At 44.8% G+C, this 72,089-nt stretch overlaps 2 protein-coding genes across 2 annotated transcripts; one reads left to right on the plus strand and one right to left on the minus strand.

The window, feature by feature from the left end:
- Nucleotides 1-27,429: 27,429 nt before the first annotated feature.
- Nucleotides 27,430-30,785, plus strand: SSTR1 (somatostatin receptor 1). Its single transcript, XM_073349099.1, has one exon. It carries the CDS (start codon nucleotides 27,870-27,872, stop codon nucleotides 29,079-29,081), a length of 1,212 nt encoding a protein of 403 aa, XP_073205200.1. The 5' UTR covers nucleotides 27,430-27,869; the 3' UTR covers nucleotides 29,082-30,785.
- Nucleotides 30,786-40,008: 9,223 nt separating this feature from the next.
- CLEC14A (C-type lectin domain containing 14A) lies at nucleotides 40,009-46,257 on the minus strand. Its single transcript, XM_073349097.1, has one exon. It carries the CDS (start codon nucleotides 46,255-46,257, stop codon nucleotides 44,803-44,805), a length of 1,455 nt encoding a protein of 484 aa, XP_073205198.1. The 3' UTR covers nucleotides 40,009-44,802.
- Nucleotides 46,258-72,089: the final 25,832 nt, after the last annotated feature.

Here is a 72,089-nt window from a genome sequence, read left to right on the forward strand (position 1 = left end):
GTCCGCTCTGGACAGCACTCTGAACTCAGGCACACTGGCCAGGTGTACAGGAAAAGCCCCGGGAACTTTTGAATCTCATTTCCTGTTTGGCCAGGAGAGCTCATCAGCACAGGTGACCATGCAGTCCCAGAATCGAAAAAGAGCTCCAGCATGGACCGAACGGGAGGTACTGGATCTGATCGCTGTATGGAGAGAGGAATCGGTGCTACCAGAACTACGTTCCAAAATACGAAATGCCAAAACATTTCAAAAAATCTCCCAGCCATGAGGGACAGAGGCTACAGCAGGGACGGAACACAGTAGCATGTGAAACTTAAGGAGCTCAGACAAGAGTACCAGAAAACCAAAGAATCAAACGGACACTCCGGAACAGAGCCCCAGACATGCTGCTTCTACGCTGAGCTGCATGCAATTCTAGGGGGGGGCCGCCACCACTACCCCACTCCTGTCCGTGGACTCCGATGATGGGGTACTCTCCGCCATGCCTGAGGATTTTGCGGATAGGGAAGATGATGATGAGGAGGAGGACGACGACAAGCTTGAGGAGAGCACACAGCACACCGTTCTCCCCTACAGCCAGGATCTTTTTATCACCCTGACTGAAATACCCTCCCAATCCAACCAAGCCAGAGAAGGGACCTCTGGTGAGTGTACCTTTTTAAATATAATACATGTTATAAAAGCAAGCGTTTTTTAACGATTAAGTAGCCCTGAGGACTTGGGATGCATTCGTGGCCAGTACAGCTACTGGAAAAGTCTGTTAACGTGTCTGGGGATGGAGCAGAAATCCTCCAGGGACATCTCCATGAAGCTCTCCTGGAGGTACGCTAAAAGCCTTTGCAGAAGGTTTCTGGGGAGAGCAGCCTTATTCTGTCCTCCATGGTAGGGGGATGTGCTTAGTCCACCATGGACGCATGCACTCGACTTTATACAATCTGTTCCCAGAAATTGACTTCTGTAAAATTGGAGTACTTTCGTAGTGTAGACATGGCCTAAGGTGTAGTATAGACTGGTCCACTGGGGTTCCTCACCCTCAATAGGTGACAAGAGGTCCCACCACTTAATATCAGGGCGGGACACGAGGGTGAGGAAATGAAGGGTGTGGTTCTCAGTCCGGAGGGCTGGGATGTAGGGTGGGCAGGGAGCACACTCCTGCAGGACCTGTTCGAGGCAAACCTGAGCAGTGGGCAGTAAGGCTGCCCTCATCTCCTGAAGCAACAAGCTACAAGCCAAAAACTAGCTAACAAGCAACTCACTAGCCAATTAAGCCAAAAACAAGCCCAATTTCTGCATTTTTTTTGTGGGTTTGGCATGTCTGGATATTGTGTTCAAATGAGATTGAATAAATGCAGGCAACTACCAGAACATAGTTAAATTTTTAAACACTGAATTCAGCACAGCACTCTCATTAAGAAGTTTTCTAGTGAAAGATCCCATAAATGAGGTCTGTCTCCATAGTCAAAAATGAGATTTTTTTCCACTTAAAAATCCTTTGACAACCATATTCAGAGGCAGTTGTCCTTTTGCATTTTATTCTACTACAGAACATGGATCTACTTCCACCAAATTAGTTAGTCACTATTATCCAGTCTTAAAAACATCTTGAAACGTCCAGTAAGCATTTTCCACATCTGCATCTTTAACATCATAAAGAAATAGAAGCTAAAATTCCTCAGTGAGGAATTCTCAGTGTAAAATGTATCTTCAGGCTTCTTAAGAAACTAGAAATTGTTAGGACACATGAACTACAGATTGTCTGAATAAATAAGTATGTTACAATGTGAATTTTGCTTGATTGAGGACTTCAGGATTTAACCTTAGATTTTAAGTCAGTGGGAGCTTTGGGTGCCTAAGGATCCAGTTGAAATATCTGTATATTTCTGAATGTGGTGTCAGTTTTTGGGCATGAATTTTTCTTTAAAGGTTCGGACATAAGAACATTACAGCATATAAAGATTTTTAAAATATACATTGACAGTTATGTACTGATAGGGACTGATTCTCCATTACACTGCACTTTGGGTGATAATTTACACCAGTGCAAAGTGGGTAAAAATTCTTAAAGATCAGAATCATTGTTTTTTACACCCACTTTGCACTGGCATAATTAACTATTCAAAGTGCAGATCAAATGAAGAATCAGGCACAGAGATGGAAAAAAATGATCTAACTATATTTTCAAAGAATGTTTAGGTTATGAACACAGCACTCAAAATGTAGAACGATCTTCAGAAGTGTACAGATAATTTATGAGCCTAGAGCAGCTAAATAGAATCCTGAGATTTTGCATTCCTAAATTAATCACTTGCCTCCTAATTATGCACATAACCTCAAATTTTCAAACAACTCAGACTAGTTTTGTACTCTTATTTGTACACAAATCAATACCTGCTGGCTCATTAACATCCATGCTTCTTCCTAATCATGTTCCCCTTTCCACTCTTTCTGTTCAAGAAAGAGTTACGTATCAGATTATGACACAGCCTTAAATTTTAACAATATTCATCATGAGCTAAGTGAGGTTTGCAGTGGGAACATGCTCCAAGAAAACCCAAATGGAGTTACTCATTGGGATGATCTGTGTCTGTATTGCTATAGCCTTTACATATTGTGACAAGGCCAGGCCAGACGGGTATAGGAGCATGATCCTATTGGTGCTGGGAAGCTAACCCCCCACCTCCACCCCAGCCTGGGGAGGAGCTACTGAGCCCAGAACTCAACTAAGTTCGGGGGACAACAAAGAAAATAACAGGAACAGGCATGGGGGGTTAAAGAGTCAAAACCAGGGAACCTGAAGGAGACACCAAGTAGAGAATCCCGAACAACGCCCACTGCTCCTCAAAGGCATCCAAGGAGCCAGCAGACGCGGCCCAGAGGAACTCCACCCAGATGCTTGAGTGGATAAAAGAACAAAAACAGGCCCCACAGTCCCTGAGCCCTCCCTCAGCCAACCTCCTCTCCCTGGTGTTATAAATGGCCACCTTGGCCATAACTAGGAGGAGGTTGATGAGGAGGTCCCTCGACTTCGTGGAGCCATGTACGGGGTGTGCATAAATAAACAGGTGCAGGGAAAAGTGTAGCCAGAACCTCTTATCGAGGTTCTGGAAGAGCCAGAAAAGGGGCTGCAACCTGACGCACTGAAGATACACATGCGCCAGGGTCTCCCTCATGCCACAGAAAGGACAGGCATCGGGAATGGGGGTGAACCACGGCAGGTACACACCTGTGCTCACGGCTCCATGGAGGAGCCGCCAGCTAACAGCCTCAGCAGGCTGCTGAACAAGTGTAGAATACAAGCTGGCCCAGTAGGGTTCCCCACCATTCACAGCTGGTAACAGGTCCCACCACTTGGTATCTGGGTGGGACACAAGGGTGGGGAAATGAAGCGCGTGGAGCATGAGCGTGTACAGTTGTACTCTTGGTGGGGTTCGGAAACTAATCAGCTGCGGAGCATGCAGCCAGCTCGGGGTATGAGGAGGAGGAGGCAGGGGCCCAATGGAGAGGTCCGGAGGGCCTAGGGTGAGGGCCTGTCCTCCCTCCTCTGGAGGGGCGGGGGGAAGATGAAGAACCCCTTCAGAGACCTAGTGCAGTCCTGGCCAAAAGAGCTCCAGAACCAACTTCTGGAGGTTGGCTAGGAAACCCGGGGCCGGGTCCAGGATGTTGAGCCGGTGCTGGAGCATGGGCAGGACTAACTGATTGAGCACCAGTACCTTCCCCCATGCAGAGAGGCACCAGAGTAGTCCCGTCCACCTCCACAACTGCTCCAACACCCTGTACTCTGAACCTTGCCAGTTCTCTGGTGGAGATGGATGTGTGGTAGAGAGGTCAATGTTGAGATAGAGCTGTCAAGGTTCTTCCCCACTCTGAACTCTAGGGAACAGATGTGGGGACCTGAATGAAAGACCCCCTAAGCTTATTTTTACCAGCTTGGGTTAAAAACTTCCCCAAGGTACAAACTTTGCCTTGTCCTTGAACAGTATGCTGCCACCACCAAGCATTTTAAACAAAGAACAGGGAAAGAGACCACTTGGAGATGTCTTCCCCCAAAATATCCCCCCAAACCCTACACCCCCTTTCCTGGGGAAGGCTTGATAATAATCCTCACCATTTGGTACACGTGAACACAGACCCAAACCCTTGGATCTTAAGAACAATGAAAAAGCAATCAGGTTCTTAAAAGAAGAATATTAATTAAAGAAAAGGTAAAAGAATTACCTCTGTAAAATCAGGATGGTAACTACCTTACAGGGTAATCAGATTTAAAACATAGAGAATCCCTCTAGGCAAAACCTTAAGTTACAAAAAGACACAAAAACAGGAATATACATTCCCTCCAGCACAGCTTATTTTACCAGCCATTAAACAAAAGAAAATCTAACGCATTTTCTAGCTAGATTACTTACTAATTTACCAGGAGTTGTAAGGCTGCATTCCTGATCTGTTCCCAGAAAAAGACAGACAGACCGACCGACCCCTTTGTTCCTCCCCCCTCCAGATCTGAAAGTATCTTGTCCCCTCATTGGTTATTTTGGGTCAGGTGCAAGCAAGGTTACCTTAGCTTCTTAACCCTTTACAGGTGAAAGGGTTTTGCCTCTGGCCAGGAGGGATTTTATAGCACTGTATACAGAAAGGTGGTTACCCTTCCCTTTATATTTATGACAGAGCAGGAGACCCACATTCCACCAAATGGCTCACCTGCCACCTGTCCCCGAACACCAGGCCAGAGCTCTTGACCCAGTTGACCTGGGCGGAGGAGGCTGCCAAGCAGATGGCCTGGCAGGCCTCCACCTGCAATGGGTCACCTGGGTCCTGGACCACGAGGAGCACGCTGTCGGCATATGCCAACAGAACCAGCCGCAACTCTGGATCGCAGAGCACCAATTCTGTCAGCCCGGGACAGTGTAGGTCTGGTCAGGGTGGACCACTTCCACCACCACAGACCCAGCTACAGCAAGATAGCCTTCACTGTGACCTTGTAATCCATGCTGAGGAGCAAGACAGGACACGAATTCCGAAGGTCGTGGAGGTCCCCCTTCTTCGGAAGCAAGATGAGTATGGCTCGCCTTCATGACGGCGGAGGACTGTACTCCCCAGGGACTCAGCCCAGACAGTGACATGGTCCGGGCTGAGGACGTCCCAGAACTCCACGGTCAGCCTGTCCATGCCCAGAGATTTATTAGTGGGCATGGGACAGGGTGCTTCTGAGAACTCAGCCTTCTTGTGGTGTGAGGGAGATCCTGGCGCATGTCTATCTGCAGTGTGCCAGGTTGCAGCCCCTCTTCTGGCTCTGCGACTGTGGGGCCTGTTTTTGTTCCTTTATCCATTCACGCATCTGGGTGGAGTTCCTCTGAGCCATGTCCGCTGGCTCCTTGGATGCCTTTGAGGAGCAGTGGGCATTGTCCGGGGTTCACTGCTCGGCGTCCCCTTCAGTTTCCCTAGTTTTGGCCCTTTGACCCTCACGCCTGTTCCTGTTTTTTTCCTTTGTTGATCCCTGAATTTAGTTGAGTTCTCTGGGCTCAGTAGCTCCTCCCTAGGCTGGGGGAGGGGCTTTTAGTAGTTAATAACCTGCATAGCCCACCATTAAAATAACTATCTGCCAGAATGATACAACAAACTGTTCTATGCCATTAATTGTTTAAGAAAACTGAGGACTGATTATATATGCTGACAGCATGCTTTCTAAACCATCCAGAGGAAGTTCCCCCCCAAAAGTAGTGACAATAAAAGGGACAGGACCATTCAGATCTCAGTTATGCGTGTTTAAATTTGAGTAACTATTGACTGCATTGGAGTTACTTGGATTGACATTGGGCTACCAGAGTTTGGAACCTTGATCTGTAGGCACTGCCTACACTACAAAAATTACTTGTTGCTGGCATTTTGGGTTAGCAATTGGTGTAGCTGAATATGGTTTAGCTACAAATATAGCCAAGGACTAACCATGTCTAGCATATATTCAGAAAGCCAGGTTAAAATCTGTTTGGAGAAAAGCAGACAGTCAGACAGAAAATCTTTTCACTGATCATTTAACATAGTTGAAGGCTGAAAATAGCCAGAGAGGTGTGTGTAATTTACTTTTAATACATTGTATTTGTGAGGTGTGATCATAGAACAATCAGTTTAAAATGGAAGTGTCATAACCTCCTTTGAGATTATAAATCTGCAGACTTTAACTTTATCCACAAGAGCAGCACATTATAATCCAGGTGCTAATTGTGCTGCATAATGGCCATTTTAGTTATGGTTTAAAATATTATGCAATTTTTAATTTTTTTTCTTTTGCTCCCTTCTGAGTGTTCTTATGATTTTACTGTCTTCCGGATGTGTAACCTTTGGATCAGGAAGTTGCTTACTGTGCTACAAAGGTTCCATGATAAACTCCTGAATGTCTTCATTTTGAAGAACCATGTAAACTTAAAATAACTGTGTTCAAGTGCCTCACAAAAAAGTGGCAATTTTTCAATCATTTGAGTAGGGATGAAAACATTTAAATTGATACCACTGAAACATATGCTTATCGAAATAAGCATTCTCAAAGGTTCTGTGAATATAGCTCTGTTAAATTCCTCAGAAGGGGCTACTCAACAGGATTGGCTACACAGCCCTAACTGAACCTGAAGCCCAGCTGGGAAGAAAGAGGCTGTGTTTCTACAAAGCCGGGGAGAGAAGAGCAGAAAGAGGAGAGCCAAGCCACAAAGAGGAAACACTGCAGCTCGTGTGGCATGAGAGATTGGAACAGGGTTTGGAGAAACTGGTAAGCTAATCCCTAGATGAACCCCAAGGAGGTGAGTGGACTAAACCCAGTGACAAGCTCCTTTAAATGTTTGACAGATGCAGTACAATTGTAAATTTAAGCACTGCCTGTACTGCTTAAAGTTGTCATTTTAAAACACTGAATATACTAGAAAGTACCTTCCAATGTAATTATTACAAAAATAGAGATTCAGAAAAGACTTTTATGTCCTCTACTCCATGCCCTCTGCCAAAGCATTTCCCTACAGTATAGTCTCCTGGACTTGGTCCCATCTAGTTTTAAATAATTCATTCAATGTGCTTCTCTCCCTTTCTTGATGGTAATCAGTTCTTTTTAAACGTATGCTGACTGGATGCCATTTGCCAGTGTGAGCTGTGGAAGCTCAAGAGCTTGTCTCTCACCAACAGAAATTGGTCCAGTAAAAGATATTGCCTCACAACAAATTGTCTCTCTAATATCCTGGGACTGACATGGCTATACCAACACTGCTCACTGCTACTTTTTTTAGCAGCCCTGATCACAATCAGAGAATAACCACGTCACTAAATATACAAGCAGTAGGAGAGGATTATCAGTTATGGAGGGAATGGAATGGGATCAGGGGGAATTCATGTTTGCATACAAATAGCTTTAAATGAAGTAGAAAATATTGTTCTGGAATCAGGGAACATCATGATTTTATAGACTAGCTATGCTGTATGATGCACAATGAAGTTTTATTACTTGTTTCATTCAGTTTGTAGCAACCAATCTGAATGTGTAAGTTGACAGGGCGATGACGGGCAATGACAAGCGGTCCGGTAGCAGCGGTTGAGATGGGGACCACAGGATGGGGGGATGAAGGAGATAGGCAAAGGAGGGGTGGCAGGGTCAACCCAAGGGACCCACCCACCTTATTCTCCATCACGGTCAATGGGGATGAGAACAAACACTAGAGGGGGAAAGGGAAGGGTCGACTGCTCTTCCCCGCTAGGCTGCAGGTAGAAGAAGAGAGTGCCAGAAGAGGAGGCGGGGCACCTACCAAGGCAGGGAAGGAGGGTTGCAGTGACTGACATGAGATGGGATTACCGGCTCCTCCGGCTGCACTAGGGGGTGGGTGGGAGATGACGGACAGACTATAATGTCATTGGGGAGTACAATGAATACTGGGGTTCAATGGAAAAGGGGGAGGGGCACAAGCGGGTAGGTGGGGGACATGGGTGCATGGAGCAGGGAGGCTAGCTGGGGCAGGGTTACCACGGAGGGAGAGGTGAGAAGCAAACATGCTGGGGACAGGGCAAGCAAACGAAAAGGACTAGGTCTGGGGACTAGGGTAGGGCAGGCAAACAAGCAAAACTCCCAAGGGAAAAGGGCAGGGTGGGCAAACAAACTAAAGCTACTGAGGGGCTAGGACAAAAAAAGGGGCAGGTAGTAAGGGGAAAGGGGGGGAACTGCTGCAGGGAGACTGGTGGGCAAGGCAAAGGATGGGAAAGTCCACCAGCTGAAAGTAGCAGGAGAGGCAAGGGCAAGCCCAAGGGGAGGGAGGAGACACATGTGCTGGCAAACGCAGTTCTCTGCTGGCTGCTTTCACAGGCCCAAGCAGTGGAAAACAGGCAAGGCAGGCAACTGAGTCTCGGAGTAAGGAGCAGAGGCAGATGGTAAGTTGGGGTGGTGGAAGAGGCAGCAGTGGTGGGGAGGTTAGGGGGGACAGATGGACCAGGGGTAGGCTTCCCGCCACACCCCCTGTCTCCCCACAGTAACAGTCAATACCCCCACCACAAGAGCAAAGTTGAAAAGTTACTCAGTTTTTCAGGAGGCCCCCTCCACAGTGTCCTGCAGGGTTCCTGTGTGATCCTCCAGCAACAAAGGTCTCCTTCCTCCTCCTCAAGGCTCCCAGGCAGCAGCACCAGCAGGCAGTCCAGCAGCCAGGCAAGAGGGACCCCTCAGGTGGTGGCAGCAGAAGCAGGGATGGGGTCCCTCACTCCCCCTCTGGGGAGCAGGCCAGCAGCCCCCTCAAGCAGCAGCAACCAGGGAGTCCACTGGCCAGCAAGGGAATGAGTGTGTGGGGGGAGGGGTCTGGCCCAGATGAGAAGCTGAAGCAGCAAGAGCCCTGGGCCCGGCAGCCGCAGCTCCACACCTGCAAGAGCGAGCAAAAGAAATGAAATGGCAAGTATCATAATATAGCACAGCTTTTTTCAGTGATCTGATCTGAATGTTTTTCACTTCCTAAAGCTGAAATAAACACATCTGGATGGAGAGAGTAAAAAGCCACTTATTGACCACTGAACCCCAGCTTGATCCTGTCTCTCATTAATTTGGTTTATATCATCCTTTTTTTTTTTTTTTTACAGAATAGATGCTAATTTCTCAATCAAGTGTAAAAAGACAGACTTTTCTTTTTGGGAACCAAAGCTTTCAAACATACCATTATCAAAATGAATCACTTCCATCTGTATATTTTCGTTTTGTTGTCAACTACCAGTAGAAGTGATGTAAAGTTCAGTCACTGTGCTAAAAGTAAAATGATAATCTGAGATCCAGGACAACTAAAATACACTCATTTTATCAAATGACAGACTTAAAAAAAAATGTTGTCATTACTCAAAAGCCAAAATCTCGTCTGGCTCACAATCCATGCAATGGGTTTCACGGGGTATAAATCAGCTCAAAATTTGCACCTATGAGATTTAAGTGATTAGAAATTTTCTTTTGTATCATAACATTATGGAAAATGCATAGTTTTTTTTAAAAAAAAAATACAACTACATAACTTAGCCCAAACACCTTCTAATTCAAATAATTCCTAAGAAAATCCTGTAATAATGGTTGCAAAGGAGCAATCACCCATAAATTAAGAAGATCTATGCTTCATTGTCTTTGAATATTGTATCAGGCATCTACAGTTTGAGGATGGAAAGTTTTGTAAAATTATTTAGTGGGAACCCACCAAAAGTATTCAGCCCATCAACATCTTTCCAGGGTTTGCAGAGCAGCATGGTGTGACTGGGATTATACAAATTAGAGCAGTTTCAAGGCCTGTTACAGCAGTACGGAGCTGCAAATAATGGCAGGATATTACTGACAACTACTATTCATATATAATCCCAGCCACTACAAAGAAAAAGGTGAAACAGATCTATAGAATTTTTTCAGCTCAAATTAGGCCACTAGACATCTAAATGCTATTAATTGTGCGCACAAAATTAGAGCCCTAAATGAGGCCTTTTTTGCATACAGGTACCTTACTTTTGAATTGTGGAGTCTTTTGGTTGTTAGAGTGAAACTGTCTGGCGGAGGTTTTAAACATAATTGGCTAGAGTTCAACACATGAGTTGATGCAGCTGTAATTTATAAATTGCACTTGATTTCTGTCATCTAATATGTCTTTTAAAAATATACCTAAAGTACTATAAATAAATTAAACTAGAAGGCGTCTGTGTCAACCCGTATTTTTCCATTAACAAAAATATACTCTTGTGCCCTAATTCTGACCTCCACTGGAACTCAGCCTCCATAAATGTGAGACAAAGTTGTCTTAACCATTTCCACAGGGAATACTCCTGGCATAAAAGTGTTCTCCTGGTGGTGCAGGGCCAGTATAATAGCCTACACCACTCCTTTGCACAGTTCCTAGTCTAGGGCCATGCTACAGGAGTGGCTGGGGTAAGAGGGAAAAGGACAGATTGTGGTATAGCTGCTCTGTACTCTTACTAGTCTAGATTTGTGGAGCAGCTCATTGGAGGCTGTGAGAAGTCACTGTAAATCAGAACAGCCCATAGGGCTAGTCTAAATTCCTAGGACTGGGCAGGCAAGCTGGTAAGGCCAGAATTTGGGAGGTGCAAAGGCGATTTAGGTGTGTCTCACCCCCCACTGAACTGTGCCTTCTTGGGAGGTGGAATTGCTTCCTGACTGCTCAGAAGACATAACACTTGGAAAGGAGAACTGCTTCCTTTGCAAACAAAGTAGTTTGCTTTGGAAGCTTGCAAAATGTGGTTACTTTCTCTTTAAAAGCCCTTCCCACAATGGCAGTGTTCTCGTGACCATCTTTCTTATTCCGCCTTGATTTCTTGGTCACTTAATCTGGTCTGTCTATGGATTATGAGCCTGAGTGACAGGAGGGATAATGCTGTTGTCCATAACTATGAAGCCGAGTAAGAAAAGAGAATTTGATTAGAAAAATAAGGAACTCAGTTTTGGTTGTGTTAAGATGAGCTGGCAATAGGCCATCCATGACATTTGGGTCCAACCAAGTAGTGACCAAAGCAAATCAGCAGGGAACTGTGGAAAAGAGACCTTTACATCCCCTAACACTGATTTTTCTGAGGATTGGTCTGGCCCCTCTCATAAATTATAGCATCCTTGAGGCTTCTTTCATTCATGCCAGCTGCCAATAGCCCCAAGGGCCCATTAAAGCAGCTGGGAATCAATGAAGACTAAGGATGCCTTGGCCATGCCCCATTTTCCCTGACCGTGCCTGTGACGTTGCACTCCATAGGTTTTATGGAAATATTCTAATGAGTGATTATAATGTAACTGGAATATGCTTCATGCAAAAGGTCTCTTGTAAGGTATCATTACAAAGTTTATAATCTACTGAGTGTATTCATCCTATTTGTACGTATGTATCATTCTTGTATCTAAAACCGGAGTTATACTTCATATTTCTAAAGTCCTATTGTAATTATGCAAAGTGTGGGCCATTAATGGTGTTTAGAATCTTGATGGCTCTCATTGACTAGGACAATTGTAAATGGCTCTGTTTACTTGCAAGCCTTCCTGCATTAGTTTGAGTCAGGCCAGGAAGAATGGAGGCTTTTGGAGTCCCACAGGACATGTGACCATGTCACCTGGTACTGGAATCCATCTTAAACCTGGTGCTTTTCCATTTAGAAGGAGGGGTGGGAACCTAGAGAGACAAAAGATTCCCGCCTTGTGCCAAAGCTGTAAAAGGAGATGGAACAGAACAAAGGAGGCTGCCAGTCATGAGAAATCTCCTTGTTACCACCTGAGCTGGAACTAACAAGGACTGTACCAGGGGAAAGGATTGGGCCCACACTAGAAGTAGTCTAGTCTGTGAAAGACGTTTATTGGAACATCTCTGAGGGTGAGATTTACCTGTATTCAGTTTCTTAATGTATTAGGCTTAGACTTGCGTGTTTTGTTTTATTTTGCTTGGTAACTTACTTTGTTCTGTCTGTTATTACTTGAAACCACTTAAATCCTACTTTTTATACTTAATAAATTCACTTTTGTTTATTAATTAACCCAGAGTAAGTGATTAATACCTGGGGGAGCAGACAGCTGTGCATATCTCTCTATCAGTGTTATAGAGGGCAGACAATTTATGAGTTTACCCTGTATAAGCTTTATACAGAGTAAAACAGATTTATCTGGGGTTTGGATCCCATTAGGAGCTAGATGTCTGGGTGCTGGAGATAGTACTTGCTGAGCTGTTTTCAGTTAAGTCTGCAGCTTTGGGGGCATGGTTCAGACCCTGGGTCTATGTTGCAGCAAGCTAATGTCTGCCTCAACAAGACAGGGTTCTGGAGTCCCAAGCTGACAAAGAAAAATGGGCTCAGACGTAGTTTCAGCACATCAGGTGACAGTCCCAAGGGGGTCTCTGTGACCGAACCCGTCACAGTGCCCCTCAAACACATACAATGGCTGGGAGAGAAGATGATGTAGGAACTATCCCAGCAGTTCTGCGCCGCACAAGGTTCCCCTACTTAGCCTTAGTTGATATCTAAAGTTGCACAAGTTTAACTAAAGGTTTGATTTTTAAACCAAGGTGGTTAAATCAGTGTAAAACTCTGTTTGGCTACTGTTAATTCTATTTAGATCTGGCCTTTTGAGTTAAGCTAACTAAGGCCTTGTCTACCCACTAACTTTCCCCAGTTTAACTTAAAGGTTTGATTTAAAACCAGTTTAGTTAAACCAATGCAAGTTGTATGCAGGTACTCTTATTTAAGTTTGAGAGGCTTATTTCAATTTAGCTTTATCCAGGACTAACCTAAACTAACACCTGGTCTACACTACAAACTTAGGTCAACTAAGTCAACATGCATTGACTTACTTCTACATATCTACACTCAAATTTGTCTCCGACCGATGTACACTCCCCATTATGGTGATGCAGTAACACCATAAGCCCAAATGCTATTAAGTCATGGCTGACATACTGTGTTTGATACAATGCAAGTCTAGACCTATGTTGACCCTAACGGTCCTCCAGCAGCTGCTCCACAATGCCCAACTGTGATTGCTCTGGTCAGATCTCTTGAGCCTGTGGAAAGAAGAAGATGTGGACATCTATGAAAAGATTGCACAGGGGATGTAGGTGTAGGGGTACAACAGGGAGCAGCAACAGTGCTGCATGAAAGCGAAGGAACTGTGGCAGGCATATCAAAAAGCTAAGGAGGCTAATGGTCATTCTGGTGCTGAGCCACAGAGTTGCTTCTTTTACAAGCCCCATGTCATACTTGGCGGAGACCCTATCAGTAACCTGCAGACCACCATGTATACCTCAGTGGAGCGTGAAACAGAGACCTCTGCAATGGACAGAGGAGGAGGTAAATGCAGTGGAGGCTCCAGCTATGCCATGAGCCAGGATCTATTCAAGACTCCACCCCAGTCTAGTCAGTTCCATCAGCTGAGCATGAACAAACCTGATCCAGGACAAGGCCCCTCAGATAAGTATGTGCATACATTCTTCATTAAAATGTTTACATGTGAAGATGGCCCAACCCCAATTTAGGAGGACACAGTTATCTATTTTTCTTTGTTTTACTTGTACAAGAAGGGGTAGAAGAAAAGAACTTAGAAGTAAAATTATCTGATTTTCATTCCCTACTAGGGTTAGTGGGGCAGGGCATGTGGATCAATTTGTTTACATATATAGGAATGTCCCTTGTGTCCTCCTGAGAGATATCGATCACACTTTCATGGCAGTACTCCGCAATCCTCTCCCGAAGGTTTCTAGGGATGGCAGTCTGCCTTCTTCTGTACTAGGACAGTTTCCCACACCAGTCCATGAGGACTTCAGCAGACACAGTTGCAGAAAACAGGCTAGTGGCATATGGGCCTGGGCCGCTTCAGCAGTGTTCTCTGTGCCTTTGTAACCTTCAGGAGTGAGATATCAGCTAAAATCACCACCATCTATGGAAAATAGTGCTAGTATTCCCTGCATTGCCCTGAACTCACACTCATGGAAACAGGGACTGGAATTTTATTGTTTTACACAACTGAAAAATTCCCTCCTCATTTTGCCCCAGCCCTGGCAACTCGTATTTACTTTGGCTGTGGCTGGGGAGCTGTGCTGTGCAGAGAAGCTCCAAAGCTGAAGTGTCAATGAGCATGTCTTATTTAAAACTCCTGTGGGAATAAGGGAAAGGAGTTCTGAAACTTATCTTGTGTTTTCCATTGTGACTGTAAACACAATCATACATCTGCCTGTTTTATCTGAAGCTGCTGCCATTGGGGCCTTGAATGGTGCCCCCTCCACACACAGAGGGCCAGGAGGGCAGGGGTGAAAGTAAGGAGGTACGGGTCAGTATGGTGTACCAGTAAAAAGTAGCCACCAGGACCAGCCCATACCGCTGACTTTAGATTTAACATCGCTGCCCCTTTTGCGCCCCCACCGGGTCCCTACCAGCAGGGTTGCCAATGGGGGGGGGCCCAAAAGGCAACCAAAATAGCAAAATAGCAGACAGCCTGGAGAACGAAAGAGCGGACAAGAGAACAGCTGGGACTTCTGGGCCTGAAAAGGAGAGGGAGATGCACCAGGACATAGTGGGGCTTCTCGGGCAGCAAACACAAATGCTGCAGACTCTTGTTGACCTATGAAGGCTAGCTATAATATTCTCTCCTCACTGTATGCCCATCATTTAAATGACTGTGTAACCCCACTTTCTTCCCTGGGTTACTTGGGAGCAGGCAACACTCACCTGCGTGCCTGAGTACCTGATGTTGTTGACATTAAAAGAGATCCTGAGTATCCCAGTGGTGATGTCGGATAAGTGGGAATCCTCTATCCACCCCTCTGCTGCAGTCCCTTTACTTCTAAAAGAAGTTAAAGTTGGCAGTGCCTGCACCTGGCTGGCCCCTGTACAGACTCAATACATGCCTTGGGAACCTCCAGGAATAAACCCCTTCAAATAGTAATAATAATATGTGGCATGGGTCTAACTCAAATATCAATTACAAATAATGTACACCCAATATACTTAAATTAGAGCTAACATTCCTTTACTTATCAACCTAAAGAAACAGGGTATAACAGACTAAGATTAAATGTCACTACTAATTTAAATCCACATGGGCAGTTGAATAAAATCAATTAAATACAATATACAGTAATAAATGAAACTTATCTAACTGGCATTTACACTGCCACCATTTACCCCACCCCGGAGTGTATGCCCCTCTGGATTTCCGAGTCCTAGACACTTGCGTGGGAGCGCTTGAAGATCTGCAGCTGGAGACAGCGCTCTGTTGGTTCCGTGTATCAGCCCAGACACAGCACAAAACTGCACAACCCCTCTGACAATTGGAGCTGGCCCCACCAAATGCAGCAGCTCTGGGTCCTGGTTCGGTGGGAAGATCACTCTGCATCTCCTCAGACTCAGTCTCTCTGCTGTGCCCCTTCCCTTGCAAGTACTTTCCCAAACAAGGGTGGGGGTTACTCACAGTTCCTTCACTGCAGGCCCAGCACTAGGCACAGCAACAGTCTCTGCCCTGGCTCCAGTGAAGCCACCAACAGCCTCTGAGGCTCCCTGCTGGATCGAAGCCCCTGCAGGCTCTCAGCAGCAGCTTCTGGCTTCCTAGCAGCAGATCAGGATATGGACAGAGCTCCACAGCAGCAATCTCACTCCTTTCCCCAAAATGGAGCCCACTGCCTGCTCTCCTTGCACGAGGAAGTCTCTCCCCCTTTCCCCAAGGCATCATGGGAGTTGTAATCTCTAAAACTAGATTGCAGCACACGGGCTTTTCTCTTGGAACGCCCCAAAAAAGTTCAGAGGCCCCTCCAGTAAAGGGTGCCTCCAACCACTAATAGGTATTCTGAACATGTGCTTAGTGGAGAATAAATGTGTTATTTGTTTTCAGAATTCATGAGCTATAAGCATTGTCACTAAGGGGCCATGGGAACTGGTAAACAAGCCACACATGAAGTGGCACGTGATAATCAGAGTTGGTACCCTGGTTAAAACAGGAGTCCTAATTGAACCCATATGAAGGTTAATAATTTAGATAGCATTTAAAAATAACACAAAGGCAAGGCGGAACTACACATAGGGTTTTTTTTCTTTACTTGGGACTGATGATTGTAAACACACTCCGCATTTCTACAGGCTCTCTGGGAGTACCACACAAGGTAATCACATCCTTTTGGAAATCCTTATAACCTAGCCCAGTCCCCTCTGGCCAATTTGTTAAAGGCATAGTCTCTATTTAAGGAAAAGAAACAAAAATAACAGCATGGGAACATATTACCCCATGCCCAACAGAAAATTCATGCTAGTGAGATGGGATTGCGAACCTTCCTTGAAGAGGAAAAGAGAAAAGTGAATGTACATAGGGGCTGGAACTAGGAGTGCTTGAAGTGGTTTCCATCATATGCAGGATTTACAGTTTGGTTCAATGGCTCTCAGCACCTCCACCATACCCCTGTGAACATAACAAATATTTGCTGGCTAGCAGTTGAACACGGACAAAAAAATGCACACCACACCATCTAATAAACTGGCTTCTCTCATTTTCTGGATCCTGAAGACAGGCCACAGAACACAAAATCTGCAAAAAGAAGGAATAAGATACCCCCACATATTCAGCTTCAGGAGCTCCAGGTTCAGGAACTTTTACAGCTGGGCATTTCTCATTCTCTACACAGAAACAATAATGCAAAATGGAAATCCTGTATCCCTTATTTTTTCCTACAGTTTCAGCAATCCCTCCCTTAGACAGACAACCTGATTTCATTCTCTGTCCTCTGTACCTTTCCACTGCACACACTCAATTCCTGACCTATTCTTTCTGGCTACAGTGACTCCAGTCTCTGGTGCCAAGTTCTCAACCACTGCTGCTATCATTTCCCTAGAAATTCACTCCTCTGTGCTCCACTTCTCCACCTCCTCACTGATACTGCAACTAGTTTTCCTGTGCTTTGAGGTCTGCTTCTAACCCTTCTCCATACCTTCTGTAGTAATAACTCTTTCTCCAGGACGGGTGCCCTCATCCACTCTAGCCCCCTCCCTGCTCTCTGCACAGTTACTATTCCTCCCCATTTATGGAGTTCCCAGTCTGCTTCCCTTACAGCTCCCAGTACAGCTATCCCTCGCATAGCTAGGTCCCACACTTAATCCGATTGCAGCCATCATTTCCCAACCAGACTCCCTAATTCATCCCCATTTATTTCCCATTCCTACTGTATCCATCCCTGTTCCTCACTGAGGGCCCTACATTTAGTTATAACTTACACTATGAGTTTCAGAGGAACAGCCGTGTTAGTCTGTATTCGCAAAAAGAAAAGGAGTACTTGTGGCACCTTAGAGACTAACCAATTTATTTGAGCATGAGCTTTCGTGAGCTACAGCTCACTTCATCAGATGTTTACCGTGGAAACTGCAGCAGACTTTATATACACACAGAAATCATGAAACAATACCTCCTCCCACCCCACTGTCCTGCTGGTAATAGCTTATCTATGAGTTGTTACCATCATTTCAATGAGACTGTGTGGCCCTATGCCTTATTTACTGCACACGATTCAAACCCTGCACTGAAGGCAGAATTATAAATTCCCCTGTGGTGCTCATCATTATAATATCTGAGTTCTTCACAAACATTAATTAGTTTAACTTCTTGTGGGGTAAGAGGGTGGTATCATTACCATTTTACAGTTGGAGAACTGAAGCACAGAGCTTGAGGTCAAAAGCTCTACTAATTTAGGGTGCCCAATGTCAGATAACTACAACCTGTTTTTTTCATCAGATGGTACTTTGTATATTCAAAGCACAGTTCCTATAGACTTTAGATGCAGCTGAGTTTTCTCAGCACTTCTACAAATCAGACCCCAAGATATCAAGTTGGGCATCCAGAAAATGAGGAACACACAATTAGTGACTCAGCTGTGAAAAGTTTAGTTTGAGTGACTTGGATAGCACCACACAGGGACTCTGTGGCAGAGGCAGGTATAGAATTGAGTTACTCCAGAGCAGCATTTAACTGTCTTAACTATGTGCCCATTCTTTCGCTTCCTGTAATCCCCTGCCTCATTCACTGCTGGCACCAGAGGAGGTGGTAGCAGTGCCCATCTTGTAACTTTCAGCCCAGTGTTTAGTGCATTTACCTGGGATGTAGGGGACCCAAGTTCAATTCCCCAGTCTGCCTGAGAGGGAGAAAGGATTTGAAGAGGGATCTCCTGCTGCCCAAGGCATGCTTTAATCACTTAGCTATGGGATATGCTGATGTGGGGGTGCCCTCAGTCTCTTCTGTTGAAGCTGTCCCACTATGAATAAATAGAGAGTGATTGGACCCTGGGCCTCCCACTTCTCAGGAGGGTCCCCCAAACATCAGGCTGCAAAGTCGTTCTTTTTCTGAGGCTAAGTGGCAATACAGGAGGCTGCTCCTCCTCTAGCCATTATGGAGGGAGGAAGGCAGGCACCTCATCCCTACAAGAAACTACGTAGGCACCAAAACTGCCTGACTCCAGGAGATGGGTTCCCATTAGTGGAGCTCTAAGCAGAGACAGATGCAGTGATGCTACACCACATATTCTTCATAGAGATATTGTTATATGAATATGGCATAACTAAGATGTGTTTTATGCAAGATGGGTCTTGTGAAATATCATTGGAAAGGTTATGATTTGCTGAATATGATTATCCTATTTGTATGTATGTTTCATTTCTGTATTTTATGTTAGGAATATTGACTATGTAAAAAGAAAAGGAGTACTTGTGGCACCTTAGAGACTAACCAATTTATTTGAGCATGAGCTTTCGTGAGCTACAGCTCACTTCATCGGTTGCATACAGTGGAAACTACAGCAGACTTTATATACACACAGAGAATATGAAACAATACCTCCTCCCACCCCACTGTCCTGCTGGTAATAGCTTATCTAAAGTGATCATCAGGTTGGGCCATTTCCAGCACAAGAAAACCTGGATTTGTGCTGGAAATGGCCCACCTTGATTATCATGCACATTGTAGGGAGAGTGGTCACTTTGGATGGGCTATTACCAGCAGGAGAGTGAGTTTGTGTGTGGGGGGGCGGAGGGTGAGAAAACCTGGATTTGTGCTGGAAATGGCCCAACTTGATGATCACTTTAGATAAGCTATTACCAGCAGGACAGTGGGGCGGGAGGAGGTATTGTTTTATGGTCTCTGTGTGTATATAATGTCTTCTGCAGTTTCCACGTATGCATCCGATGAAGTGAGCTGTAGCTCACGAAAGCTCATGCTCAAATAAATTGGTTAGTCTCTAAGGTGCCTCAAGTACTCCTTTTCTTTTTGTGAATACAGACTAACACAGCTGTTACTCTGATACTTGTAACCAGTTTCTTTAGTGTCTTAAGCTTACATTGTGGTTTTTGTTTTATTTGCTGGGTAATCTGCTTTGATCTGTTTGCGATCCATTATAATCACTTAAAATCTACCTTTTGTAGTTAATAAACTTGTTTTTGTTTTTTCTAAAACCAGTTTGTGCAACTCATAACTGGGACGGGGTAAAGCTGTGCATATCTTCCTCCACATTGAGGGAGAAGGTGAATTTCAATAAGCTTACACTGTGCAGCGAAATATGATATAATTTTGGGATTGCACCCCCTGAGGGGGTGTGCACTTGAGTGCTGGGCAATTCCCTAGCTGAGTCTTCCCATGCAGAGCTGATTTCAGTGTCAGTGTCTTTCTGCAGCTGGGTGTGTCCCTACCTGTGTGTGTGTGCTGGAGGATGATTGAGGGCCTGACCCAGCAGGACAGTGTAAGGGAGCCCAGGCTGGTGGAACAGGCGGGCTCAGTGGTACCCCAGTACATCAGGTGGCACCCCGGGGGGGGGGTTAGGGGAGCAACCTGTGACAGATGCCTCCCTGCAGCCCAGACTTAGGCACATATCTCAAGACATGGGAGGGGTTCAGCACACACCCTTCTCATCAGCATCCCCCACTGGCTAGTTTAGGTGGCTCCCTGTCTAGCATGCTGGCTTTGTGGATTGCATTCTTAGGCACTTATCTCTCTCGATTCATTCTGTAGGGAGCCTAGGCACCTAACCCAAGCTTTGTGGATCACAGTGGGGTTCCTGTGAATTTCTAGGCACTTAAAAGTTAGGCATCACAATGCTCAGCATTTTAACACCTTTATGGATCTGGTCCTTAGACTTTCATAGAAGCAGGATTAGACCCTGCATTTTGGGTGAAATCTTGTTCACATGAGTAGTCCCAGCAATGCAACTACTCATGTCATAAAAATGAGCTGAATTGGGACCTTTATATATAAGAAAAAACAGATTCTTGTCTAGGGCCTAGTTTTGCAGCCTTTTTTATTCAGTCAAAATTCTCATTGAGTTCAATAGGTACTTTTGAACTCAAACCTGATCCCCAGACCACTGAAAACAATGCATTTAAATTAGGCTGTATGATATTTTCTAGAATAAGGACTGCAACATCCTTTAAACTGAATAACTGTAGGCACAGTTTAAATTGTATGTTTCTAAAATACTATAAAATTCTCTCACATGCTTTCATTCAAAATATACACTGCAGGTAAATTATAGCTACAACACAAGACATTATAGCCAAGATTTTCAAAAGTGATTAGTAATGTGGGTACCCTCATTTTTGGATGCCCTGAGATACCTTAAAGGGGCCTGATTTTTGAAAGTGCTGAGCATCCACCCTCTGAAAAATCAGGCAACTTGAAGGTATCTCAAATTGGGTACCTAAGAACACTAATTATTTTTGAAAATATTGGCTGAAATGCATTCTCTAATAGCCTAAAAATGAAGGAGAATTTTATTACACAGAACACTGATGTAAAAAGTCTGGATGATTCAATATTACAAATATTTTCCAACATAAATGTATTGCTGGTTCCAAGAACCATAATCTGAAAACTGGAAATTCTCTCATTTCAATATTGTTTGTTGTACAAATCTGAAAAATAAAGTTTTCAATGCAATCGTACTAATTACTGTAGTCATTTTATTGACACTATATGATGTACTGCTTATGCGATTTACAACTACACATATGAACAACATGTGTTAAAATAATCATGTATCGGGGAGAGATCTATGGCCTTCATTTTCCTCTTGCTCATATCAATGTAAATCTGGAATAGTTCCACTGAAGCCAATAGATACACCAGGGTAAAACTGAGATGAGCAGTGAATCAGACCCTATTTTTTAAGCAGTTTAGAAAAGTACCTTTGTTTCAATTAATTAAGCAACTCAATACAAGGTACTTGTTTTTGTTTGATTGATTGTTTCCTAGTACTTTCAGTGCTACCCTGAAAGTAACAATAGAGGCTTCAGAAATGAGAAACATGGCCACAAGTCAACCACAAGTATGACTACTCCAGCATTTAATTTTCCTGGGCATGCAGTGAGACCCAGTAATGCACAGGAAGTTTAATGGAATTAGCATCCTTGCAGGAGTTACAATTTAGAGATAATATATTTCAAATTGTTGCATTTAGAAATAGATCATACTATGCCCATACCTATTTCCATGGAAGTCAGAGGCAAAACTCCCACTGGAAGAAGGATCAGGCCAACCGTTAGAATTATAAGGAATTAAATTACAGAAATTGAACAGAATGGGCCAATTTCATCCCATGGCGTAAACCCACTGAAGTCAGGGCCTCTTTTAGGGCCTGATCCAAAACACACTGAAATCAAAGGAAGTGCTTCCATTAACATCATTCAATACTGCTCATCAATCATTTCAGATTTTAAAAGTGGCTAATAGGATATATGAACAGTTTCAAAAACATTCTCTTTCACATCATATAAACTGGTTCGGTGTTTCATGAGGTGCAGAAGGAAGCTGTGCAAAAGAAAGCATCAGGTGAAAGAGAAAGTTCTCATGAAATATGAAGGAAACTTCTAGGTGTAAGTAAGTGTGTCTGTTGGAGGGGGCGTCGGAGGATAGAGGAACATGCTGTGAAAACATGGTGGTGATGACAGTTTTATTATTGCTACAGCAGCTTCAGAGTTGATCCTCTTTACTGCCATTTTCAATCAAAAAGAGCTAACATTTATATTCAAAATATTGTCATATACCACCTTATAACAATAAGAAAGAAAGAAACCCCTTAACCAATACCTCATAATAAATAGATGCTCCTGTGTGCAAAAATAAGTTCTCATTTAAATGAAAAACTGGATGATATATGAATGATAGATTTCTAATAGACTAAATGGTCTCAAGCAACCAGATGTTCTTTTTGATGGGCTTGCAATTATTTACTCAAACCCCAGTGCTTATCAGTGATGGAAAATTGGTTCGTGTTCTCCCGGAACAGATTTTAATGCAAATCACTTCTTCAGTTGAACTTATATAATACTAGATTTTTGAACAGTGCCATTCAGTACATTGTGAGTAATGATTTTGAAGAATGTTGTACAAATATGAACCTCTTTCCTTGTAATCTAGGTGTCCCAATGCCAACATGTTGTCCCAAATAATATATGATCTCCAAAATCCAAATGGAAAAGAATAAGTCTCTGTTAAACCATCAAATGACGTCCACAAATGTTGCAGCATTAAGCTAAAACACTCATGTACAGCAATAGCCTATGAATATTAAGATCATTTGCAAATCCTGCTCACTAAATTCATTATTGTATTGGAACAGAAATCAAAATGAAGAAAATAAACCCACACAATTCCCAATCGTCACAGAGACTATGGTGCACACGCAGAAATCATGTACAATTAGAGACAACATTGTTGTCCAACAGAAAGAGATTTTTACCATAGCATCGTTATATATATATACATAAAATCACTATGAACTACTTCTCAGTTATTAAAGGAAAATGCTTGCCAGAGTAGTGTGTGTGTGTGTGTGTGTGAGTGTTGGAGAGGGCAGACGATGATGATGTGTATGTACTGGAGTTCATTGTGGTGGTGGTGTGTTTGTTGGAGTGACTGAACGTGTATAAATGTAGTTTGTGTGTTGGAATAGGTAGGTGCTGATAATATGCATGCAAGGAAGGTAGATGGTAGTGTGGGGGTGTGCATTTGTGTGGTGATGAGTATTGTGTTTGCATCTCTGAGGTGGTTCTGGTAGGTGGCAGTAATCTATGTGTCTATGTAAGTGGTGGCAATGTGTGTGTAGTGGTAGTACGGAGGGTATGTGGTGGTATGTGAGGTGTCAATAGAATGGTTGGTAAATGGTGTGTGTTTGTGTAGTTGTGGTAGGTTGTGTGTGTTTGTGTAGTGGGTATGTAATGATGTGTATGTGTAGTGGTGTTGTGTCATGTCTAGTGGTGACAGAAAGGGTAGCTGGTGATGTATACTGGGGCGTGTGTGTGTGTGTGTGTGTGTGTGTGTACAGGTAATAGAATGGGTATGTGTTGGCATGTAGTAGAGGTGCTACATGTAGGGGCAGGGTGTGCGTGCGTGTGTGGTGTCACTGTGTGTAGGGGCAGGGCGTGTTTTGTGGTGCTGTGCCCAGGGGCAGGGTGTGTGTGTGTGTGTGGTGGCACTGTGTGTAGGGGCAGGGTGTGTTTTGTGGTGCTGTGCCCAGGGGCAGGGTGTGTGTGTGTGTGGCGGTGGCACTGTGTGTAGGGGCAGGGTGTGTTTTGTGGTGCTGTGCCCAGGGGCAGGGGGTGTGTGTGTGTGTGGTGGCACTGTGTGTAGGGGCAGGGTGTGTTTTGTGGTGCTGTGCCCAGGGGCAGGGGGTGTGTGTGTGTGTGGTGTCACTGTGTGTAGGGGCAGGGCGTGTTTTGTGGTGCTGTGCCTGGGGACGGGGTGTGTGTGTGTGGTGTGTGTGTGTGGCGGTGGCACTGTGTGTAGGGGCAGGGCGTGTACGGCAGTGCTGTGCCCAGGGGCAGGGTGTGTGTGTGTGTGTGGTGTCACTGTGTGTAGGGGCAGGGCGTGTTTTGTGGTGCTGTGCCTGGGGACAGGGTGTGTGTGTGTGTGGCGGTGGCACTGTGTGTAGGGGCAGGGTGTGTTTTGTGGTGCTGTGCCCAGGGGCAGGGTGTGTGTGTGTGTGGTGTCACTGTGTGTAGGGGCAGGGCGTGTTTTGTGGTGCTGTGCCCAGGGGCAGGGTGTGTGTGTGTGTGGCGGTGGCACTGTGTGTAGGGGCAGGGCGTGTATGGCAGTGCTGTGCCCAGGGGCAGGGTGTGTGTGTGTGTGGCGGTGGCACTGTGTGTAGGGGCAGGGCGTGTACGGCAGTGCTGTGCCCAGGGGCAGGGTGTGTGTGCGTGTGTGGTGTCACTGTGTGTAGGGGCAGGGTGTGTTTTGTGGTGCTGTGCCCAGGGGCAGGGGGTGTGTGTGTGTGTGGTGTCACTGTGTGTAGGGGCAGGGCGTGTTTTGTGGTGCTGTGCCTGGGGACAGGGTGTGTGTGTGTGTGGCGGTGGCACTGTGTGTAGGGGCAGGGCGTGTTTTGTGGTGCTGTGCCTGGGGACAGGGTGTGTGTGTGTGTGGCGGTGTCACTGTGTGTAGGGGCAGGGCGTGTTTTGTGGTGCTGTGCCTGGGGACAGGGTGTGTGTGTGTGTGGCGGTGTCACTGTGTGTAGGGGCAGGGCGTGTTTTGTGGTGCTGTGCCTGGGGACAGGGTGTGTGTGTGTGTGGCGGTGTCACTGTGTGTAGGGGCAGGGCGTGTATGGCAGTGCTGTGCCCAGGGGCAGGGTGTGTGTGTGTGTGTGGTGTCACTATGTGTAGGGGCAGGGTGTGTTTTGTGGTGCTGTGCCTGGGGACAGGGTGTGTGTGTGTGTGGCGGTGTCACTGTGTGTAGGGGCAGGGCGTGTTTTGTGGTGCTGTGCCCAGGGGCAGGGTGTGTGTGTGTGGCGGTGGCACTGTGTGTAGGGGCAGGGCGTGTATGGCAGTGCTGTGCCTAGGGGCAGGGTGTGTGTGTGTGTGGTGGCACTGTGTGTAGGGGCAGGGTGTGTTTTGTGGTACTGTGCCCAGGGGCAGGGGGTGTGTGTGTGTGTGGTGTCACTGTGTGTAGGGGCAGGGCGTGTTTTGTGGTGCTGTGCCTGGGGACGGGGTGTGTGTGTGTGGTGTGTGTGTGTGGCGGTGGCACTGTGTGTAGGAGCAGGGCGTGTATGGCAGTGCTGTGCCCAGGGGCAGGGGGTGTGTGTGTGTGTGGTGTCACTGTGTGTAGGGGCAGGGCGTGTTTTGTGGTGCTGTGCCCAGGGGCAGGGTGTGTGTGTGTGTGGCGGTGGCACTGTGTGTAGGAGCAGGGCGTGTATGGCAGTGCTGTGCCCAGGGGCAGGGGGTGTGTGTGTGTGTGGTGTCACTGTGTGTAGGGGCAGGGCGTGTATGGCAGTGCTGTGCCCAGGGGCAGGGTGTGTGTGTGTGTGGCAGTGGCACTGTGTGTAGGGGCAGGGCGTGTACGGCAGTGCTGTGCCTAGGGGCAGGGTGTGTGTGTGTGTGGCGGTGTCACTGTGTGTAGGGGCAGGGCGTGTATGGCAGTGCTGTGCCCAGGGGCAGGGGGTGTGTGTGTGTGTGGTGTCACTGTGTGTAGGGGCAGGGCGTGTATGGCAGTGCTGTGCCCAGGGGCAGGGTGTGTGTGTGTGTGGCGGTGGCACTGTGTGTAGGGGCAGGGCGTGTTTTGTGGTGCTGTGCCCAGGGGCAGGGTGTGTGTGTGTGTGGCAGTGGCACTGTGTGTAGGGGCAGGGCGTGTATGGCAGTGCTGTGCCTAGGGGCAGGGTGTGTGTGTGTGTGGCGGTGTCACTGTGTGTAGGGGCAGGGCGTGTATGGCAGTGCTGTGCCCAGGGGCAGGGTGTGTGTGTGTGTGTGGTGTCACTGTGTGTAGGGGCAGGGTGTGTTTTGTGGTGCTGTGCCCAGGGGCCGGGTGTGTGTGTGTGTGGTGTCACTGTGTGTAGGGGCAGGGCGTGTTTTGTGGTGCTGTGCCCAGGGGCAGGGTGTGTGTGTGTGTGTGGTGGCACTGTGTGTAGGGGCAGGGTGTGTTTTGTGGTGCTGTGCCCAGGGGCCGGGTGTGTGTGTGTGTGGCGGTGGCACTGTGTGTAGGGGCAGGGCGTGTACGGCAGTGCTGTGCCCAGGGGCAGGGTGTGTGTGTGTGTGTGGTGTCACTGTGTGTAGGGGCAGGGCGTGTTTTGTGGTGCTGTGCCCAGGGGCAGGGTGTGTGTGTGTGTGGCAGTGGCACTGTGTGTAGGGGCAGGGCGTGTACGGCAGTGCTGTGCCTAGGGGCAGGGTGTGTGTGTGTGTGGCGGTGTCACTGTGTGTAGGGGCAGGGCGTGTATGGCAGTGCTGTGCCCAGGGGCAGGGTGTGTGTGTGTGTGGCGGTGTCACTGTGTGTAGGGGCAGGGCGTGTATGGCAGTGCTGTGCCCAGGGGCAGGGTGTGTGTGCGTGTGTGGTGTCACTGTGTGTAGGGGCAGGGTGTGTTTTGTGGTGCTGTGCCCAGGGGCCGGGTGTGTGTGTGTGTGGTGTCACTGTGTGTAGGGGCAGGGCGTGTTTTGTGGTGCTGTGCCTGGGGACGGGGTGTGTGTGCGTGGCAGTGGCACTGTGTGTAGGGGCAGGGCGTGTATGGCAGTGCTGTGCCTAGGGGCAGGGTGTGTGTGTGTGTGGCGGTGGCACTGTGTGTAGGGGCAGGGCGTGTACGGCAGTGCTGTGCCCAGGGGCAGGGTGTGTGTGTGTGTGTGGTGTCACTGTGTGTAGGGGCAGGGCGTGTTTTGTGGTGCTGTGCCCAGGGGCAGGGTGTGTGTGTGTGTGGCAGTGGCACTGTGTGTAGGGGCAGGGCGTGTACGGCAGTGCTGTGCCTAGGGGCAGGGTGTGTGTGTGTGTGGCGGTGTCACTGTGTGTAGGGGCAGGGCGTGTATGGCAGTGCTGTGCCCAGGGGCAGGGTGTGTGTGCGTGTGTGGTGTCACTGTGTGTAGGGGCAGGGTGTGTTTTGTGGTGCTGTGCCCAGGGGCCGGGTGTGTGTGTGTGTGGTGTCACTGTGTGTAGGGGCAGGGCGTGTTTTGTGGTGCTGTGCCTGGGGACGGGGTGTGTGTGCGTGGCAGTGGCACTGTGTGTAGGGGCAGGGCGTGTATGGCAGTGCTGTGCCTAGGGGCAGGGTGTGTGTGTGTGTGGCGGTGTCACTGTGTGTAGGGGCAGGGCGTGTATGGCAGTGCTGTGCCCAGGGGCAGGGTGTGTGTGTGTGTGTGGTGTCACTGTGTGTAGGGGCAGGGCGTGTTTTGTGGTGCTGTGCCCAGGGGCAGGGTGTGTGTGTGTGTGTGGTGGCACTGTGTGTAGGGGCAGGGCGTGTATGGCAGTGCTGTGCCCAGGGGCAGGGTGTGTGTGTGTGTGTGGTGGCACTGTGTGTAGGGGCAGGGTGTGTTTTGTGGTGCTGTGCCCAGGGGCCGGGTGTGTGTGTGTGTGGTGTCACTGTGTGTAGGGGCAGGGCGTGTTTTGTGGTGCTGTGCCTGGGGACGGGGTGTGTGTGCGTGGCGGTGGCACTGTGTGTCGCCACAGGATGGGCTGTGGCGGGGAGCCGAGGCTGCCGTTTGGCTGCGGCGGGGCGGTCTCTGTGCGCCTACGAGCCGGGCTGGTGCCACAGCGGCCTCGGGAGCGGCCGGTGCACGCCGGGACGGCCGGCGGCGGCTGCCAGGCAGGTGGCCGCGGGCGGGAGCTGAGCAATGCGGAGCCGGGGAGGGGGCTGACTCCTGACGCTCCGCCGAGCGCTCGGGGCCGGCGGGAAGGACACCCACCTGCGTCGCCTCCTGGCGGGGGGTTTTCCCCTCCTCCTTCTCGTCGCTGCTGACGCGCCGCTGCCTATTAATCATTCACCAGCCGGAGAGCGGCAATTAACGCCGCTCGGCTCGGCGGCGGCGGCGGCGGCAGCCTCCTCCCTCCTCATGCCAGCCTCGGGCGGGAGACAACGCTGCGGCTCCGCCAGGGTGCCGAGCCGGGCGGGCGCGCAGCGCCGGCCGCTGTGAGCCCGCGGGCGGGGAGGGCTGGGCTGAGGATGCTCCCCAATGGCACCTGCCCCAGGCTCCCGGGCGGTGCAGGTGGCGGCGGCGGCGGCAGTAGCGGCGGCGCGAGCGGAGGGAGCTGCTGTAGCAGCGGCAGCGCCGGCGGGGTCCTGGGGCAGGCAGCGGCGGGGGGCATGGAGGCGGGCGGCAGGAACTCCTCCGGCGCCCCGAACGGCACCCTGAGCGACTCGCAGGGCAGCGCCATCCTCATCTCCTTCATCTACTCCGTGGTGTGCCTGGTGGGGCTGTGCGGCAACTCCATGGTCATCTACGTGATCCTGCGCTACGCCAAGATGAAGACGGCCACCAACATCTACATCCTCAACCTGGCCATCGCCGACGAGCTGCTGATGCTCAGCGTGCCCTTCCTGGTCACCTCCACCCTGCTGCGCCACTGGCCCTTCGGCTCGCTGCTCTGCCGCCTGGTGCTCAGCGTGGACGCCATCAACATGTTCACCAGCATCTACTGCCTGACGGTGCTCAGCGTGGACCGCTACATCGCCGTGGTGCACCCCATCAAGGCGGCCCGCTACCGCCGGCCCAGCGTGGCCAAGATGGTCAACCTGGGCGTCTGGGTGCTCTCCATCCTCATCATCCTGCCCATCATCATCTTCTCCAGCACGGCGCCCAACAGCGACGGCACGGTGGCCTGCAACATGCTCATGCCCGAGCCCACCCAGCGGTGGCTGGTGGTCTTCGTGGTCTACACCTTCCTGATGGGCTTCCTGCTGCCCGTGGTGGCCATCTGCCTCTGCTACATCCTCATCATCGCCAAGATGCGCATGGTGGCGCTCAAGGCCGGCTGGCAGCAGCGCAAGCGCTCCGAGCGGAAGATCACCCTCATGGTCATGATGGTGGTGATGGTCTTCGTCATCTGCTGGATGCCCTTCTACATCGTGCAGCTGGTCAACGTCTTCGTGGAGCAGGACGACGCCACCATCAGCCAGCTCTCCGTCATCCTGGGCTACGCCAACAGCTGCGCCAACCCCATCCTCTACGGCTTCCTCTCGGACAACTTCAAGAGGTCCTTCCAGCGGCTCTTGTGCCTCAGCTGGATGGACAACGCCACGGAGGAGCCCGTCGATTACTACGCCACCGCCCTGAAGAGCAGGGCTTACAGCGTGGAGGACTTTCCCCCCGACAACTTGGAGTCGGGGAGCATGTACAGGAACGGCACTTGCACCTCCAGGATTACCACTCTCTGAGGAAGCGCGCAACAGCCTCCCACCCCCCCACCCCCCATGCCCCCCAGGCGCAGGGCAGCCGGGGACTGCGGGCGGGTGGAGTGCGGGGAGGGGGGTTATTATTCTGTTTGGAAACAACAGAGTTGGGCACGAAAAGGAACAACAAAGTGTTCCCTGGCCGCCTGCCCCTCACACCACCCCCTCAGTATTTCAATTGCGTTGTGTTTGTTCATGCTACTACGCCCCTAGTCAATTATTAACTAAGCGCCCCTCAGATGGACTTTAGGTTCCTCAATCTGTTGCTTCCTCCCCGTTGTGTGTGATCAGCGCGTGTGTGGGTCAGTGAAGTCTCCTGTTGACTTTCTCTGTTTCTTTTTGTGCTCGTCTCCGACTCCCCCACCCCCCTTCCCTTTGGTTCACTTGCCATTGTGGTGGCACATCGATGTGCTGCTCTTTTCAGGGTCGTGTTGCTTGGTGTCTAATTGTTCCTCCCCTTTGGAAGGTACACTGTTGACGGCAGACTTTGCCCCTTGGCAGCCTTAAAACACAAGGGGATGTTCTGTCAAAAGCTAGGAAATCGCTCAGTTTATACGCCACAGTTTAACTCAACCCCTCCTAGCTGAAACCAACACTGACCGGAAAGGGAGACAGGATTTCTGTTCAGAGTAGAACTAGGAAAGGTCCCTTTCCCTCAGCTGCAGAGAAAGAGCAGACAAGCCTTCATCCCCCACAAGGGAGAGAAAAGCTCCTCTAAAAGGGGCAGGCAAGCTCATGAAGTCATATTGCAAGTAGGACAGAACTCCAGTGCTCTCTTTCTCTCGGGTAAGAATGTGAAAAGATAACGGGGCGCGGGGGGGGGGAGTTGGGGGACGCAAACCACTAGAATTGAGTTCCATTGAGATTTGGCATTCAGTGGCACTCAAGGGGAAACGTCAGTCCCTATGGAAATGGAAACGAAAAACGCCTCCTAAGAAAGAAACGCGATTATTTCATTATCTCAGAGCTGCCCAGCAGGCTGCTGATAACACAGAGATATACACCGCCCCGTGACTCGCATGGAGCAGGGTATTGGACGGGGAGGTGTGCAAATAATAAAGTTTAAAGGGGGCACTAGAGTGTGAAGCTATTGTCCTGTGAGTGTTACGCTCACTGTGAAACAACCCTCCAGGGAATAAAAGAGACGCAAGCTGTGAAGGACAGTCGGTGTGGCTGCTTTTGCAGTTCGAACCACATAGAATAAGGAAAGTTTATTGCGGATCCTTCATCAGGCTTTAAAATACTTATCAGAAACATACACCTGTCTGTTTAATAATAGATATTACCTAGCCCCACTTTGCATCGCTCCTAAACTGAAAGGGGTTTCCTGTATCAGCAGTGTAATCTACCTTCTCGGTGCTTCAATATATGTTTGATTTTGATTGTCTTTATGTGTGCGCTTAATATATTGTTTGATTTCAGTATTTTCTTTTTTGTTACTGTGTTGTGAAAACGTTCTCTTGGAAGCAATTCATTATTCTATGTACTGAAGTCTTGGCGGCCTCATACAAGGGAGTGCATTTTAAAAGGTTTCAGAGTAGTAGCGGTGTTAGTCTGTATTCGCAAAAAGAAAAGGAGTACATGTGGCCCCTAGAGACTAACCAATTTATTTGAGCATAAGCTTTCCTGAGCTACAGCTCACTTCATCGGATGCATTCAGTGGAAAATACAGTGAGGCGATTTATATACATACAGAACATGAAAAAATGGGTGTTATCATACACACTGTAAGGAGAGTGATCACTTAAGATGAGCTATTACCAGCAGGAAAGTGGTGGGGGCAGGGGAAAGAAAACTTTTTGTAGTGATAATCAAGGTGGGCCATTTCCAGCAGTTGACAAGAATGTCTGAGGAACATTGGGGGGGGGGGAATAAACATGGGGAAATAGTTTTACTTTGTGTAATGACTCATCCACTCCCAGTCTCTATGCAAACTGCTGGAAATGGCCCACCTTGATTATCACTGCAAAAGGTTCCCCCCCAACCCCCACTCTCCTGCTGGTAATAGCTCACCTTAAGCGATCACTCTCCTTACAGTGTGTATGATAACACCCATTGTTTCATGTTCTGTGTGTATATAAATCTCCTCACTGTATTTTCCACTGAATGCATCCGATGAAGTGAGCTGTAGCTCAGGAAAGCTTATGCTCAAATAAATTGGTTAGTCTCTAAGGTGCCACAAGTCCTCCTTTTCATTTTAAAAGGGTGATGTTCAAGAAGGCTCCTTCTGGAGAAAAAGATTATAACCTTTTTATAGGCCTTCTTTTTCCATTGTTTCCCCACAACAATTCTTTTCCCGTTCTATTCGCACCTTGATCATGCATATTTCAGAATCGAGAATATTTTTCTGATAGAAAAACAGTGCTTTTCTATTGGATAAATGATGGTGGAAAGCAAAATCTAACATTTCTGTTCCCCCTTTAAAGATTATCCCAACCTAGACATACCAGTAACGATTATGGTGACAATAGCAATTCTGCTTTCTGTTCTTTATTGCGTTCCTTAAAACAGAACTAATGTCAAAGACAGTGCGCTAGTGCACTTTTACCAAATCATCTCTCTAGCACAATACTGTGAATTATAGGAATAACTACTGGAGATCGGAAGCAAAAGGATAATTCCCTAAAACTCCTGTAAACACTGCCTACTAATTGCTATATTACTTACTGCGTCCAAAGAGTGTTAATACTTAACTTACTAATGTGTCTAGCTCTTTGGGGGGTTCAGTAAGGTTCCTGGATGAACTGTAGCATGAACTTTTCTTAGGAGCAAAAAGCATCAGGCCATTTTGCAAATCTCTCCTACCAAAACATCAGATATTGTCAAGTGAATGTATAAATTCTAGTATCTCTCTAAGGACCTGATCCATAGCCCATTGAAGTGAATGGAAACTCTCCCACTGACTTCAGTGGGCTTTGGCTCATCTTCTTTTGATTTAAAAAATAATTGCTAATATGGATGCTGTTACATCCCTATTAAAACATTTTGTGAAAGGCTTTAAAATCTGTATAGTTTTATTCCTTTTTACTTTTCAGGGGACCACTCAATTAAAAAGGACCTTCAAATAATTTTAAAGGTAATTGCAAATTTTAACCTTCATTTATAGTAAAAAAAAGAGAGAGAGAAATCTCTCTTACAGTCTTTAGGAACATTTCACTGAAGACAGGCATTGCATTGTTTAAAACAGACAAAAACCACAGGGTGCCATGTTTACATTTTTAGAGCTCCATTTCAAATCGTGCTCATTGTTTCCTTAAAAAGGTATCAATCTAGTGCTTTTATACTGTCACTTCACCCAGCAATACTGTAATGCAGTGTTAGCTTAATAAACAGATATATTATACAGTACTCTGCAATCTACTTTTTACTGGTTTTCTGCAATTACTAGGTTTTTTAAAATAGTACAAAATTGGTACTCAGCTTTGATGAGACATTAAGCAAAGGTGGTTTATTTGTTTCCTTTGGCTTCATGCAAAGATATTGGAACTTGTGATACCCATGCACTTAATTCTACAGACATACCAACTTGTGTGCTCTGATTTCAGTTCTCTCAATCTAAGTAAAGTCAAGCTGTGCTAATACTGGGCTGGGAGACCACCCAGGGTGTTGGAGTATTGGGTGCTTAGTTACACAATAAAAGGTATTCTTTCCTCCTCCTCATTACTGAACTAATTTGTCAGCAGTCAACATGGTGCTAGGATCACTGTGTTGTTTCAGCTGGATACAACATTCTTCACTGCTTCTCCTGAACTAAGGTGTGGTGCTGCCATTTTTCACCTTGAATGTGGCTACACTTTGGTGGTAAATGAAGTGATGAAAAGCTGTATAGCATTACAGTGTTGCAGCGGAAAGAAAGGTAGTCCAATCAAAGTTATTATTCCAAATAAGTGAGTAATAACTATCTGAGGGGGAAAAAATGCCTTCAGGAACTGATGTGAAATGTATAAGAAAACAAAGGTTTCAGAGTAACAGCCGTGTTAGTCTGTATTCGCAAAAAGAAAAGGAGTACTTGTGGCACCTTAGAGACTAACCAATTTATTTGAGCATAAACTTTCGTGAGCTACAGCTCACTACAGCTCACGAAAGCTTATGCTCAAATAAATTGGTTAGTCTCTAAGGTGCCACAAGTACTCCTTTTCTTTATAAGAAAACAAAGTATTATTTCAAATGCTTTGCAAATTCTCAAATAAAATTTGTTAAAATTTCATATAAAAAGGATTCAAACAACTGTTGTCTTCAGCAACCACTGAAGAAAGCATTTAGCTGAAATATTTCTCTCCAGCACTCTACATAATTTTATTTAGACATAACCCACTTTACCCACAAAAAGCATAAATACTGTTAACCATCAAGAGGGCATTGCTGCATATTTTTTAGTTGTCTAACATATCACAAGTTTCATACTAATGTATATGTTGGCACAGAGTCTGACCCTGCACCATTGACTTCAGTGTGAGTTTTGTCATTGACAGTAGTGGTGCAGGGTAAGGCCCATATAAAATGTGAGTGATGTTTCTCAAAAGCACTTTTAGATTTGACAAAGTGAGTAAGCATAGCCTGTGTTGTCTCATAGATCCACACACAGAGGGGACCCTCTGCACACTGATTTTCTCAGGAGGGATGTGTACTGTGGGGAGAGCCAGACACCTCTGCAGTATTGTCTCCACCCAAACACACCACAAAGGAGGCTCAGAGTAAGTCTTGTTCCCCACCCCTCAGTAAGTCTCCCCAGGAAATACTATACAACCTAGAGCAGTATCACCTGTGAACTCACATCTGATAGGTCTGAGGGCAACTTCAGCCTGGCACTGTTGGGCTGCCAGGAGTCAGAATTAATGCAGAGGCACAAGACATCTAGAGGGGTGGCAGGGCCTCCTGTGGATCCTCTGGGCATTATGTGTAATGATGGGGATCCACCAGGTTTGAAGTATTTTGTGTATGAATATAAACCCCATTTTCCTGATGGAGCCATAGGGGAGGCACTCAGCTGGGGTGCAGGATCTTAACATAGATTTCCTCCACAGGAGGAGCTGAGTTGCCACGGTATCAATCTTTTGAATATGACATATTCATTTCTGAAATGCCATTTCTACAACATACCTAGATAGAACAGATTTTTTAAAAAAAATAATCATTTTAAAAAAGGAAAGTCTATATTTCTAGTATATGTTAATAGAACAACCGTTTGCCTGTCTGGTGTACTGTGGCAACCAGGCTCCAACAACATGCACATTTTAGCTCCAAAGCTTGGGCCAAATCTTGTTCACTTTCCTGAAATCAATTGGCCTCCAGGTGAGTAAGGCAAGCAAGACTTGGCTTTGCAAAATCACTTGCCCAATAAAGCAAAGCGTAATTTAATGGGTACCTTAAAATATCACCAACATAAAAAAGCAACCAAGCAAAAAGAAACAGGATCAAGGAATTCACTCTGTTTTCCAAAAAGAATCACTATTTTTCAGCCTCTGATTTCCAACCCCACCAGTCTCCAGCACTCTGCATTTGAGAATGTGACTCATGCTCATCACCATGGTATCTGAGCTGCATTGCAGAGTCTATCTGTGAACTACTTCAGTACCTAAACATGGTGGAATGGGACGTGCCAAAGTTGGTAGTGTTTGGTGATTGCAAAATCAAGAGGGATAACTAGCTTTCTGAATCAGAATTAAATGGCCACCATGATGACCCCAGGACTATCCTCAGGTGGTCTTTGGCTCAGTTTACACAGCTGACCTAGTGTAACACTTTTGATCTAGTGTTTAGTTTGGAATTGGAGGGGAAGCACTTGAAAATTATGGGCCTGATTTTCAAGAGGGTCTGATTGCACCGCCAGCTCTAATCAATATCAGTGGGAGCTGCAGGTGTTCAGCACTTCTGAAAATCATGCCCTACACTCATTGTATGGACTAACCACTGCCATCTTCAAACTGATGATAGAGTGCTTATCTCCTGTTGGGGTGAAAGAGCTGCTTTAAGGCTCTAGCTTTGAAAACTAAGGGAACCTGTTTGCAACAATGCTAGCTGAGTTGACAGACAAGGTGTTTATTGGTTAGAATGCACTGTAATGAAACGAAAAGGGTGTATCATTTATCAGAGTGCCAGTGGAAGGCTCAGTGGAAGCTTTAGCTGGATGAAGTGTACAAAATAAAATCCTCTGTGGAGTCTACTATATTATATAATCAAGCAGAGACCAGACATGGATAAAAGGAAAATGCAGAATGCACTGATCTTTTGATTAGAAAAAAACTCAATAACCCTATTAATCACTTTCTTTTCCTAGCATCATTGCAGATTTATTTTGCATATGATCTGACTGAGGCCACAGGGAGAGCAAAAAATAAATAAATTCTAAGCTAAATTCAAAATATTATAAAATAGCTCCTTTAAAGAGTTTCTGATTGCTTTTGGAAGAACTGGAACAACATTCTGTTTAAAAACATGTCTTTTATAACTTAGATTCTGCAGTTTCTTCCTTTGGCTTTTTGTTTGTTTAAAAACCTATATAAAAAGCTGCTTATTCACAGCCTAAAGACAAGGGGCCAGACCCTCAGCTTATGTAAATTATCGATGTCAATGGAGCTACACTAATTTACAACATCTGAGGCTCTTACCCCTTGGTTCCTGCCTCAAAGAGTTTACCATCTAAACTGATCACAGCACAAGAGATGGAGGGGGGAATACAGAGAATGGGGGTACTTAAATAGTACAGTACATGTCAAGTTAATTCTTAGCTGTTTGCCTCTTTTTTATAATTATGATTGGGGAGAGGTTGGTGGGATTTTTTTCTATTTGTTTTCAATTGTTCAAAGGAATGGATGAGAAGATCATTATTTGCAGTGGAAAGGTAGGTTCTGAGTCGTGTGACTAGATAGCAAGTGTGAAAAGTCAGGACTGGGGGTGGGGGAGAGAGGGTAAGAGGGCCCTATGTAAGAGAAAGCCCCTAAATCGGGACATCTGGTCACTCTAGTTCTGAGAGGAAATTGAAGGTTAAGAAAGAATTTGGAGGGAGAACATCCCAGGCATATTGGCAGTATCAGAAAAGGGGAGAAGGGGACATGAAAGGAGGCAGAATTGATGGAATGTTGACTCTGACCAAGGGAGTGGCAGATGACCAGTGATCACAGATAGGCAGGGACAGAGCACTACATAGCCTTGAAAAGGGAAGGAGACGGAGTTCAAAATGGAGAGAGAAGGGACACAAGGCCAGGGAAGGAACTCTTAATAGAGATACAAAAAACAGTCTTTTGGATTGTGTGGCAAGGCTTGGATGTGGAAACAGAGCATCATTTGGACATTAAAAAGACCTTCCAGTTGTCACTTTATATTATTTGGGATTCCTGCACCAACTATTGAAACTTCATTCACGTTAGACAAAGGAGTCAAAATTCTGCTTTCAGCTGCACCTTTGTAACCACCGAAGACAGCTTTGGAGTTAGTGATCACATTGTGAGTGTAGGTTTCAGAGTAACAGCCGTGTTAGTCTGTATTCGCAAAAAGAAAAAGAGTACTTGTGGCACCTTAGAGACTAACCAATTATGCTTATGCTCAAATAAATTGGTTAGTCTCTAAGGTGCCACAAGTACTCCTTTTCTTACTGTGAGTGTAGTGAGCAGAAAAATATGCTGTAAATATACATTCAGACAAAGGATTTTTATTTTCGCAAGTCTTGCTCCACAATTCCAGAGAAAGAACTCTATCTTTTGAATAAAATATGTTAAGTATATGAGTGTTGAAACTGCTGCTTTCAAAGCTAGTGGTTATTTGTAAAGGTACAAAGTATCTGAGCTTTTTCTAAGAACTGAGTATTACCATAAGCAGGTTGCTGGGTACCCATAAACCATAGGACAAAAGCCTAGAAACCAAACAGATGGCAGAAGCAGTACGAGAGAGAGAAATCCTAGTCTTCTCTGATTTTTTTTTGAATATTTCAAACTGTTATGATCTCAACTTTCTGGCTTTCCCTCTGCCCCTGCCTCTTTCCCTTTTATTATTCAAATAGAAAATTTTCTTACAATATTTTTGTTTGATACAGAAAGTAATGTTAATATGTTAACAAAATGGGAATGGAAAACTATTGTACTTCCCCTCACCCATACATAAGATTCAGAGATTTAATACTTTATTTTAAAAAAGCCTGTAATGTGATATATAAATAAAACAAATATACTTCCTTTTAAGAACCAGAAGTGGCTTATGTCTTGCTCCCCATATGCTTGAACTAAATTCACAATTTCATCATTAAGGGCTACAGTAGATCCCACTGTGCTTTATCTGATCTATAGAGGATTTCAGTTTCAAGAGCACTTGGTCTAGGGTCTTTCCTCAAAACCAAAAATTAATTAAAAAGCATGAAAAGAAGAAACCCCCAAGAATGGGAGATAAGCTCATCAAACACCTATATTTATCAAAAGTGTGTATCACTTATGGTCTGTTAGCTAGATCATAGGAGTGAGTATTTTATCTAGAAGAGCTGAATATATTATATTTCATTATGATGGACTATATGTAGCATGAGACTACTGTTCCTGCACAGGTACTATTCAATTTACATAAACTATTCCCACTTTCCCAAAGTTATTTAGGGAGTATAGAAAGAGCATTGCAATCTTCTTTTTAAATCTAGCTAAACATGTGGCCACTTCAATCTTTTAACACACAAAAGGAAGGCACATTCCAAACATAAGGTAAAGTATTTTACTCCAGCAAACCTGTCTTGCTCTGATGTACCAGCAAGGCGTTCTTTTGAGAGTTCTAGACTGAATTTGTAAAACAGCAAGATAAGTTATGTTCAGAATTTTTGAAAGCAGTGTTAGCAATCTCTGTCTGATGTGCAGGGCAATCCCTGGTCGCTGTCTCTATCTGATTTGTAAGGTAAGAAAAAGGGAATTTGCAATGAATACATTCAAGAATTGGCTATTAAACTAAAGCCATTACAGTATAGAACAAATTAGACTATGATGCACAATTAATACAAATAGGGTAATGCTTATGTTGCTTACTGTGTTTTAATCCTTTTTAATTTCATGATATAACAAAGAGAGGGAATAAGCACTTTTTGTTAGTGAAGAGGAAAAATATTTTATGTTAATTACTTATTCTTTTGGGAGGTAAGGGTGGTTTTGACTTCAGTGCTAAGGGTCTTCCATCAATCTTACTGGCTAAGTAGGGCTGGAGGAGAGTTCATTCAGAGCCATCATTGATACTCATTATGTAGTGTGAAGGGTTGGTGGTGAGCAATGTGTTGGACTTGCTTTCTGAACAGCCGCTGAGTATACTATCTCCACAAAATTCATTGCTGGTCTAGAGAAAGCAAGATCTAAACAGAAACCAGACTTCCAGCCTGATGAGGCAAAACGTTATCATTAGACCAACAGACCAGCCCTGCTAATTATGTTCTGGGAAACACATCATGCTGTTCTAACATATTACAAGATGTGCTGCTCCTTGATCAGCAAATGGAACTCTTGATCTATTTGAAGGCCAAGGCCTTATGAGTTCAAACACTTGAAACAACAAATGGGGAAAGTTTATGTGGTGTGCGGCCGGGGACAGATAGTTGGCTGAGTCTCTTCGCAAATTATATGTTTATTTGTTTGTAAATTGGTTCTGATGCTGATTTGTCCCCAGAACTTCTACAACTGCAGCTACGAGAGAAAGAAGACATTTAAAAACAAACCAAGTGTGTGGGCACAAGTGTTTCAGTCTAACAGGTTCCCCCGACCATAGGCATTATGGGTAAAAATCAGCACTGAGCCGAGGGCCAGCGCAAGGCTATGCACAATCCTAGCACTCAATGTAGGGCCTCAGTGAGATTTAAGTGTTATATTGACTTTGTACTGCCCCCTGAACAGGGTATTAATATCATCCTCAGCGCAGCATTATCTAGAACATCAACAAACGGCTATATCCTTAAGAAATAAAAAAAACAGTTCTATCCAGAAGGAATTAAGTATTGTGTATCAATGATTAAGCTCCATGAAATAGCCTAAGAAAGATAAGGCAGTTTTAAAACACAAAGAAGCTTAATTAAATGATAGGGAAATTATATTTCCTGGGGGAAAACTTGAGTTTATTCATTTTTTAAATCTTCAGGAAACTGTAGTATGTGGGAACAGGACACGGTGTTTGTTTGTTTTTTAAAATGCTTTGAAGCATTTGAATTTTGTCCTTGGCCACCTTTAGATTTCACTTTACTCTCATAACACTGAAACCTTCAGTAGTTAAATTATTATTAAACATTTTTTGGAAAATTAAAATGTTATTGATTATATGATGAATCTAAATCATCAAATATTCATCATACATTCATGATCAAAATGTACACACCCCAAAATATGTCTATAACTGTTTAAACTACCTTGGAAGGAATTAAGGGATTAGAAATGAGATTCAAGAGATGGCAAAGGGATGCATTTTTTGGACTACTGTGCTAGATGAGAGGTGTGGACAAATTTATTCCTTACATAAGTATATGGACCTTCAATTTTTTAACATAGATTCATAGATTTTAAGGTCAAAATGGACCATTATTTATTTATTGTGTTACCATAATACCTAGATGCCCCAGTTATGGACCATATGCCCATTGTGTCATGTGTTGTACAAACACAGAACAAAAAGAAAAGGAGGACTTGTGGCACCTTAGAGACTAACCAATTTATTTGAGCATAAGCTTTCGTGAGCTACAGCTCACTTCATCGGATGCATGGTTAGTCTCTAAGGTGCCACAAGTTCTCCTTTTCTTTTTGCGAATATAGACTAACACGGCTGTTACTCTGAAACAGAACAAAAAGACAGATTGTGAGATCCTTGGGGTAGGAACTAAGTAAATCATCTAGTCTGACCTGTATAACATAGGTCATATATATCTGATAATTTAAAACACTGAATGATATAAACATGACCAATACAATATATTTGTACCCTGTACAAACCCCAATACAATATATGTATTCTAGTAGGCGATGGAGTAGTATTTTTCATGTGTCAAAAAATCATTCAAATAACATCCACTTTTAAGTGTCGTATGCCATGTTCAAAAACCATCAAGAGACACACATGCTACTGCAGTGACATGCATGGACCAGGGCACGACATCTCTCCACCCCTCTCACATTTTGGATGTATAGTTCCATTTCATTGTGGTCTCTCACATGTGGTATTACATGATAGTTAAATAAAAACTATACACAGTTTGCCCATCTCAGAAGTTTTAATATATATTTATGAATTTATCCAAACGTATGGACTTGATTCTGCTCCAATTGAAGTGAATGGCAAAACTTTAATTGACTCTGGATCAGGCATGTTTCTTCAGTGCTGACAATTGCATTGAGGTTATTGTGTTAGCAGTTATATGTGCAAAAACTGTATGTTGCAAACCAGCCACTTATTGGTTGTACATCTGAGAAGACAACAATCTAAATGTAGGGCGTTGGGGAAAAGCAAAGACTATTTACCTCTGCTCCCAAAATATCTGTTCTCTGGGTTTTAAACATTCCAGAAATTTCCAGCCAACAAAAAATTTATCTCCTTCCCCGCCCATATTTATGTGATCTGCATCACAGGTGGATGAATTTATTTTGTACCAAAGTACAAATTTCAAGTCCATCCAGGCATCTTGGGTTCAAACCAAATTCAAATATTATTGGGTTTGTATTTTTTTAAAGAAAAAATACATTGACATAATAAGGTAAAAACAGAGCAGAAAGTAGGCAGAGGGAAAACAAATACAAAGGGGAGAATGTGAAAAAAGGAAGAGAGAGAATTATTGTAAAGCAAAAATAAATACAGCATATACAATATCCAGGGTACCCACACATGCTAACTTTGCTTTTGGAGGGTTTTTTTTCCATCTCGGATATATAAAACACCTTCCTTTTAGGTAGGACAACTTTTTATTTATTAAGTTTCCCTTAGGAGAAAATTACAAGTCGGGGGAAGAAAAGATGTATGACCTAGTTTTGTAAACAGCAAAAATACTTTGAAAGCTTTAAGAAACCGTGAACTCCATGAGCTTCACCTAACTATAAAGCCAGATTGTACCTCCATAGACATGCACAAGGGAGGATCCCCCGACCTCAGATCTCCCCTTCCTCTGCAAAGAAGAGACGCACCAATAACCTTGTGGAGGGCTCCCTGTGTGTACAGGGTCATGTCAAGGGGTGGGGGAGTGAGAGGAAGGGTAACTGGAGAAATGCACATTGCCCTCCCTCCACCCCCCATGGAAGTTAGCTGGAAAAGTTAATCCAGGCCCAGGCCCTTGGAGCTTTGTGGCATTGGACCCCATGGTAGTCCAGCTTCAGTAAAGCCACAGTGCCAAGGAGTGGGGACCTGTGGAGCCAGAGCTGCTGTATAGGTACAGCCAGATGCCCCAGGATCTGCCAACTTTGGTGTGGTTTTTCTCCAGGGCAAACCATGTCCCAGCAGGATAATTTGAGGCCCTCTCCATGAAAAAACCCAGCAGAGATTTCCATGTCCCCTCTCCCATGGTTTTTCAAAGGGAGGGAGGCAACCTGGCCTATTGTGACTTGCTGAATAGATATCCTGGCTCATTATGTTCCTCGATCTGGAGACGCAAGACCTTTGTGTGGCTTTTCCTTCCCTGCAACTCTAGCAATTTCACAAATAAAATACCATGATCAGGATGTAGAAAATAAGATACTTCACTTTAGTTCATAATTTATGTTCTTGGGGCCACACATTGCCTTCTGTCCATATACTCTCAATGAAGTAAATGGAATTTGAGAATTTGCATCCACTGACCAGGAACTTGTGTAAACACACAACTAACTTGAGCTTTAGGCTTATAATGACCATTATCAGGCAAATCAACCCACCCCAAAATGTATAAATTATCTAGTGGCCCACACATTCATGTCTCTGGGTGATGCCAGACTCCATGCATTTTGCATAAGTTACATCCTCTGAGTCAAATCCTAAGAGGTGCTGAACACCTGCAACTCCAAATTAAAGTGAAAGGGAATTGCAGGTGCCTAACACCTCTCAGAATACAGCCATGTGTGTACAAGGTTCCTGGAAACAAAGAATTACAATAATTTAGTCTTGAAAAGACAAAACTGTTTAAGCAGTTTCATAGCCCTTTTTGGAATTCCAATGTCTGAAATGGGAAAGAGATGAGGATTTTGTGTTAAAAACTTTGCAAAAATAAGGCAAGCAAGAGTTTCCCCAAAGCTCCAAGTGACTTAAATAGCCCATTTTAGAAATATGGGTGAATGCAAAAGACCTGAGTTCAATGTATGGACCAACATAAAGCCCAATATATACTGCTTCCAAGTCTACACTGGTTACTCACATTCCTGACAATGGGAATTGTGCAATGACTGAAAGCCGCATATGACCTATTAGTCACTTTTCAGAAATATGCACATCTGAATACAGAATCAACCCTCCTGGATGGCTTATATTTGAGATGAAAAGTATTTCTCTTTGTAAAGTATAACTGCAAATATATTATAAAATATGAAAATTAGGAGACAGTTTGTTTTGTAAAGACTAGTTCACCTCTGATTCTGGGGCAGGCCAATGAGACAATTCTTTGAGGCACTCCAAATGTATCTCATTAACATGGGATTGCGACCCACTTTGGGGTACTGACTCACAGTTTGAGAACCGCTGTATTAGAATATGTAGCCAGCTCAGAAGGAGCTTATGGTGGACCTAGAGCCATCAGCAAAGGTTGGTGCAGCACTGCACCACACAAATATGAATTGGGCTGCAATTCCCCTGCCAAAATCAAAGGACCCTTTTCACAGGTCAAAAAGATTAGACAGATGTGGGTTGAGGTAGAGGGTACTCCAAATATTTCATGATCTTTAGGAAAAAAATCACTGTGGCAAACTTTAGCCATAGAATCACTTTACATTGGTGTACATTTTCATAGCTATCTTTGCATGAAAAAAGTCTGGGAATTTACTTTGTTTTTTAAATCAAATCCTCAAAATTAGGAAAGAGGGGGGCAGAGGGAAAGAGGGAGTTAAGGCCAGGTCCGGATAGGAAAAAAAGTGTCGGAAATGTTTAAGAAACAGACTTTTCCAATCTCTTGCTTCTTTTAAATGAACAAAAGGTTTTCTGTGGAACAGGTTTGGTGGCAATCCAGTTTATCTGTCTCTCATTGCACTCAGAAGACTTCAAATCAATACTTACCATTAATACCCTAACTAGGGTGACCAGATGTCCTGATTTTATAGGGACAGTCCTGATTTTGGGGTCTTTTTCTTATATAGGCTCCTCCTACTCCCCACCCCCTGTCCCGATTTTTCACACTTGCTGCCTGGTCACCCTAACCTTAACTGAGAATCCACAATGCCATAATTGGAAGAGAGTATCAGCATTTTGAATTGCAAAAAAAGTAAGTTCTGTGCCCAGACTGAAAACTGATTTATGGGACTTCTGAAAGGAAATCACAAACAAAGGGATTGCATCACCTAGGAAGGATGCACGGAGGGCAAACCTTCCATTCTTTACTCCCAGGGGAAGCCCATTGAAATCAACACATCAAATTCATATGACAAAGGAGAGAAGAATTTGGGCTATATTTAGACTCATGTTCACTGTTCTAACCTGAAAAATTTGGCAACACTCTGGATGTGCAACTCTGGGTATCATGGGGGTGGCTTATTTGCACTCAGGAAGTTTTGCATCAAACTGCATTAAATCTAAACACTTTAATAGAAAGATGGGAGTTGTAGTTGAGCAACAAAATATTCTGCACAAATGATTGCACAGAATATTTTGTTGTTCAACTACAATACAAAACTGCATATTTTATGAAGAAGCAAACTAAACAGTGATTTCGATTCTAAAACATCCGTTATTTTTCTTCCATGGACTGAAATAAAAAATTAATTCCCCATTAGCCTATCTCCCTATCTGCAGTTCAATGGTTTTCCAAATACAGCAATGAACTTAGACATTTTTTTAAAATGTTTGTCTAAATAGTGTTTGGATCTGAGTTTCCCTCAAAATTATGGAAGTGTACATCTCCAAATGTTCAAACAATTAAAAATAAAATTAAAGCCTCCAAATACCACTCAAATATTCTACATCAAGGGATAATTTACAACTTGTAGGGCACCTTGGCCAACATTTTCAAACTTGGTTGCTTCCCAGAGATGCTATGAACCCAAACTCCAGTTGAAGTCAACAGGACCTGCCGATGATCAGCACTTCTGAAACTCAGGCCCCATCACGCACATTTGGTCACCTAAATAAGTGCCCTGCTTTTCAGAATGTGATTAAAAACTCCCAGGGAAATTACCAGAAGCTTCAGGTGCTCAGAACCCCTGAAAAACAAGCCACTTAGTTGGGTGCCTAACTTTGGGCACTCAAGTCTGACCTTTTGGCCCTAAAGCATAAATGCATTAAAGGCCACATCAAGCCCTATGTTGCAGAGATCCCAGCCAGATCCTTCCTTTGTCACTGCATTGTCCTGGGCACGTCTGCCAAGCTGGGTGGCAATTTACATGAATACGTTTAAAAAACAACAAAACCGGGCGATGAGATTTTCAAGGTTTCATTGAAACATCGCCAAAACCTTCCTCTGCAGAGAGGTGCCTTGACACGAAGAAGCCTCCCTCCAAATGAGTGGGAGCTGCCAGCTCAGCCTGGGCTCACTCGCACGAAGGGGAAGCCAGGGCTGGTTCATTTCAAATTAAGCTTCCATGGGTCCATTGTGCCCTAGAGGTTCCTAATTCCCGGGAGGAGCTTCCTCCTCTGGGCTGGGCTCGCCGGGCAATCTCTCTGCCGCGTCTCCCCGGGCCTCCAGGGAATTCTCGGAACTGGTGCTGGTGGCCTCCGCATCACTCTCTGCGGCCGCTGCGGGAGCCGGCTCCCTGCCGTCCCGGCTAGCCGAGGAGGGGCTCTTCATGAAGCAGAGTTTGAAGACCCCCAGCACGGCCCCGACCAGGATCACCACCGTCACCACAGCCGTGGCCACCAGGATGAAGACATAGGTGGGGGAGGACGAGGACTTTACCTCCCCAGCTGTGCTTGGCTGAGGGCTGGAGGGGGGGGGAGGCGCACCCGAGCTGCTGCTGGGGAAAGTCCCCCCCGCAGACAGGGTCGGGTGGGGTGCCGCTGTGGCCGAGCCCCCAGTGTGCCCGGGGCGCACACAGGATTTCTTGTCGGCCCCCAGGAGGAAGCCCTGGGCGCACACGCAGAGGAAAGCGCCCTGGGCGCTGGTGCAGTCTCCGGGCTCCAGGCAGGCTCCAGTGCCGGGGCTCCGGTACCCGGAGGGGCAAGGGCACAGCTGCTCCCCAGCGCCCGTCCAGCTGTAGCCGCCCTGCCCCAGCTCGCAGCGCAGCCGCACGTCTCCCTGGGGCCCGGGGCAGGCCACCACGAGCTCAGTGCCCGGGGGGCTGAAGTCCAGGGCGGCGCTGTGCAGCTGGTAAGGGAGCGAGAAGAGGAGGCTGCGGGCGCCCTGGGGCCGCGGAGCGGGGCAGGTGCCGTTGTAGGGGTACTTACACACGTAGCCCTGCGTGGTGCTGTTCTTGCAGGTCCGCTCCCTCCAGCCCCAGGGCTCCAGGTCCTGGCGCCCCGCAGTGACCTGCAGCCCCGCGCACCGCCGGGTGGTGCACGACCTGCTCGGCTCTTTCACCCACTTGTCCAACTCCTCGGGCTCTCCCTGCAGCGCCTGCTGGGTGCCCGCCAGCCAGGAGAAGCCCCGCAGCGGCCGTTCCACCTGGGTGCATTGCGGCGCTCTCCTGACCAGCCCGAGCCAGAACACCCAGGAGCCGGGCCCGGCCGCAACCACTCGCAGCAGGGCGAGGATGGCCCGCACCTCTGCCTCCCCGCTGGCCGTGCTCAGCGCTCCCCCGCGCAGAGCGCAGGCCTCCTGGGCTCTGCCGAAGGGCACTTGGGCGAGGTGGACACTGTAGCAGGCGCCAGAGCCTTCGCACCAAGTGTGGTTCCCGGGGGGCTGCTCGGCACCGCACAGCACAGAGCTGGCGTGCAGGAGGACGCACAGGGGAATCGCTCCACGCATCTTCCCTTCCCACTGTGAAGTGGGGGAGGACTGGATTCTCAAGCTGAAACCAAGCTCGACCCCAGCCAACTCTTTCTCCTTGCAGCTCCCAAGAATGTCTCCGAGCCCACCGCCCTCCGCTAAAGGAAATGTGTCAGGAGTGAGGTTTGACCTTAACATCCTTGTTTTGTTGAAGTACAAATGACAAATAGTTTCCCCCCAACCAGTATGGAAACATTAGATTAAACCGAGTTGAAGATTAAGCAAAAAAAAAAAACCCCAACCAACCAACCCACCCATATCCTTTCCTTGCCTCCATACCCCGGCAAGTGAATGGAGCCAAGCATAACAGGGCGGGGAGTATAGCCCCATTATCATCTTTCAGGTACTCCAACTCCAGTTGTGGGGGCTCATCACTGCTGAACATCTGGCCTGTATTATGTAGTTTCTCTCAGGCTTGGCTTATCAGGACAGAAAATTAGTTTAGTTAAACTAGTGCAATTGTTAATTCCATCTAGTTAAACTGGTGCAAAGCCCTAATTAACCCACACACACACACACACACACTCAAACCAGTTTAACTCTTTCTTAAATTTGTTTAGTTTTTGTCAATAAATTACTGAATTAAGCTAAACTGATTTAAAGCAAGCATTAAAATGGTTTAAATGTGTCTGCATTAGTGGTTTGCACTGGTTTTAACTAGTTTGATTTCCAACACCTGCAGTAATATTCAGCCACTGTTCTGTTCTTTTCCTGTTCTTATACCACACCCATCATTGCAGTATCTGAGCATCTTCCCTTGATGCATTAAGCAATGTGACTAGCAAGGGGTTCCTTCTCCATTCCTCTCCCTGGAGGAGAAAGAAGCTTGTGTAGTTTTGTTTTCTTGTGTCTGATTTATTATGAGCTTCTCATGTTTGAATGCTAGGGAAAAGAACTGCATTTTGCATTTGGAATGGAAAGTGATGAAGTTCGTGGTCATTCTTAGTTTCTGCAGAAGTGAGTTTCAAAGTCTTGGATCAGTCCCTAAGAAATTTCTGTCTCCTACCCAAAGAACCATAAAAAAGTAGACCTTGCATTAGTTTCTTTGAAGTGTAAACTCTTTGGAGCAGAGACAAATGAGGATTATGAATTGAATCAAAATGAAAACAATGGCCCCTGGGTCCACCTGTTGCAAGGTCAGGGTCTAGGTTGAGACCAAACTCATATTCACTTGTGCAAGGCAGAATTTGAACTCTGATGCCTAAAGATAAAAGGCAACCGTACTAACTCCCTGCAACATGAAACTTGGAAGGAAAACATATGTTAATAATACAGTCTAAATCTTTAATAAGATTTAAATTTCCTCTAATAGGAAGCTTTCCCAGTGAACAGAGTATTTTAAAAATGAATTAGGGCTAAACTGAATCACATTAATAATTCTGGGCCATATTGTACCACAGATTTTGAAGCAGAGCTTTGAATTCATTTAGCTTGCACTTTGTTATTGTTGATCTTTCACTAAAGTAAAGCTAGTTCAAATATTGTCATTGCCAAGGGTATTACAATTATTTCAGTAAAAGATATTAAAGTATTCAGGTGGAAAGAATTCCATATTGTAACTGGGTATATGAGGCTTGTCATCCAGATACAATTGCAATGTATTTAATAAAAAACAGCATGATGTATCAAGTAGATACTTTTGTTAAGAGGCTCAAATGGGGGAAAGAGCACTGACTTCAACAGAAGTGCTAATGGGCTAGTTTGTCACAGCTCTTAGTCAGCCCCACAGGAAAGTAAGACCCTCCTTATTCTTGTGCTCAGCTGTTCAGATAGTGATTCAGGCTGTGGGGAGGAGAGCAAGGGTGATGAGTGAGAGGGCAGAAAGGGGCCTTGGAAGGAGCCATGGCTCCAATTTCCCAGCTTGCAGCCCACAGCAGCTGGTTAGATGCACAGCAGGGAGGAAATTGCTTTATGAAGCAGGGTGAAGTAACTTATTCTTTCCTCAGAACAAGTACAAAAGGGAGGAACTATGACAGAGTCACAGTTTGTTCTTTGGACTATTTGCAGGGCAGTGCAACTGTGCACAATCTAGTCCTATGTGAGTAAGAACTACTTGTGTGAGTAAAGATTTCAGGACTGGGTGGTAACGTGCTACATGTCTTTACATATCCTATTAGCCACTCACTGCAATACGGTCTGTGCTCAAGGTTAACAACCAAAAATATACATGAATTTTGCCTTTTACTGTTCATTTATTATGTATGAAGGGTATCCATCTATACTATGCCCAGCACCATGGTATCTGGGCCCCTATCACCAAAAATGTGTTTTGGTTTGTTTGTTATATGAGAAACATCAGGTCCCCACTTCTTCCTCTCTGCTGGAGGGCCTTGGCAAAAGGTTGAGAAATGTAAATCCTGTTTCAGAGTAACAGCCGTGTTAGTCTGTATTTGCAAAAAGAAAAGGAGTACTCTAAGGTGCCACAAGTGCTCCTTTTCTTTTTGTAAATCCTGTTGGCATACAAGGTTGTAAACTTTTCTGCTTAAAAATGGAACTTATTTACTTTGTAAGAGGTGCTGGACTGATGGCTCTGGGTGGATACTAGCAGCCATTATTTAGGCACAGAACAAGTAAAGCAACAGCAGCAAAAGAATTCCTTACTCCACCAATAAACCTCAAATTTGTTCTGAAGAATCTATCTTTAGGGATGAGAAGGCAATTCAGTCTCCATGCCCATTCACTCCTTGGCTTCTCTTCTGAGACTGCCAGTGAGGGCAGTGATTGGAACCAATTGTGATTGCTTAGCCACTAGGAAATTGACAGGTACTACCAATTCATTTCACATAGTAGGCCATCAGCTTTAAATTTCCTTATAATCTAGGCTGGATGTGAACCAACAGTTCAGAGATGACAGTATAATCATAACCAGTGACCTGAGCCATCCACTCCCTCATGAAAAAACAAAACTGTGAACTCACAGAATGACAGAATGCTTAAGACTTAAACCAGCACAGTTGCAAAGAGAATAATAATTAAATAAAAAAGAACTATCTCACTAAGCAAGTTTTTTCATGTCCTCATTGCTCTTTTTCCAAAGTATTACTTTCTTGGATAATCTGACAACTACAACACTCAGTTACTTTTTACACAAACACTGTTATCAGTCTACATGAAAGGCCCTTAAAACATCTGGTTTATGAAGAAGACAATAGTAGAAGTTATGCAGCAGTCAGCTGCATAATATCAAATCATTCTATTCATTGGTCAAAACCTTAAAAATTACTTTAGTTGTGATCAGGATTCTTTGTGTTATAGCAGGGGTCTCAAACTCAAATGACCACAAGGGCCACATGAGGACTAGTACATTGGCCCAAGGGCCGCGCCACTGCCCCCACCGCTGCCCTGGCCCCGCCCCCACTCCACCCCTTCCATGAGCCCCACCCCTGCCCCGCCTCTTCCCACCCCCTCCCTGCCCCCATTCCAACCTCTTCCCCGAAATCCCCACCGCAACTCCGCCCCCTCCCTGCCCCCAGGGGGTGCAGGAGGGGCGCAGGGTGCGGCAGGGGGCTCAGGGCAGGGGGTTGGGGTGCAGGAGGGGTGCGGCACGGGGCTTAGGGCAGGGGGTCGGGGTGCAGGAGCGCTGTGGGGTGCAGCAGGGGGTTCAGCTGCAGTAGGGCTTTGGGGGGCAGGTCCAGCCCGGTGCGCACTGGGGGCAGGGCAGGCACCCTGCCTGCCTGCCCTACCCCCACGCCGCTCCAGGAAGTGGCTGGGACCTGGGGGGCACAGGGGTCTGTGTGTTGCCCTGGCTGCTCCTCCAGGTACCTTCCCCAAAGCTCCAGTTGGCTGGGAACGGGGAAGCGGCTGGGACCTGGGGGAGTAGGGGCACAGGGGTCTGTATGTTGCCCTGGCCGCACCTCCAGGTACCGCTCCCGAAGCTCCCATTGGCCGCGGTTCCCCGTTCCCGGCCAATGGGAGCTTCAGGGGAGGTACCTGGAGGAGCGGCCAGGGCAACACACAGACCCCTGTGCCCCCCAGATCCCAGCTGCTTCCCGGAGCGGCGCGGGGGCAGGGTAGGCAGGCAGGGAGTCTGCCCTGCCCCCGGTGCAGGCCGGGCCAGAGCCGCTCTAGGTAAATGCTGGGGGGACGGAGGTGCCATGGGGGGTTGGTGGGCTGCAGAAAATAACCCCGTGGGCTGTGTGTTTGAGACCCCTGTATTATAGCTTGACTCTTTATGGTAGCATTCTTCAGTCTTCCACCTACACGATTTGATCTTTTGAGAAAAACAGTGGCAAAATCAGTCTTCTTTTATTAATAGTGTGGAGCATTTTCTCTACTATAAAGGCCTTGATTACCACAGTGTCTATCCATTTTGGGTAAGACCTAATGGAAAATCGAATGAGGTTTTACTAAAACTCCTTTTTTTAGTAAGGCTTCCATCTTGCATTTTTATAGGTGAGCTTGAATTATTTTCATGTGACTGACCAAGAAATTGATCAGCTGTGTGCAGACACGTTTCACAATTGAGAGGGTTTAAGGAATACATGTTAAGTAGAGGTAGACTGAAAGAGGGATTGTGGGCTGCTGGCATACCTCCCCCAGCCCAGGAAGGGCTAGCAGATTAGTCATGTGCCACAACCAACTCTCTTTCAAGGCCTTCCTTCAGGATCTGGTTCATTAATTCAAACACAAAAGAAAACTAGTCCCCTAACTAGCTGCAGGGTCCCAGAGGCCTTTCCCTTTGTGACTCTCTCTGCTTCAGGACCTGGCACAGGAGCCAACCTCCTTCCTGCAGCTCTCATCTAACTGATTTCTCAGTCCTTCATAGACACCATCTGACCCTTTCCCAGCTGGGGCTGATAAGGGAACAGTGCAGGCTGACAACAGGCCCTAAAAGGGGCAGGCTTCCCTGTTGCAGGGATACACTAATCTAATCTTACTAAAAGCTATATTTTGTTTTCGAGATGCATTGGGGGAGATGCATAAATCAGCCTACTCATGCAGGAGACAAGAAAAATGATTACTTAGAATGCCACTGAATGGTAGACAGGTAGACTAGCTAAGATGCCCAGTGGCATCCATTACCCCCAAGATGATACGGGAAAGTGGTGTGGGGGGCACGGTGGGCTAAGCTCTTCTTTAGCAGATATTGTTCATTTCTGGACCAGCAACAAAAGAATTCTGCCGAGTTCAGTATCCCCAATTTCCCCATCTCTCCCCATTCCCTGCACAAGAAGAATAGCTCAAGAAACCTGCACCCAGCCCCTGAAGCTCTGCTGCCACTTACTCACCCAGCCATACTACCTTGGAAAACCAACCCAGAATTTATCCCTAAAGTCCCATCACTCTGTTAAAGCTAAGGGCTAAGTAAGAATTTAGTCCTAAATTGCCTAACACGAACAGGCACTCTGCATAAGTGAGAATCACCACCATAATTCCTAAAAAGAATGTCTCTGACAGGTGATCTGTTGGGGTATGACATCACAGCTTCAGCAATCAGTGCTGCACAATACTTATCTCATGCCTGAAGCCCTGCTTTAGTGAAATAATAATCATCACCATGTATGAAATCATATACGAGCATGGAAGAATACCCACTGATTATATGGTCCATAAGTGGCCTGTAGCTATATACTTCTTCAAGAAAATGCTTAGGGTGAAATACTGACCCCACTGCAGTTAATGAGACCGATATTACATCCTTAATCTCATTGCATTCTTACAATGAAAATAAAAGAATGAAAGATTCCACTTAGCATTTATATTCCATGCTGCAATTTTGTTATTTTACAGAAAACAGGAGAGGAAAGGAAAATGGGAATTTCTGTTCTATTGTAACAACTTGCAAGATCACAAAAATGTAATTATTCACCTTCAAAAAGGACTACAGCGATAGCAATACTGACTTACAAAGTTATGAAGAGATAACCTAGTAGAGGTCATGCAAGTTCCTATCTACCATAATAACTATTTCCAATGGCACTGTCTCATAGTTTCTGGATCCCTCCCCCCCCCAAAATAAAGCATATTGCACAGTAATTATTGAATCAATGTGTATCATATACAGTTTAGCTAATCATTTGATGAAAGGTGGGACAAATGAAATGAAGTAATGGGGGGGGCGAATCCTCGATGTGACTTTTACATATTTATTGTAACTCAAAACCCATACTGGTTCCGCTATGCCTGTGTATTTGTCATGCTCCCTTTTAATAATTACATAACAAAATCATTTGTATTGTCAACAATTCTGTTGACCTTTAATAAAAAGTCAGTAATGTAAGCTCCAACCCTGCCGTAAGCTCCAGGAAGGAGGGCTCCCAGCATCTGCACATTTAGTACACTAAATCACGAGAAAAAAATGTACCAGTGTCTCAGTACCTTTTCCATAATAGCCTATCTATGATCAAAAAGTTAAAAAGCCAATATTTGTGAAAGCTTGGAGGATCATAGAACTCTTATACGTTCCACCACTGACTGAAACCTCTTGAAACCTGATACATTACAATGCATGGTCTATTTTCTAGCCTGGATCTTCATGCAAAAACTCTCTCTGATGCCAGTGAAGATTTTGCACAAAGACTGGAGGGAGAGTATATCCATATGATATTTTCTTTAAACTGAAAATAATAATGGGAAGAACTGCAAATGTATTTTATCATGTTAGTCATATGATTTATCTTTTCCCTGTCTAATCTCCTCCCTCTGTAGTAGGGGTGTCAAACACCCAGCCTATGGGCCAGATCTGGTCCACTTGACGTATTTTTGTGGCCCCACATGATGTACATATATCGTATATACATTTTTAGCTCTTGTGGTAGCAAAGAAAACATTCCAAATGTCAGCTGAGGGCTGTCCTTAGGCATACTCACCCTCCCAGCGCTTCCTTATCCTTGTTCTGACCCTTCCCGCAGGCTTCCACAGTTAGCTGCTGCAGCCTGGTGATTCTTACTCCAGAGGGGATCTAGTAAATTAAAAGTGAAAAAGCCTTCCCCTTCCAGACCTATTAGCAAAACACTGAAACTGTTAAAGAGCCATTCAAGTGGTAATAAGCCATTTAACTGGCATTTGCCAACCCTCATACTGTCAGTTTCTGAATTTACTGACAAAAACAGTTGTGCATTACTGTAATATTTACTCAGAACACATTAGTCTACAGGACCTTAGTTTAAAATTTGCTTTAAAAATATTTCATTAGTGAGTTGGTGAAGATTATAAAATCACATCTCTAAAAAAATCTTTGCGTAGATTTTTAGATGCACAATCATCTTTAGACTCAAATGCTTGGATCTTCAGACATAGTTTTTTAAATAAATCCTTCAAAAGATCACCCTTATCTAAAATACACATTTTCATTTTAATTACTATAGTAAAAAAAGCTTGCTTCCAAAGTCTTCTTGTCCTTTCTGTCCAGCCCTTTCTTTCCCCCTCCCCCCGTCCCCCATTGAAGAGAGCCCTTAAAGGAACAACACCCCTTTCCTTCTAGATAGTTGGACAATGAGTTTCCCTTTCTTCACTTCTGAGTATCTGATGAACTAGTTTTAAAAGAACCCTCAAGAAAAATCAGTACCGAGTAAGATATAAAATCCTTTGTTATGCCTAAAATCTTTGGAAACATTTTTTAAAGGTTTCAGAGTAGCAGCCGTGTTAGTCTGTATTCGCAAAAAGAAAAGGAGTACTTGTGGCACCAAATTGGTTAGTCTCTAAGGTGCCACAAGTACTCCTGTTATTTTTTAAAGTCGGTGGAATTTCATAAACATGACTATTGTTATGGAGCTCACACAAAGTAAATTAGCGTTCCCTTTTTCTAAAAGCAATGAACATTGTTATGAATACACTAAACCTCTGTGACTGATTAATTTAAAATAATGCCTTTGTATCAGTGAGTTAAATATGTAGTAATCTGGAATTATTACTTTATGAAGGCTTAAGAGTACATTTAAAATATAAAATCAACTTAGAAATACTGATTAAGAAAATGTAAAACACAGAAGAGCTGCATCATGTATTCCTTAATATTTAATGTTGTATTCAGCAAGACAGCTGACTCGCCTTTACTACAAAGTTTTTTGCAAATAAATCTCTGACAAACTTCAGGGCATATCAAAAAACCTTTGACTGACATTTTTTATTCCCAGGTTTAGTGATTTTAATTAGGTACCTTCTGCATGTCCAGTCTTCACCATCTGGCATGCAGTGGAAAACATGCTCTATTTTCTTTAGAAAGAAATTGCAGAAGAGTGGTTTTTTCAAATGTCATTTGCTTCATTTGGGTTCAGGGATTTGGCTGGAAGGGGGTGAGCAGGGTAGGGGAGGGAAGAGAGGAGGGAGACAGTGGGGAAACGGCAGGGCCTGGGCGGAGTGGGGCGGAGCAGGAATGGAGTATGGGTGGAGCCACAGGCAGAAGAAATGGACTGGGGAGCTAGCCTCTCCAAGTGTCAGCTTCACCCACTGCCCATGACAGCAGGTAAGAGCAGGTCAGCTCCCGCACACCTAGCGCATGCTGCAGTCTCCTTAGGCAGAGGCCGTATTCACAGAGCCAGTGCTGCACATTCTGTGTGAGGGAGAAGGTACGGGGGTCTCTGCGGGGAACTGTGACTCTCCGCTGCTGTGAGGCGGGCCAGGCATCTCAGTATCCTCTGCTGCCTCGTCCTTCCACCTCCCCGCTGGGTTTGCAAGCCCGGGCTGCCATTGGGTATAGGGGCACCAGTTTAATAATACTACGTAGGGCCCCATAAAACCTAAGGATGGTCCTGGTCAGCTGAGGATATCCATTTGCTGTTGTCTTCCTAAGTCTGTAGACAGTCTGAAACAATGATTCAGAGGTGTGAACTCCCCTATACCCATTAATTTAATCGGAATATTAATGCTAAAACCTAATGATGATACTTAGTCAGCTGATCATTTTAGTGATAGAATGGGAAAAGGGGCTGAGCGCGAAGCACAAGGTTGGTGGGAGTTGCTATATAGAAGGAAATACAGAGACAAAAAGGAGGAGAGACACAAGCCAGGGAAGAGAAAGGAGGATGGAGAAGGAATAGAAACAAAAGGCAGAAGTAGTGGTCATTCTAAACTGAGTGGTGCTGAATCAGGTACTGAATAAATAATGATAATAAACAAACGTTTAGGCCCAGATCCACAAAGGCACTTAAGTGCTTAAACCCCGGTTTCAGGCTCCACTTCGAACTACAAACTCCCCACTTGGTTGCCACCTAACACTGCAAGTGCCTAAACTCACTCAGTGCCTAAATTTTCACAGTATAAGTTCCCTAGATGCCTATGTCTTTGCCTCTGGGCATACACACTGCTGCCTGTGAACATGACTACTGGATCAGGCCCCATTCACTATCCATCCAAAAGAAGCGGTGGGGGTGCTGGCGGTACAAGTGCCCAGGTATAAGAACATAAGAACGGCCATACTGGGTCAGACCTACGGTCCATCTAGCCCAGTATCCTGTATCCTCATCAATGAGCTATGGGATAGTCTCTTGTTAAAGCTGTTCCATTTTGGATAAATAATGAAATAGTAATTGGAACCAGGATATTGGACCCCGGTCTCCCATGTGTGAGCCTATCCAGGAGGCCGTAGAGTCATTCTTCCTCTTTCTCTCTGGCCCAATGGCTATTTCATTATTTATCTGAAGTGGAACAGCTTCAAAGGGAGAGACTGAGGAAGCCCCACATTAGAATATCCAAACTGGCTAGAGTACTCTCCTGAGAGCTGTGAGGCCCCTGTTCAGAGCCTTTCTCCCTCTCAGGCAGAGAGGGGAATTGAATCTGAGTCTCCCACATCCAAGGCAAGTATGCTAATCCCTGGGCTAAAAGTTGCAAAGCAGGTAGCATAACCATCTGCTTCTCCTTGCTATTTTGTGTGGAGTGAGGCAGGTGCCTCACTCATTCTCACAAGAAAGGATTTAGCCACAGAAGCTGCCTGACTCCAGGAGAGTGGTTTGTCTGTTGAGCCTTACAACACCTATGTCCCTCTGTGGATCTGTGCCCAAACAAAGGGCATATGCTATCTCTGAACAAACCTCCCATTGACATCAGTGGCAGATTTGCTGTGGGCTCAGGGTAGTTAGTGTATGCAGTCCTTAATTTACACCATACCACACAGACCATCATTAAAAATAGAATTCCTCTTTCTTTACAGAATTTGTTTGACACTCCTACTCTATCCCACTCCTTTTCGTGTCCATAGGGAGATTATTGGGAACCCTCCCTATTCAGACATTTCAAAGGCCTGGAAAATTTTTGTTTGCGACTCTAAATGTCCCTTACACACTAGGGAAAGTGGTCAAACTACTTCCAGAGAGAGAGAGAAAGCAAGATTGACACTGACACGTCTACATCTTTCAAGAAGTGTTTTTAATCTTGTACTGGTTTTTGAGCTAACTAAACAAACTGTGTTTAAGAAATTATTGAATTTTCATTCCAAGTAAAATTCATCTTTGTTAGCTCCTTTAAAAAAATAGCATAACAAAGTCTCCTGGGATCCCCAGGTCATTTGTGAAGAGGCAGAGTTTCCAAAGGAAACAAGATAGAATAGCAGGAAATCTAGTTGTAAATAGGTGATTTCACTTCCTGGCATTTTGCCCAGATTGACCGTTCCACTGAATGTCTTGAACCATTTGGTTAAGAGGGGGTGAAATATGCAGAATTGGAAGAATAAGCCCAAGAGAAAGCAGCTGGGAGATGGGGAGGCAGCAGGTGCTTGTCTACAGGAGCAGTTAATTCAGAAAGGGAAAAAAAATAGAGGGAAGGGTGGTCTGACCTTAGTGAAATAATTGCTGTCTTGGAGGATATGGGAGGAGTACAGTGCTTTTGCAGAAACATCAACTGCTGTTCTTTATGCGAGACTGGCCCATTCAAAATAGGGTTTGTTTCATTCTACAGACATTATAAACACCCCCTTGTTGAAGCACTTTCTTCTCTTTTTTTAAATATTCCTCATCTTTTGTTTGGAAGAGGCGGAGGTAGGAATGTAAAATTATTTGAGCATTACAAAATGGGGGGGGGGGGGGATTAAAAGATTCTTGTACTGTACATGGGTATTTTGCTTTCTCTTTGAATGTGGTAATATGCACGTGTGCTCTTTTGGCAATAGCATCCATATTCTACATAGTAAAAACAACAACAACAACCACAAACAAACCTGTGCTCTGCACCTGTATTTTAAAACCGTCTGCATGAGTATTCTAATAGTATATACCAAATCCACAAAGATATTTAGACTTCTAACTTCTGTTGATTTCTGTGGAAGTCAGTAGCCTAAATAACTTCATGGGCTTGGGCTTTGGACACCAAGAACTCAAGTAAATTACTGTAGTCTTTTGGAGGGAGTGCATATTAAAAGCAGAGATAGGCTCAAGCAACAAAATTAGCATCTAGATTCCAAACACTGTAAAGTTTGAGATTATTCAAAAGTGGGATAGGGGCTCTGGTCCATGTCTAGTTAAAATGGAGAAACTTAGGGTTATTTTTAAATTAAAGAACTCCCAGCTGTGCTGGAGATGGCTTAGTGATCTAAGGCACAGGTATGTAATGCCTGTGTTTCTGACAATTTGACCTTCAAATCCCAGCAGCATTGACTCAGACTTTCATCTTTCTAAGGCAAACAACTGGAGTTTCATGGATTTGAACATATGGGGGATGGGATTTTGGACAAAACCAAGTTCTGTCAACACAAAGCAGACCATATTTTTAATTTTAACAGAGTATTAACCTAGCTGCTATTTTGCAAATTCATCTTAGAACGCACAATCACATATTTTGTGCGTTAGCACTTACACATTCACATTACAGAATTTGCATACACAATTAATTGGCTCTAAAATGTCAAGCACAGGTAGCGTTTGGTTTATTATTAATTATTATTATTATGTAATGTTTGTATTACCATAATGCCCAGAGGCCCCAATCAGTATCATGGCTCCATTGTGCTTGGTACTGTGCAAAAAATGGTCCCTGCCCTGCAGAGTGTAAAAATCTAAGAATATATGAACCACATATCCATATATTGACTTCTGTGGAGCAATGCTAATTAACACCAGCTGAGTACCTCATTTATACATTCTTTCATTCACACGATGAAGCAACAATACAATAGAATTGCACATTCAGAGTTTGTATAAAAATTCGTAAAGTTTGTAAAGAGCTTTGTGATCCTTTGGAGTGAAAGATATATGCATTGTATCAGCATTATGAACAACAATAATAATAACAGTTTAAAAAAACTAGTTAGTGCCCAGTTTGAAAGAGACTTTAGAAATGATTGTAATAATATTTAAAATACATTAATAAAGGGCAAAAAGAAGACTCAATTCAGGAGTTAATTTAGTGTGATGATGGTTATTAATTGGCCAGGCCTCTTAATACTCTGAAGCCTCTGAAACTGGCCTCTGAAACTGCTATTCATGTTGTATGAAAAGGACCTATCTCAACAGAGATAGAGTCTATACATAGTTCCGAATTTGAACAAATGTGTATTTTGGGGGGCTATATCTTTAACTTTCAATAGTACGAGAAGTTTAGTTTACACAGAGTTTTTGTTGAGTTATTCATTGCTTCCTGCTCACCAGCTGCTACATTAGGGAGAGGGCTAGAATCTACAGGAGATGTTTTTAGGCAACAATGAGCTCTGCTGGCCAAATTTACCTGGTAGCTAAGTCATACTCAGTAGAGTTTCAGCAGTTTATGCAAACAGTGGAATTGGCTCAGGGAGTGCACATTGCTAAGTAACATAAATTTAACTGGATATAGCCTTTGGACATTGTCTCAGAATCCAGCTGAAACACTGAACTGGTACTTGGGTTCAAAGTGTCTTAATATTATATTGGTTGAATAAAAAAAGTCAGTAAGAGGTTTGAGGCAATCAGATGTTAATAAATGGTAAATGAACAGTGATTTGAAGCCTTTTAACCCAATGCCTGCTGCTTTCACATCAATTAGGAAAAAAACAGAAAATTATATTCTGTGAGTAAGTAGAAGATAATAAGCAGCTCAAAGATGTATTTGCAGGTGCTAAATAGAAATAAATTGAGAACAACATTTCCTTAGGGTCACAAATCACCTGTCTATAAACATCGAAATTATTACAGAATAAGGGTGTTTCTATGTGTGTTGAGATATATAAAATCCTGCCCCCAAACCCCATGTCACTCCACTCCTGTGATCACAGAAGACTTTGAAGGTAGTGAAACATGCACAGGACAGAAAAGGCAGGATACAAGGAGATTGCCCAGGGAAGGAGATGTGGTCTATTGGAGTTCCATCTGAATTAGCACACAGGGAGGTTGCGGTGGGAGAAGAAGCCAGTGGATTTACTCTGCACAGATTTTTTACTCTAATTATGTGCTGGGTCTAGTGTTTTGGTCCTGTATGTTGTGCCCATCTAGACGCCAATCCTGCAACTGAATCCTCATTAGCAGATCCCTGCACTCACACAGAAGCCCACATGGCCAGTTGCAGGATGACAGCTTTAATGCCTGATGTATCTTTACTTTTTGTGATAAGGAAGCTCCTTGAGGAAAGCTACTAATTGTATTTGTTAATGAATATTTTAAAAGTCTGAATTCACTTACACGTTCTTACAAGTTCTTACACGTTGAAGGTGCAGGGAGCATTCCGCTCAACAAATTTACACCCCTTTCCCTTCCTAGCAAACGGGGGCTGATCCTGTCAAATGCTGAGTGCCCTCCACTCCCATCAACTCCAACAGGAATTCAGGGCATTCAGCACTTGACAGGATGTGTTCAGCTGGATCAGACCTGAAATTGGGCCCTGTTCACCCTTTTATAAGGAAATAATTGCTGTAAAAATATTGATAGAATATTTATAGAAGCACTGCTTTTGCTGAGTTGTTCTATGCTAGGCTTTGGTCATGTCAGGATTTGCAACTTTAAAGCCATTGAGACACATCATCTTTTTATGTATTAGTTTTAGTCTTAGTTATACTAGTTAATGAAGGAGGGATTTTCACTCTTTATTATATAAATATTATATTTAAGAATGCTTAGTGAAAATGGAAAATTACTACAATAGCTTCAAATACTTTATATTTCAATGCAATCATTTTTTTAAATGGAGATCTTTAATCCCAGTTAAAATCTCAACATTGTCTTTTAATAAAGATGATGGGTTAGCCTGTGGCTTCAAGCCATAGGCTCCAATTGGTGGCAGTGCTGGAGGAGCTAGAAAGAAGCCACAGGAGGCATTTTGGCTGACTTAGCCAGAATCCCTCTGTGGAGCAGCACAGTGCAGCAGGTAAAGTTTCAGCATTTGCATCCTGATGCCAGGCCAGCTCTGCTAGTTACTGCAGAGTTGGGGGGGAAATATCATGCCCTTTTGACATTTGAAATAGCTTAATTGTTGAGTTCTGATTGGCCATAAAAGTCACATTGTATCGTTTTCTGTTCGGTGGCTAAGGTGAATTACCCACAATCAGGAGAAGGGTTTGAAAGAGCCACGGCAGCTTTGAATTTCTCCGGGAACAGTAGTGGTTAAACAGGATTGGGAAATTTTAGACTATTTTAAGCCTCTTCCTTTCTGGCATCATTCCTAGGAAAAGTAGGCTATTGTACTATTTATTGGCTGGAAGAAGAGATTAAATTTAAATTTGTCTTATCATATTCACACATATTAATTGCACATGTATGCACAATCCCAATTCAAAGGATGGGTTCAAATGTCTGTCATGTTTGTTTAGTTGCCTCTCTGTCGGGATTCATGCATCCAACAAAGTGGGTATTCACCCACGAAAGCTCATGCTCCAATACGTCTGTTAGTCTATAAGGTGCCACAGGACTCTTTGCCGCTTTTACAGATCCAGACTAACATGGCTACCCTTCTGATACCTGTCGGGATTATGGCAATTGGTTTGGGGAACCCCGACTCCTTGTTGTGCCCATTCCCCTATAAATGTACTAACTGCACTGCATTTACTAGTCTAATCTTCTGTTGTTGCCAACATCAATGCGCTCTCTAACTTTTTTCTGTGTGAGGGACAAATGTCTGTCTGAGCCCAAGTTTAAAACCTATGGGCCTGACTCTCCTCTGGGGGAGGAATGCAGCAGGAAAGTAAAGATAGCTTTAAGCCACCTTTGAGCTCTGAGCTGTGCAGAGGCCTGCGCAGTCCTTGGTTTAAGTTAGAGCAACTTCTTGGCTGTTGCGATTTGTGCTCTTCTTGTCGACATCCCTCTTTGCCTTAGGAAGCAGAGAATAGTTATAGTGCAGGGTGCTTCAACCATATCCTTGACATGCCCCCAATTTGCACCCTGTGCTAGGGGCTGGGAGCAGGGCCGATGTATAGAGTCTTTATGCTGCTTCCATGCTGTCCAGGGAAGTCTCCTGCACAAGGGGGCCATTTGCACCCAATTATGATTTAGAACAGAATAAAGAGACATTACTGTACCTGGGGATCAGGCCTAATGAGTGAATTCATAATGTCAAACTCAGGTAGTCATTTGTTACACTGAGAGAAAGAAGGACCAGTAGAGAAAAAGAAAAGGGGAGGAAAGGAGAACACTGGAGAGCCTTCTCCCGCTAGTTAGGAGGAGCAGCAGGCCTCCTTCTTCTCAGGAAGAGTAGCAGTGAGTGTGGGGAAGGGGGGAGAGGAAGGGAAGGAACCTTGGAAACCCACTTCTCTCACTGTCACTCAGCCTCAGGGAACCAGAGTACCTGCCCGGGCCAGGAGGAGCAGCACTGGCCAATGGGTGGGGGTAGTCTCCAAACCTCTCTTATCACTGAGTTAGCAGTAGCAGTGCCCATGCAGAAAAGAGGGCTCCAATGCCTCCTTTCCTTGCCAAGCAGGAGCACCAGCAGCTGCTGTGGGGAAAGGAGGTGACAAAAGCCCACGGGTAAGTAGAAAAAAAAGGTGACCTTAACAGAGGACTAGATGTTGGAGAGGAGGATGGAAAATCACAGCCAGGTCATGGGAGAAACAAGAGGGAAAACAGTGGGGGAATCAGCTCAAAATCTTAGATGTCTATACACAAATGCAAGAAATATGAGGAATAAGCAGGTAGAACTGGAAAACTTAGTACACAAGCTAAAATATGACTTAACTGGCATCACTGAGACTTGGTGAATAAATCTCATGACTGGAATACTGGTATAGAGGGATATAGTTTGTTCAGGAAGAACAGACAGGGAAAAAGGGAGTAGGTGTTGCATTATACATTAAGAATATATACACTTGTTCTGAAGTCCAGAAGGAGATGAGAGGCAGACCAATAGAAAGTCTCTCAGTGAAGATAAAAGGGCACAAAACAGGGGCAACTGCATGATAGGAGTCTACTGACTGCCAAATCAGGAAGAGGAAATGGATGAGGCATTTATAGAACAAATAACAGAATACCCAAAACACAGGACCTGGTAGTAATGGGGGACTTTAACTACCTAGATCTCTGTTAAAAAAGTAATATGGCAAAACACAAAATGTCCAATAAGTTCTTGGAATGTACTGGGGACAACTTCTTGTTTCTGAAAGTGAAGGAAGTAAGTGGGAGGGCAGCCATTTCAGACTAGATTCTGACTAACAGGGAGGAATTGGTAGCCAATCTGAAGGTGGAAGGCAATTTGGGTGAAAGTGATCATGACATGATAGATTTCATGACTGGAAGGAAAGGAAGGAGTGAGAGCAGCAGAATAAAGACAATAGACTTCAAAAAAGTGGACTTTCAAAAACTCAGAGAACTAGTAAGTAGGTAAGGTCCCATGGGAAAAAAAATCTAAGGGAAAAAGGTATTGAGAAGAACTGGAAGTTTCTCAAAGTGACAATATTAAAGGCACAACAGAAACAGTGGTGGATTAGCCACTGGGCCAATGGGGCCAATGCCCAGGGGCCCAGCAAATTGGGCAACCTCCAAAAAATGGGTGCCCCTGTGCCCCAACCCACTCTGCCTGCCAGGCGCTGCTGGGGAGTGGGGTCAGGGCATGGGGACTTGCCCCGCCGCCCACCCCCAACCGGTGCTCCAGCCAGGGCATGGGGGCTTGCCCTACTCCACCTGCTCAGTGCTCCAGGCAGGGAGCGGAGGCTTGCCCCGCTCCGCCAACCCGCCCAGCACTCCAGCCTGGGAGTGGGGTGGGGGCAAGCACCTTCATCCCATTTCCCTGGCAAAAGCTCCAGAGGGGACAGGAGGACTACAGCAGAAGGGGTGGGGAGGGACCCCCACTTGCTCTGGCCCCAGAGCCCCACAAAACCCTAAACTGCCCCTGAACAGAAACACTCTCTTGATGTGAAGGAAAGACCGGAAGAATAGTAAGAGGCCAATATGACTGTATCAGAAGCTCTTTAATTACTTGAAAGTCAAAAAGGAATCCTACAAATAGTGGAAACATGAACAAACTGCTAAGAAGGAATATAAAATAATAGCACAAACATGTAGGGACAAAATCAGAAAGGCTAAGGGACAAAATGAGTTACACCTAGCAAGGGACATAAAAGCAAAAAGAACAGGTTCTATACATACATTACGAGCAAGAAAAAGATGAAGGAAAGTGGAGGTGCACTGCTTAGCAGGGAAGGAGAGCTAATAACAGATGACACCAAGAAAGCTGAGGTGTTTAATGTCTATTTTGCTTCAGTCTTCACTAAAAAATGCAAATTCTGATCTGATGCTTAACACAATTAATATTAAAAACAAGGGGGAAAGAATGCAAACCAGAACAGGGAAAGAACACATTAAAGAATATTTAGATATATTAGATGCATTCAAGTCAGTAAAGTAACAAAATTCACCATAGAGTAGTTAAGGAACTCGCTGAAGCAATCTTGGAACTATTAGCAATTAGCTTTGAGAACTCATGGAAAGCAGGTGAGATCCCAGAGGACTGGAGAAGAGCAAATATTATTCCCCTTTCTAAAGGCAGGTACCAAGAATTCCCAGAGAATTACAGACCAATCAGCCTAACTTTGACCCCTGGAAAGATACTGGAAGAAATTATTAAACAATCAATCTGTAAGCACCTAGAGGACAACAGGGTAATAAATAATAGCTAACATGGATTTGTCAAGAACAAATCGTGCTAAACCAACCTAATTTCCTTCTTTGACATGTCGACCAGCTAGTAGATGGGGGGGAAGTAGTAGATATGATTTATCTTAATTTTAGTAAGGCTTTTGACACAGTCCCACATGACATTCTCATAAGCAAACAAGGGAATGTGGTCTAGATATGATTACTATAAGTGGCTGTACAACCGGTTGAAAGACCATACTCAAAGAGTAATTATCAATGGTTCAGTGTCAAACTGGGAGAACGTGTCTAGTTGGATCTCATAAGGGCTGTCCTGGGGTTAGTACTATTAAGCATTTTCATTATTGACTTGGGTAATGGAGTGGAGAGTCCCTTAAGCGTGCAATTTTGTTCACCATCACTGGTGCATACAAATGATAGAACATATACATACAACATCTTTCAGAGTAACAGCCGTGTTAGTCTGTATTCGCAAAAAGAAAAGGAATACTTGTGGCACCTTAGAGACTAACCAATTTATCTGAGCATAAGCTTTCGTGAGCTACAGCTCACTTCATTGGATGCATCCGATGAAGTGAGCTGTAGCTCACGAAAACTTATGCTCAAATAAATTGGTTAGTCTCTAAGGTGCCACAAGTACTCCTTTTCATACAACATCTATTTTCATATGATTTGCATGTGCAAAAATGGTTTTCATGTGTGTAAATTCTCATTTGAATTGTTCATGAAAGCTACATGTGGGAGTGATTGGGCAAGCAAAGTTAAGATTTAAGGTTATGGCTATGCTGCAATCTGAGGTGTGGCTGCAGCACAGCAGTCACACTAGTTTCAGCTGCGCTAATGCAGCTAAAAACAGCAGTGTAAACATGGCAGTATGGGCTTCAGCATAGACCAGCACTCTGAGTTTGTACTTAATGCCCCTTCCAGGCTTAAGCAGCCTAGAATGAAGCCCATGCTGCCTTGTTCACACTGCTATTTTTAGTGTATTAGTGCGGGTATGTCTACCCATTTTGCAATCAGACCTCCCACTGCGGTGTGGACATACCCTTTGTTTGAAAAGGTGAACCTCAGTGATTTACCCAACTACGTGCTGGTGGGGGGTACTATAAAAATATAAATTCTGAGAGTCAAATCCCGAGTCCCATTTAAGTCAATGGAAATTTTGCTATTGACTTAAGTGGAGGTAGGTTGGCTGCGGAACATTTGTGGAAGTATGTAGATATATATTTTTGGATACAGTAGTAGAAAGAAAAGTCAAGGCTGTTTTCTCTAAATAAGGAAGCTTTTAAATCAAAAAAGGAAAACAAAACAACTTGTTATTTTAATTAATTTTTAAAGGAAGATCGATTTTAGTCTAGAGTGTATTGTAAATGTAACACTTTGGCTTGTTCTACCCATGCCAGCAGTGTTAAATTGCCTGTTACCCAAAGGCAGAATGGCAAGTAATTGAAATTACTATGACATCAGTTTTCTAGAGTACCTATCACTAAACGTTAATGCATCCTTAGGATAAAAAGAAAGGTTACCTGTATGTGGTACTTCAAAACAACAGAAAACTTTCCCATTTTCTCCACATTATGAGTATATTTCCTACAGCATATTGTTGGGATTTTTTTCATCTATGCAGTGCACATGGATGGGATGGTACAGGGAACTGGTAATGGGATATGGATCCTTTCTTTCCCATGAATGAAATCCTGACTTTATTGGAATCAGTGGCAAAATTCCCATTGTCTTCAGTAGGGCCAAGGCTTCACTCCAGGTCACTATTTTGATTATCAGCCTAGGACTAGGATTGAATAGGCATGGAAACTACACTACTTTTCATTCCAGAGGTAATCCTGCTTGGTCAGAGGTGAGGCGTTGGTCAATGTGGGGACGTTTGTACTGTTGCTGCCCATGATGTACAAATTCTGTGGATAAAATGGGGAGTTTATTCTCTAGGATTACCAGTGTGGAACCTACCATTAGAAATGGAAGAAAGAAAGAATAAAAAGACAGGCAAGGGTAGAATTTGTCTTCTAGATATTATATGGATTGGCCCTTGGCAGCATGGAATGGCAATGGAAAACAACATTCATAAAATGAGCAAGAACTGGATTTTCCATGGTTTCTACCAAAACCGTGAACCAGACCTGATCTGAGCAAAACTAAGACCTCACCAAAAGTGTTCCAGAGTAACAGCTGTGTTAGTCTGTATTCACAAAAAGAAAAGGAGCACTTGTGGTACCTTAGAGACTAACCAATTTATTTGAGCATAAGCTTTCGTGAGCTACAGCTCACTTCATCGGATGCATACTGTGGAAAATACAGAAGATGTTTTTATACACACAAACCATGAAAAAATGGGTGTTTATCACTACAAAACATTTTCTCTCCCCCCACCCTACTCTCCTGCTGGTAATAGCTTATCTAAAGTGATCACTCTCCTTCCAATGTGTATGATAATCAAGGTGGGCCATTTCCAGCACAGATCCAGGTTTTCTTCCCCCCTCCCCCACAAAACCAGTCTCCTGTTGGTAATAGCTTATCTAAAGTGATCACTCTCCTTACAATGTGTATGATAATCAAAGTGGGCCATTTCCAGCACAAATCCAGGTTTTCTTCCCCCCTCCCCCACAAACCCAGTCTCCTGTTGGTAATAGCTTATCTAAAGTGAAAAAGGACACTAAACTTTCTAAACTACTACATGCTACAAGGGGGCACAGCAATGGTTCCCTCAACCCACCCAGCAATATTGTTAACCTATCCAACTATACTCTCAGCCCAGCAGAAGCAGCTGTCCTATCTCGGGGCCTCTCCTTCTGCCCCTCCACCCCCACGAACATGATACAGTTCTGTGGTGACATATTTTCGACGTCTCCGACTCAAGGAATATTTCCAAAATACCTCTGAACAACATACTAATCCACAGAGGCCTCCCTACCAACATTACAAAAAGAAGGATTCTAGGTGGACTCCTCCTGAAGGTCGAAACAGCAGATTGGACTTCTACATAGACTGCTTCCGCCGACGTGCACGGGCTGAAATTGTGGAAAAGCAGCATCACTTGCCCCATAACCTCAGCCATGCAGAACACAATGCCATGCACAGCCTCAGAAACAACTCTGACATCATAATCAAGAAGGCTGACAAAGGAGGTGCTGTTGTCATCATGAATAGGTCGGAATATGAACAAGAGGCTGCTCGGCAGCTCTCCAACATCACTTTCTACAAGCCATTACCCTATGATCCCATTGAGAGTTACGAAAAGCAACTACAGCATTTGCTCAAGAAACTTCCTGAAAAAGCACAAGATCAAATCTGCACAGACACACCCCTGGAACCCCGACCTGGGATATTCTATCTACTACCCAAGATCAATAAACCTGGAAATCCTAGTCGCCCCATCATCTCAGGCATTGGCACCCTGACAGCAGGATTGTCTGGCTATGTAGACTCCCTCCTCAGGCCCTACGCTACCAGCACTCCCAGCTACCTTCGAGACACCACTGACTTCCTGAGGAAACTACAATCCATCGGTGATCTTCCTGATAACACCATCTTGGCCACTATGGATGTAGAAGCCCTCTACACCAACATTCCACACAAAGATGGACTACAAGCCGTCAAGAACACTATCCCCGATAATGTCACGGATAATGTCACTGGTGGCTGAACTTTGTGACTTTGTCCTTACCCATAACTATTTTACATTTGGGGACAATGTATACCTTCAGATCAGCGGCACTGCTATGGGTACCCGCATGGCCCCACAGTATGCCAACATTTTTATGGCTGACTTAGAACAACGCTTCCTCAGCTCTCGTCCCCTAACGCCCCTACTCTACTTGAGCTATATTGATGACATCTTCATCATCTGGACCCATGGAAAAGAAGCCCTTGAGGAATTCCACCATGATTTCAACAATTTCCATCCCACCATCAACCTCAGCCTGGTCCAGTCCACACAAGAGATCCACTTCCTGGACACTACAGTGCTAATAAACGATGGTCACATAAACACCACCCTATACCGGAAACCTACTGACCGCTATTCCTACCTACATGCCTCCAGCTTTCACCCTGACCACACCACACGATCCATCGTCTACAGCCAAGCTCTGCGATACAACCGCATTTGCTGCAACCCCTCAGACAGAGACAAACACCTACAAGATCTCTATCAAGCATTCTTACAACTACAATACCCACCTGCGGAAGTGAAGAAACAGATTGATAGAGCCAGAAGAGTTCCCAGAAGTCACCTACTACAGGACAGGCCTAACAAAGAAAATAACAGAACGCCACTAGCCATCACCTTCAGCCCCCAACTAAAACCCCTCCAACGCATTATTAAGGATCTACAACCTATCCTGAAGGATGACCCAACACTCTCACAAATCTTGGGAGACAGGCCAGTCCTTGCCTACAGACAGCCCCCCAACCTGAAGCAAATACTCACCAATAACCACATACCACACAACAGAACCACTAACCCAGGAACCTATCCTTGCAACAAAGCCCGTTGCCAACTATGCCCTCATATCTATTCAGGGGACACCATCAAAGGGCCTAATAACATCAGCCACACTATCAGAGGCTCGTCCACCTGCACATCCACCAATGTGATATATGCCATCATGTGCCAGCAATGCCCCTTTGCCATGTACATTGGTCAAACTGGACAGTCTCTACGTAAAAGAATAAATGGACACAAATCAGATGTCAAGAATTATAACATTCATAAACCAGTCGGAGAACACTTCAATCTCTCTGGTCACGCAATCACAGGCATGAAGGTCGCTATCTTACAACAAAAAAACTTCAAATCAGACTCCAGCGAGAAACTGTTGAATGGGAATTCATTTGCAAATTGGATACTATTAATTTAGGCTTAAATAGAGACTGGGAGTGGCTAAGTCATTATGCAAAGTAGCCTATTTCCCCTTGTTTTTTTCTACCCCCCCCCCCCCCCCCGACGTTCTGGTTAAACTTGGATTTATGCTGGAAATGGCCCTCCTTGATTATCATGCACATTGTAAGGAGAGTGGTCAGTTTGGATGAGCTATTGCCAGCAGGAGAGTGAGTTTGTGTGGGGGGGGGAGGGGGGGGTGAGAAAACCTGGATTTGAGCTGGAAATGGCCCACCTTGATTATCATGCACATTGTAGGGAGAGTGGTTGCTTTGGATAAGCTATTACCAGCAGGAGAGTGAGTTTTTGTGTGTGTGTTTTTTTGAAAAAAAAAAAAAAAAGAGGGGGTGTGGGGGGGTGAGAAAACCTGTATTTGTGCTGGAAATGGCCCACCTTGATTATCATACACATTTTAAAGAGAGGTTTCAGAGTAACAGCCGTGTTAGTCTGTATTCGCAAAAAGAAAAGGAGTACTTGTGGCACCTTAGAGACTATTCAATTTATTTGAGCATGAGCTTTCGTGAGCTAAAGCTCACTTCATCGGATGCATACCGTGGAAACTGCAGAAGACATTATATACACACAGAGACCATGAAACAATACCTCCTCCCACCCCACTGTCCTGCTGGTAATAGCTTATCTGAAGTGATCATCAAGTTGGGCCATTTCCAGCACAAATCCAGGTTTTCTCACCCTCCGCCCCCCCACACACAAACTCACTCTCCTGCTGGTAATAGCCCATCCAAAGTGACCACTCTCTTCACAATGTGTACCTGGATTTGTGCTGGAAATGGCCCACCTTGATTATCATGCACATTGTAGGGAGAGTGGTCACTTTGGATAAGCTATTACCAGCAGGAGAGTGAGTTTGTGTGTGTGGTTTTTGGAGGGGGGTGAGGGAGTGAGAGAACCTGGATTTGTGCAGGAAATGGCCCACCTTGTTTATCATACATATTGTGAAGAGAGTGGTCACTTTGGATGGGCTATTACCAGCAGGAGAGTGAGTTTGTATGTTGGGGGGGGGGGGGCGGAGGGTGAGAAAACCTGGATTTGTGCTGGAAATGGCCCAACTTGATGATCACTTTAGATAAGCTATTACCAGCAGGACAGTGGGGCGGGAGGAGGTATTGTTTCATGATCTCTGTGTGTATATAATGTCTTCTGCAGTTTCCACGGTATGCATCCGATGAAGTGAGCAGTAGCTCACGAAAGCTCATGCTCAAATAAATTGGTTAGTCTCTAAGGTGCCACAAGTACTCCTTTTCTTTTTGCGAATACAGACTAACAGGGCTGTTACTCTGAAACCTCTCCTTACAATGTGTATGATAATCAAGTTGGGCCATTTCCAGCACAAATCCAGGTTTTCTTCCCCCCTTTCCTACAAACTCACTCTCCTGCTTGTAATAGCTTATCTAAAGTGATCACTCTCCTTACAATGTGTATGATAATCAAGGTGGGCCATTTCCAGCACAAATCCAGGGTTTAACAAGAACGTCTGAGGAACGGTGGGGGGGGGGGGGGGAAGGAGGGAAGGAATAAACAAGGGGAAAGACGTTACTTTTTATAATGAATCAATGAGTGAGAGTGAGGGATCATTTTTCAGGATAGGTTGTAAATCTTTGATGATGCGCTGGAGAGGTTTTAGTTGGGGGCTGAAGGTGACAGCTAGTGGCATTCTGTTATTTTCTTTGTTGGGTCTGTCCTGTAGTAGGTGACTTCTGGGTACTCCTGTTCTTTTTTCAGGGGTAACAAGGTGACTCTGTCTTGGTACCCTGGGGGAACCATCACAACCTCTTACTCATGTTTCTCTCAGTGCTGCTATTCAATGGGACTGCTCATCTGAGTAAGGGATGCACAGTTGTGCCCGTAGTAAGCAAATTTAATACATCTGAAGTCAAATCTTTACAGTACTTCCTAAAATGGTAAGTCTAAAAGAAGTGAAGCAATTTCCTGATGAGTTAAATTTTTTGAAAAACTTGAAAATCTTTACTGGAGCCAGGTTGAGTTTAAAGCAACCTGGGATTTCTTTATGATCATAATCAATATAATGAAAACATAATCACACTGCAAGGAGGGAAACACAACACATACACACAAAAATCCACCTACCACTTTACTACCTAGGACTGTAATTTTTAACTGTGATTTCTGAGACAGAGTGCATGATTTCAATTCTATTTTATGGTGATTAATAAAACACCGCCAGCCCTGATGAAAGAATAGTCTTTAAAGGGCTTGTTAACATCTCTGTATCAGACAAAGGTGCTAAGACAAAGAGTATGAAAGCACTGCCATTCTTGTTTGTACTATATACCCCCCCACACACACACACACACAGATGTTTTTAAATGGCACACAGTGTTTTTAAACAATCTTTTATCTAACTCAGCAGATGCAATCAACTAAGATCATTTTATGATGACACCATATTTTAAAGTTTCCCCTCTGTTTATTCTGATAATTACAGGTATATTTACAAGGGCAATTAATTTAGTTTTTATAACATCTCAAAATATTTTTTAAACGACCAAAGAAGATATTTTCAACATCTGCCTGGAGTCAATTAATAATTCAGGTATTGGTCAGTCATGGGTACAATTAATGAGAGGCCAGCGTGGTTACTGAAAGCCTGATCCTGTGAGGTGCTGAGCACTTGATTTCAGTGAGGAAGCTCACTTCTGGCATGATAAAACCCATACTGAAAATGAGGCTAAGAACCAGGAAATTGTCATGGGAATCCTGGCCTTGCCACTGACATTGTGTGACATCTCAGACAAATCACTGAGGGCCCGACCCTGTGACGTGCTGAACATCTTCAGTGTCCAGAATTGGGCAATGGGTGCATTGGCTGAGTAAGCACTGAGTGCAGACTTCCAAAGTTGGCCTGTGGTTGTTAAGCAAATGAAAATCCACAGTCAAAATTATTGGAAAGGAGGTTATTTCATTTCAAAGATAGGGCTCATAGGAAGGCAAAACTCCCATTATGGTTAATAGGATTTTGGCTTAAATGGGCAGGATGAGGCCTGTAATTGGGAAGAAGGAAGAGTCTAGAGAGGGAAAAAGAAACCTCAAACATATATGTAACAGAAAAACAGGAAAAACTCTGGTTGAGAATGCAAATAATAAATTATATATGAATGCTGCTATGGAAATTGCACCACATT

Source organism: Lepidochelys kempii, chromosome 6 (genome assembly GCF_965140265.1).
Source record: "Lepidochelys kempii isolate rLepKem1 chromosome 6, rLepKem1.hap2, whole genome shotgun sequence".
NCBI lineage: Eukaryota > Metazoa > Chordata > Testudines > Cheloniidae > Lepidochelys > Lepidochelys kempii.

What these genes read in the sequence shown, in the direction of transcription:
- CLEC14A (XM_073349097.1), bottom strand. Translation starts at nt 46,257, where the DNA reads ATGTTAAGGTCAAACCTCACTCCTGACACATTTCCTTTAGCGGAGGGC.
- SSTR1 (XM_073349099.1), top strand. Translation starts at nt 27,870, where the DNA reads ATGCTCCCCAATGGCACCTGCCCCAGGCTCCCGGGCGGTGCAGGTGGC.